Consider the following 70326-nt stretch of genomic DNA (forward strand, 5'->3'; position numbering starts at 1 on the left):
TGTCCTTTTAATTAAATCATATTTATGTTGAAAATAATTTGCAGTTCGAGAATTATCTGCGAGTACGAGATTGTTTAAAATTTATGCAATTCTGATCTCATGGTTAGATCTACAGAATTGATTAAGAGGAATTGATTTTTAAAGTTTTCACCATGCACCCTTAACGACTATACGAAAATCGAAGATGCCGTTTGCAAGTGAGAGCCATACATAGTTTCTTCTCTGCATTTTTATACACACACTCCATCCCACTAATTTCTATACATTTTTTTTATCGATCAGCATGATTTTAATGCTCGAATATACTCTTCTATAGCTAATTTCAAAAATTTTAAATATAAACTTTTTATTCATAAAGAAAACAAAAGAAATATTCATAAAGAGTATAAAGATCAATATTCTTTTAACAAAAGAAATATTTAATTTTTGTATTTTCAATTTCAGCTTATAGGTACATAGTTGTGATAGTCTTTATATAGACTTGGCCAGAAACATCCCTTCTGCCATAGGTAGGTGCAATGAACATGAGATTAATGCTAATCTTTTGATATTCTTTGACTTGGACTACTAAAAGATATAACTGATATCATTCCTAGGGACTTGCTAATACATGAACTAGCCTAGTAAATGATATGAATACCAGAAAATAATCTCAATGCAAATACTTTCTCAGAATGTACCCTGCTGGACAGCTTGACCACCTCTGACTAAAAATGAGATAACTTCTTGTAGAAAATGTATTTCTTTGATCGGTAAAATTTGTTGAAAACTAGACTCCAATACCTTTCCAATGATATATCACACTGCACCCAGAACGTCCTAGATAAAATCAGTTTATTCTTCGAAGTTGACTCAAAATATCCTCAGAATTCTGAATTTTCTGCGTCATTCTCCCCGGGTTGAAAAGGACTCGTCCTCGAGTCTTTATTGCCGTCATTATCTATGTAAGGTGAGAGATCGGACACATTAAATGTAGCAGACACACCATAATTACCAGGCAGTTCAATCTTGTAAGCATTTTCACCAATTCTTTGAAGTACTTTAAATGGGCCATCAGCTCTAGGACTTAACTTTCCGGATCTTCCTCTAGGGAAGCGTTCTTTACGCAGATGAATCCATACCAGATCACCCTCTTTGAAGACAGCTGGTTTTCTGTACTTGTCTGCTTGCTTCTTATACTTCTCATTTTGCTTCGCTATTTTTAATCTGACATGCTCATGTAGCTTCTTGATGTGATCAGCTCTATCAGCTGCATCTCCACTGAAATGACTAGTAGCTGGTAGCGGAGCTAGGTCCAATGGACTAGAAGTATTCTGACCATAAACAACCTCAAAAGGACTTTTTCCCGTTGTCTGGCTTATTGACCGATTGTATGCAAACTCGGATTGGGCTAACGTCAGATCCCATTGGCGTGGATTGTTACCAACTAAACTCCTCAATAGATTTCCGAGACTCCTATTAACAACTTCAGTTTGTCCATCCGTTTGTGGATGATGGGACGAACTAAATTGCAGATGAGTTCCCAGCTTCTTCCATAATGTACGCCAAAAGTGACCCGTAAACTTTGTGTCACGATCTGAAGTTATTGTCTTTGGAACACCATGGAGTTTCACAATCTCTCTGAAATATAAGTCAGCCACATGAGAAGCATCTAATGTTTAAGAACATGGCACAAAGTGAGCCATTTTTGAAAATCGATCAACTACTACCATTATAGAATCTTTGCTTCGTTGAGTTCTTGGTAACCCAACCACAAAATCTAAACTCACATCTTCCCAAGGTGCAAGAGGAACCGGAAGTGGGGTGTATAATCCTGTATTTTGTGAACGACTCTTTGCAATGCGGCAAACTCGACATCCTTCTACATGGCGTTTTACATCACGTTCCATCCTTGGCCAATAAAAATTTTCTTGGACAAGAGCAAGGGTTTTGTCTCTGCCAAAATGCCCAGCAAGTCCTCCTTCATGAGCTTCAAAGATTATAGCTTTCCTCAAAGAACAAGCGGGAATGCAAAGACGATTATTTTTGAAAAGAAAACCATCTTGAATAACAAAGTCACGAATTGGCCTATTGGAAGAATGTTCCCAAATCTGACCAAAACAAGGATCATCTTTGTACAGCTCCTTTAGAATATCAAATCCCAGCACCATTACTTGCATAGTGGACATCAATGATCTTCTTCGACTTAAAGCATCAGCTACTTTGTTCAGAGCACCAGATTTATGCTTGATAGAAAAGGTAAATGATTGAAGAAATTCCACCCATTTGGCATGTCGAGCACTTAACTTCTGCTGAGAGTTGATATACTTCAGCGCCTCATGATCAGAGAAGAGAATGAACTCCTTATGTAAAAGATAATGTTGCCAATGGTCCAATGCTCGAACAATAGCATAGAACTCTTTATCATAAGTTGAATAATTTTTACGACCATCGTTCAATTTTTCACTGAAGTAGGCAATAGGTTGTCCTTCTTGGCTAAGAACAGCACCAATTCCCACATTTGAGGCATCACAATCAACTTCAAATACTTTATTAAAATCTGGTAGTGCGAGAATAGGAGCTTCAGATACCTTTTTCTTTAGGAGTTCAAAGCTCTTTTGTGCTTCTTCTGTCCAATGAAAGCTCCCACCTTTCAAACATTCAGTGATTGGTGCAATAATAGAGCTGAAATTCCTTATGAATCGCCGATAAAAAGATGCTAGGCCATGAAAGCTCCGGATGTCATGAAGAGAGGCTGGTGTAGGCCAGCAAGTTATTGCTTCAACTTTATTGTTATCCATCTTTAATCCATCAGCTGAGACGACGAATCCAAGGAACACAAGGCTTTCTGCAAGGAAGTGGCACTTCTTCAGATTTGCATATAATTTTTGCTCTCTTAGCACCTGAAAAATGGCACGGAGATGTTCCAAATGTTGTTTTTCATCACGACTATAGATCATAATGTCGTCAAAATAAACTACCACAAATTTTCCGATGAATGGTTTAAATATGTCATTCATGAGTCTCATGAATGTTGAAGGAGCATTAGACATTCCAAAAGGCATAACCATCCATTCATACAACCCATCTCTTGTCTTGAAAGCCGTCTTCCATTCATCTCCGGGCCTTATACGAATTTGGTGATAACCGCTACGTAGATCGATTTTGCTGTGCACTTTAGAGCCTGAAAGTTGGTCAATCAGGTCATCAAAACGCGGAATAGGAAAACGGTATTTAATAGTAATTTTATTGACTGCTCTACTATCAACACACATCCTCCATGAACCGTCTTTCTTGGGTACAAGGAGTGCAGGGACTGCACAAGGACTCTTATTTTCTTTAACCATTCCTTTATTCAAGAGATCATCAACTTGCCTCTGTAATTCTTCATGTTGTTGTGGACTCATTCTATAGGCTGCTTTGTTAGGCAATGAGGCTCCCGGAACCAGATCAATGCAATGTTGTATATCTCTCATTGGAGGCAGCCCAGGTGGTATTTCTTCAGGAACTACATCTGAAAATTCAAGAAGTAGAGGCTGCACTGGTGCTTGAATATCATATACCTCTTCATTTTCTTCTAAGACAACCAAGGCATAAGTTTCCTCGGACTCATGAACAGCCCTGCAAATTTCTGCTCTTGACAGTAGATTGTTTCCTTCCCCTTTACAAGGTTTAGGAATGTTGTTCATTTTTGAAGGGCCCAAAATAACCTTAACACCATCTTTAACAAAAGTATAGGTATATTTATAACCATCATGGTGAGTCCTTCTATCATACTGCCAAGGTCTACCAAGAAGTAAATGACATGCATCCATAGGAACAACATCACATAATACTTCATCTTTATACTTACTACCAATAGAGAATTGCACCAAACATTGTTTATCAACTTTTACCTCATTGCCTTTGCGAAACCATGATAGCTTATAAGGACGTGGATGCTTCTCCGTCTTCAAATTTAATTTTTGAACCATGTCGTTGGACACCACATTCTCACAGCTTCCTCCATCTATGATGACATTGCACACCTTTCCTTGTGAAGTGCATTTTGTATGGAATATGTTACTACGAAGCCAAGAATCTTCTTGAGCTTGCATACTATTCAAACTCCTTCGAATTACCAAAGATTCTCCCTGATCTTCATAAGTAATCTCCTCATCCTCTTGGCCACTTCCTTCAGCTTCCCATGGAGTCTGTTCTTCAATTTCTTCCTCAAAAATGGTTATGACTTTACGGTTTGGACATTCAGAGGCTATGTGTCCATAACCTTGGCATTTAAAACACTTTATTGAAGCTTTGGTGCCACTTCCCCGACTAGTGTTGGCTGTGCTATCATTCTTTTTGGATGATTTCAGATCCGACCCCTTATCAGTAGGAGGAGATTTTCTTACGACACTTGAATGGGTTGTACCAGAAGCTTGATTTGAGAACCGATTATTGCGTCCCTTTGGCTTTTGTTGTTTCTCCACCTTAAGAGCAAGTTTACATACATCTTGATAAGTCCAGAAAGGTTGCAGATTAACGACATCACTGATTTCCTCCTTTAGTCCACCAAGAAATCGAGCAATGGTTTGCTCCTCTGGTTCTACCACCTCGCAGCGCATCATGAGATTCTCAAATTCTGTCATATAATCTTCCACGGACAGATTTCCTTGTTTAAAATTATGAAATTTGAGAAAAGCATCTTGCTTGTCATTGTCTGGCAAAAACTTTTTTCGCAGCTCTTTCTTCATCTTTTCCCAAGTGCAAATCTTAGCCTTTCCATCACGAACTCGTTGCTTCTTAAGATGTTCCCACCATAAGGAGGCATATTTCTTCAATTTCACCGCCACTAATTTAACCTTTTGTCGATCATGCACATCATTGTATTCAAAAACTCTTTCCACCGTATTAAGCCAATCAATAAATTCATCTGGATGGTTTCTTCCTTCAAAATCTGGAATTGTGATTTTCACATTGTAAGCACCTTGAAAATTGTTGAATTCTCTACGAGGTCGTCTAGGAGCAGATGTATGACTTGAGTGATCATCTGATTCTTCATGAAAGGGATTGTAGTCCTCATCATCAGGTGTTGTTGAGCCATTTTCTGAGTTATGACTGCCTGTGTTATGTCCTCTGCCTGCTCCACGTGCAAGCTGTTGTTGTAGCTCCTCTACTTGTCTTCTCAACTCCTCTAATTCAATATCACGTACATTCCGTCGACGTGGAGGCATGGCTCTGATACCAAATTGACACCGGAAGCAATGGAAACAGGTAGATCAGGGTTTAATACTCGCCTCTAAGGAATCCACCCTAGAGATAAGAGCAAACTCGCCACCCAAAGGAACCCAACCCCAGGGATAAGAGTATAAAGATCAATATTCTTTTAACAAAAGAAATATTTAATTTTTGTATTTTCAATTTCAGCTTATAGGTACATAGTTGTGATAGTCTTTATATAGACTTGGCCAGAAACATCCCTTCTGCCATAGGTAGGTGCAATGAACATGAGATTAATGCTAATCTTTTGATATTCTTTGACTTGGACTACTAAAAGATATAACTGATATCATTCCTAGGGACTTGCTAATACATGAACTAGCCTAGTAAATGATATGAATACCAGAAAATAATCTCAATGCAAATACTTTAACTCAGAATGTACCCTGCTGGACAGCTTGACCACCTCTGACTAAAAATGAGATAACTTCTTGTAGAAAATGTATTTCTTTGATCCGTAAAATTTGTTGAAAACTAGACTCCAATACCTTTCCAATGATATATCACACTGCACCCAGAACGTCGTAGATAAAATCAGTTTATTCTTCGAAGTTGACTCAAAATATCCTCAGAATTCTGAATTTTCTGCGTCAGTTTTTGTTGAGAAGTTTGAAGATTCTGCAGAATAAGTAGTTGGATGGTGCTCAAAATTCCGAAAACTGCTAGGGTTCTATTTCTGAAACTTTGCGAACTGGGGCTTATCTGTTGGGATTATTATTAATCTAAACATATTTATTTAGTTGCTTTCTTTATTGCTGAATAAAACAGTCTGGCTCCAGTAGACGTTGAGCTGCAGATTTGATTGCTGAGGTTGTTATGTGTGATTAGGAAACAAATAAGAAGGAGATAAATTAGGACTTGATATCCTGATCTGATTTCCTGATTTTTAGTTTGATGATCTGTTAGGCAGGCTATATGTACTCATGATTCTACTCTTGTATGCTTCAACTTTCGATAATAAGATTTCCATATCAGTACTCAAACACATTGTGCTTCGTTTATTTACATTATATTCTATCATCTGGTATCAGAGCTTTAATCCCCTGTGAAATACATCTAAGGTTAACAGCAAATGGAGACGAACAAGAATAAGGAGGGATCGTTTGGGCTGAGTTACCCAATGCTGACAAAGACAAACTACACCACTTGGGCCATGAAAATGAAGGTTTTTATGCAAGCTCATGGGGTATGGGAGGCGATAGAGCCTAAGGATCCAAAGGCTGCTGTCGAGGAGAAGATGGACAAGCGAGCATTGGTCGTCATCTACCAAGGCATCGCTGATGATATGCTGTTGACAATTGCGGAGAAGAAAACGTCCAAAGACGCTTGGGGGGCGATTAAAACGCTGTGTCTGGGTGCAGATAAGGTAAAAAAGGCCAAGGCTCAAACTCTCAAATCAGAGTTTGAGTCACTAAAGATGAAAGATTCGGAGCAGTTGGATGATTTCTGTATGAGACTAAACGGTCTGGTAACTAATATCAGAGCGCTGGGTGAATCGATCAAAGAGGAGTATGTCGTTAAAAAGCTATTAAGGGCAGTCCCAACTAAATTCCTTCAAATTGCATCTGCCATAGAGCAATTCGGGAATTTAGAAACCATGTCAGTAGAAGAGGTGGTGGGTTCACTCAAGGCCCACGAAGAGCGCTTACATGGACAAACAGAGAACAATGAGGGACAACAACTTCTGTTGACAGAGGATGAATGGCTTAAGAGAGAAAGTAACGATGGGAAGCTTCTTCTCACGCGAGAAGAATGGCTGAAGAGGTCAGGGAAAAATGGACAAAGCAGTGGAGGTGATTATCGTGTGAAAGATAATCGTTTTGTTCGTGATAGAAGCCAAGTAAAATGTTTCAATTGCGGCGCTTACGGTCATTACGCAGCTGAGTGTCGTAAACCAAAGAAAAATAGACAACACAAGGAAGAAGCAAATCTGGCACAACTGAATGATGACGAGCCAGCACTGTTAATGGCTCAGTGTGAAAATGTCGCAGATGATGTAGTTTCGTTTATGGAGGACAAGGCCACATGCGACATCAAAGAAGTAGAAGAAAACACTTGGTACCTTGACAACGGGGCTAGTAATCACATGACAGGATGACGAGAGAAGTTTGAAAAATTAGATAAAACAGTGAAAGGAGAGGTAAAGTTTGGTGATGGCTCTTTGGTGAAAATCGAAGGAAAGGGGTCAATCAGGATTTCTTGCAAGAACAGGGAAACTAGAGTGCTTCACGGAGTGTACTACATACCTACGCTTCGAAGTAACATCATAAGTTTGGGACAGTTGTCAGAGGAAGGCAATCGAGTAGTTATGAATGGTGATAACTTGTGGGTCTATGACAGCTGTGGGAGGCTTCTGATTCATGTCAAGAGGTCTGTCAATCGACTTTACAAAATTCATATCAGAGAAGCTCAACAACAGTGTTTGTTAACTAAGAGTGAGGAGGAAGCTTGGTTATGGCACAAACGTCTCGGGCATGTGAACTTCAAGGCAATGCAGTTGATGTCAAAGAATCACATGGCTCATGGAATGCCTCTCGTCAACCAACCAAATGAAATTTGTGATGGTTGTCTCATGTCAAAACAAACACGTAAGCCTTTTCCAACTAAGTCAAATTTCTCTGCAAAGACTGCTTTAGAATTAATTCATCTGGATCTTTGTGGCCCTATATTTCCTTCCACTCCAGCGGGAAACCGTTATTTTATGCTGCTAGTTGATGACTATAGTCGTATGATGTGGGTATATATGCTTAAAACGAAGGATGAAGCTCTGAATTGTTTTAAAAAATTTAAATTGCTTGTTGAGAATGGTGCACCACAGGGTATTCGAGTTTTAAGAACAGATCGCGGAGGAGAATTTTGCTCAAAAGAGTTCAATTCATTTTGTGAGGCACAAGGTATATTGCGACATTACACAGCGCCCTACACACCACAACAAAACGGTGTAGTAGAGCGCCGTAATCGCACTGTAGTGGCCATGGCCAGGAGTATGCTTAAAGAAAGAAACGTACCAGCACAGTATTGGGGGGAGGCTGTCACTCATGCTGTCTATGTGTTAAATAAATTGCCAACTCGAGCATTGTCAACTATCACCCCTCATGAGGCCTGGTTTGGAAAGAAACCAAATGTAGATTATTTGAAAGTTTTTGGATGCACAGCCTACATGAAGATTCCGGCTGTACATACTAAAAAACTCGATGATAGAAGTCAATTGATGGTGCACTTCGGTAGAGAACGAGGGACGAAGGCTTTCCGTCTTTACGATCCAAACACAGGTACCATTCATGTTAGCAGAGATGTGGTGTTCAATGAAAGTAAGGCATGGGAATGGGAGACCAGACCGAATTCTGAAACAAACGGGGGTGGACATTTCATTCTGGAGAATTATACATCAGCAAAGACCGGTGAATCTGAACAGCAGCGAGACGAGCCAAACTCCCCTGTTTTGGTCTCCACACCTCAAGCTTCACTAGCCACACCTAAAAATTCTCAGTCTACAGGTGAAGACTCAGAAAGTTCAAGTGTGTCTAGTGCCAACAGCGAACCGTCTCAGAGACTTAGATCCCTGGCTGATATCTACGACCACACCACGGAGGTAGAAATGGCAGACGAGCTTCTACTGATGGGCATTGATGAACCTGTTTGTTTTGAACAAGCAGTAGAAGATGATGTTTGGAAAGAAGCAATGAACCGTGAAATTGATTCCATTCAGAAAAACGAAACCTGGGAGCTGACAGACTTACCTCCAGGTCACAAAGCCATAGACCTTAAATGGATTTACAAGTTGAAGACAGATCAAAATGGCGAGGTAACCAAGCATAAAGCACGCCTCGTTGCTAAAGGCTATGTACAACGTCACGGGATAGACTATGAAGAAGTGTTTGCTCCTGTAACTAGACTTGAAACAGTACGCTTGCTCTTGGCACTTGCAGCAAAACATGATTGGGAGGTCCACCATCTCGACGTCAAATCAGCCTTTCTGAATGGTGTTATTCAGGAAGAGGTGTATGTATCACAAGCAAAAGGTTACATCAAGAAAGGTTCTGAGCACAAGGTGTATAAATTACTCAAAGCTTTATATGGCCTTCGTCATGCCCCACGGGCATGGTATTCTCGTCTGAATCAATGCTTGTTACAACTTGGCTTTGTTAAATGTCCATTTGAGCATGCTGTTTACACTAAGAAAGAAGGTGAACATTCGTTGATTGTCGGTGTGTATGTTGATGATTTGTTAGTAACAGGCTCGAGTATGTCGTACATTGCCAAATTCAAGGGGGAAATGAGTCGTGAATTTGACATGTCCGATCTTGGAAAATTATCATATTATATGGGATTGGAAGTGACTCAAGGCACAGGCTTTATCGAGTTGAGACAGTCGACTTATGCGAAGAAAGTTCTTGAGAAGGCAGGTATGGCAGAGTGTAATTCTGTCAAGTACCCCATGGAGTACAAGCTACAACTTCATGCTGATAAAACGGGTGAACCTGTGAACTCTACACATTTTAAGAGCATTGTTGGTGGATTAAGGTATCTAGTGCACACAAGGCCTGATATTGCCTACGCTGTAGGAATTGTCAGTAGATATATGGAGAGGCCTACAGAAATACATATGAATGCTGTGAAAAGGATATGTCGTTATTTGAAAGGAACAATGCAGTATGGTCTCGTCTACACAAAAGGGCGTGGGAATTATATTCTATCTGGGTTTTCAGACAGTGATTTAGCAGGCAGCTTGGATGATCGAAAGAGCACGGGAGGAATGGCCTTTTATCTCGATGAGAATCTGATTACATGGGTCTCGCAGAAACAACGGTGTGTTGCACTTTCATCGTGTGAGGCAGAGTTCATGGCAGCCACAGCTGCTGCCTGCCAGGCAATTTGGTTGCAACGGGTTTTGAGTCATATCATGGGTGTGAAACCAGGTCCAGTTACTTTGTATATAGACAACAGGTCTGCTGTGGATCTAGCTCGAAATCCAGTTTTCCACGGAAGGAGTAAACACATTGACCTGCGGTATCACTTTATCCGCGAGTGTGTCGAGCAAGGCTCGATCGTCATAAAGCATGTCCGCACAAACGAGCAGCATGCTGATATATTGACTAAAGCATTGGCAGTAACCAAGTTTGAGAAAATGAGGAGGTTGCTGGGAGTCAAGAATCTGGAGCATGTTTAGATTAAGGGGGAGTATGTTGGGATTATTATTAATCTAAACATATTTATTTAGTTGCTTTCTTTATTGCTGAATAAAACAGTCTGGCTCCAGTAGACGTTGAGCTGCAGATTTGATTGCTGAGGTTGTTATGTGTGATTAGGAAACAAATAAGAAGGAGATAAATTAGGACTTGATATCCTGATCTGATTTCCTGATTTTTAGTTTGATGATCTGTTAGGCAGGCTATATGTACTCATGATTCTACTCTTGTATGCTTCAACTTTCGATAATAAGATTTCCATATCAGTACTCAAACACATTGTGCTTCGTTTATTTACATTATATTCTATCATTATCATGACATTTTTCTGTAGCACAACCCTGAAAAGGCCTCTTAAGATTCTTACAATCTTTATCCTTATCTCCGCTGTGACGTGATGAGGGAAGCATTGACCTCACACTAGGAAAATGTTTTGGAGTTTCAGTATTAGTCAATGGATGCTTTGAACCATTAGAGGGACAAGGAATGGTGTTGGTATACTTCTTCTTTTCAACAGACTTCGCAGCTTTCATCATCTTCCATGCCTTTTTAATATCTTGTGTGGCTTGATCAGATATGATGTCGGAGGTGGATGATTTCGTTGCAGATGAAGTACCACATGATAATTCACCTGGTTTAATAATGGGAAATGAAGAAAAGCTCAAGGATCCCTGTTTGATTTTATCCCAATTTTCACGCAATGCACGTGTTCGACTATCCCTATTCCGACAACTGATGAGGACCGTTCTATCATCACCAGCATTAGTTAGTGGCGAACGACTTTGATTTGGTAAGGATCTCTCAACATTATAAGGACCTGATTCTCTGACAATATCATGAATAGATAAATTGGCTTCAGTTGATGAAACATTTTGATGGCATCTATTTTTACTTCCAGAATGGGAATCAATGCCACTTAGACCAACAGCTTTGAGATCCTGCTCATCCTCGGCATGCTCAGTACAGTTTTGACAAATCCAGTCATCCTCAGGTACAGTGTCACCCAAACCAACACAGTATGTATGTGAAGAAGAGTCACATAAATCACATTGCAATAGAAGAGTCTGATTAGACATATTGTGGCAAACATTACACTGTATTTCAGCATATGAGTCCTCATGCTCAGTTTTGATGTTTTCATGATAGGCCTGCAAATTAGACCGATGTATGAAAGTTACTACAGATCAATTTCATACTCTATATTGTGGTAATTAACTAATACCTGGAGGCTGGAACCCTTCCTATGATACTACTATTCATTTAGTACACATAAACATTAATAATGCAGCAACAAACTTTTGGATCCTTAAGTTACTTATGAAACAATTAGTTCACCACCTCATGATAAAGCAAACACAAAAACCAGCAGCTTTATATCAAAAACACAATAAATAAATTAATGGCAAACCCCAGGAAAAAAATCAGATCCAGAAGAAAAACAAAAATAAAAAAAGTGATGTGCTTGATGATATACTAAGGATAAAGGGGTTTCAATTTCTTAAATGACAAGATTAATTATCAGCACTTATCAAAATTAGGGCTAACTCGATTAATGGACTCAAGTACCTTTTTCTTTTCAAAAATCTATATTGACGAGCATCTTCCAAATTAATCAGCAATTTCCGTGCAATGATTTTATAATTTGTATTCAATAATATAGCAGAATTGAGAAAATTTAGAAGTTTCTCATATTCCAGTTGCCTTTATCTTTTTTCCGGTCTGCCACCATCACTGTACAGGTAAAATGAGATAAAAAAGAACTTTCATACCTGGTCACCAGCGGGGACACCAACAATTAGCTCATCGGCCAGAGCACAGTCCTTCATCTATTGATAATTATCACATGTATGGATATATCCTTTAATTGATTTCCCTTTATCGCACACATAACTTTGAGAGCTGTTAGTGCAGCTAGTTTCATTCTTAATTTTCTGTTTTCCTGTGGTGAGTAATTGTGAAATTACAGTTTTTTGTTGTGTGTTTGGTGAGTTTGGTTGCTCATATGGTTCTTGTTTCATTGAGATGTTGGAGTTTGGGGTTTCTGCCGAAAGCATTGAGGTACTGTGGGGGAAAAGACGGCTAGTACTCTGGAAAAACGAAGAAGTGATCAGTGTTTGTCAACAGGTTTTATTATAATAGTTATTACTATATGCAAAATGTATATAAAGTTACATAAAATGATCTATACAACATTTAATTTCATTCTTCAAAGGCAATAACATTAATTTGGTCAACCTAGACAATCTGGAAAAGTAAATCATCAAGTAAAACTATTTCTAACTTTGAGTTACTCAATTAATAATGCAGCAGCAAACTTTTGGATCCTTAAGTTACTTGATATATAAAGCAAACACAAAAACCCAGCAACTTAATTATATCAAAAACACAATAAATAATTTAATGGTAAACCCCAGGAAAAAAATCAGATCGAGAAGCAAAACAAAAATAAACAAAGTGATGTGCTTGATGATATATACTTAGGATAAATATCCCTTTTTGATAAGATTAATCGCCGCAAACAACAAATAAAGCCAGGTTTCAATTTCTTAAATGGCAAGATCAATTATCTGCATTTATCAAAGTTAGGGTTAACTCGATTAATGGACCCAAGTACCTTTTCTTTTAATTAATCTATACTGACCAGCATCTTCCAAATTAATCAGCAGTTTCCATGCAATGATTTTATAATTGTATTCAATAATACTGTAGAATTGGGAAAATTTAAAAGTTTATCACATTTCAGTTGCCTTGTCTTTTTTACGGTCGGCCATCATCACTATATAAGTAAAAGGAGATAAACAAGAACTTTCATACCTTGTCACCAGCTGGAACACCGACAATCTGCTCATGGGCCACAGCACAGTCCTTCATCTGTTGGTAATTATCACATGTATGGATGCATCCATCGATTGATTTCCCTTCATCGCACACATAACTTCTAGAGCTGTTAGTCCAGCTAGTTTCATTCTTAATTTTCTGCTTTCCTGTGGCCTGTAATTGTGCAATTACAGGTTTTTCTGGTGTGTTTGGTGAGTTTGGTCGCTCATCTGATTCTTGTTTGATTGAGATGTTGGAGTTTGGGGTTTCTTCGGAAAACATTGAGGTACTGGGGGAAAACACGGCTAGTACTCTAGAAAAATGAAGGACTGAGTGTTTGTTAACAGGTTTTGTAATCATAATTGCTGTATGCAAAATGTATATAAAATATACATAAAAGGACATATTTTAAGATTATTCTTATTTTTTATATTAAGGAATAAGAACATTGTAATTGTATTTTTTCTAAATAAAATTATCAAATAAATGTCCCAAATGAAATATGTATTTCAAATCTTTTTAATACATAGTTTTCTTTTTATGTTTGATGAATATTACTCTTGAATATTTATATATTGATATTTGGATCCTTAGATTGGTATATGGGAATTTGTTGTATATCATTTAGAAATTAGACTATTTGATCTCCTCTACTTAGATGTGTATGCTTTCTTCAATTTATGAAAAATATTGAAATTTAATTAAACAAATAAAGCTATATGTTGTAAAAAAACCTTCTTACTCTCAGGCAAAAATAATTGGACAAAAAACAAAAATAATTATTAAATCTTTCAATAATTGCTGTGCAAATCATTTTCTTCTCACAAAAAAATTTCATGTTATTGTGCAACTTTTTAGTTTTTAGTTTTTGATTCTTGTTAGATAAATTTTTTTCAAATGAAAATTTTGAGTAATTGTTTTTTAATATATATATATATATATATATATATATATATATATATATATATTATTTTACCCCTGCAGCCATTAATTTTAACAGTCAACTTGACGGAAAATGGTAAAAAGGGTGCATATTGAAGCGCTTTTTAAATATTAGGGTGTGTATTGACAAAAAATTTTGTTTCGAATCAAATCAAAAAGCGCTTGAACTTATGGGGTGCAAAGTATCAATTCCTCATAAAATAACGAGGGGGATCGTACATCAATCCCTTGGCAAATATTAGTTTTGTGTCCTTTTAATTAAATCATATTTATGTTGAAAATAATTTGCAGTTCGAGAATTATCTGCGAGTACGAGATTGTTTAAAATTTATGCAATTCTAATCTCATGGTTAGATCTACAGAATTGATTAAGAGGAATTGATTCTTAAAGTTTTCACCATGCACCCTTAACGACTATACGAAAATCGAAGATGCCGTTTGCAAGTGAGAGCCATACATAGTTTCTTCTCTGCATTTTTATACACACACTCCATCCCACTAATTTCTATACATTTTTTTCATCGATCAGCATGATTTTAATGCTCGAATATACTCTTCTATAGCTAATTTCAAAAAATTTAAATATAAACTTTTTATTCATAAAGAAAACATTTTAAAAACAAGTTATAACTATGAACATTCCGTCGCAAGAATGAACCGAAAATATGAACATGTGGATCCACAATTAATATACGACGGGAATTCCCGTCGTAAAATGGCCAACTTACGACGGACATTCCGTAGTAAGTTTAACTATGAATATGCTAGAATTGTGGGCCCCACCAGGTTAACTTACGATACCGGTTAATACTTGCGACACTAGATAAAACTTACGACGCTCGTGGAAAATTGTGATGGCTTTTCGAACTTACTACTTGAGTAAAAACGACGGATATTGTCCGTCGTAAATTAGGAACTTATGACACATATTATGCGTAATTTCCGTCGTAAATAGCCTAGTTTGAGTGTTGGAGAATTAAAATTTACAAGAGGATTAAGGGCCAGTGCCGCGTTCCCCTTCGAAAAATATCCCACGTATGGGAGTGAGGGAGTTGAAATCGGTGCATTGAGCCCTACCACCTCTTTAGGAATTCGAAAGGTTACTAGTTGTAAGTTATTTCAAGAAAATTTTTAAATTGATGTTTCTTCTGCATTTAACATGCTTCCTTAAACATCTTTTAGGTGTTCAAACCATCACTAAGTTTATTGTCTGGTTATGTTTTTAACACAATAGCAAATTTAATAAGAAATCTTGAGATAATACTAATCACAAAATAATGTGAGGAAAGACACTAAATGTGTTTCGCAAACACTCGCAGTGTTTCTAACATTAAACTTCTTTTTTTAAAAGAAGTGCACTTATCTTAATATCCAGACATTACAAATTTATAGATCAAGTAGCTTAATTTTGAAATGACATACAAACCAAATGCCAACTAATGAGTATTTTTGTAGTTGTCACAGATTGCGGAACACTCCAGAAAATGATCATTGAAATGTTAGCTTGTTTTTTCAAGCAAAACGGTATCGACAACATCCTTCACGAAAGCCATAAAGCATTCCCGGCAAGAACTAGGCATTAGAGTGGACCTTCTTGCTCCGTCAACTTTGTCAGCATGACTACAATGTGGATTTGAAAAAGGACGGACCCAAGGCTTTGGGATACCTATACCACATGCCGCCAAGATGGAGTACGTAGCATGTCTGGCAACTTCTTTAAACTCATTGGTAGCTGAAAATTTAAAATGATCTTTAATATAAATGTTAAAGATTAAATTGATATTATGGATGACTAACAACTCCAACGTAAATTTGCACTCCAATAAATCATAGATTTAAAAAATTTAATCTAGGGACATGGAGCCGGAGTAATATTAGTATACAAGTAGAAAGTAAAAATATTCCTCAACTACTAGATTCCATGTGATACAAATAACCCAACCGTAGCTATGCTTGAAATCCGAGTGGTGTATTCAAATACAGAGACTTCTAATTTATTTTATGTAATAACTATGGGGATCATACATCCATCCCTTGGCAAATATTAGTTGTGTGTCTTTTTAATTAAATCATATTTATGTCGAAAATAATTTGCAGTTGGAGAATTATATGCGAGCACGAGATTGTTCAAAGTTTATGCAATTCTACAAAAGATCATATGGTTAGATCTAACGACTACACAAAAATCAAAGATGTTGTTTGCAAGTAAGAGCCATACCTAGTTTCTTCTGTGCGTTTGAAAGCTTCAAATTCAGCTTCACCAGGGTCTGGATCTCACTCTTGGCATCACTAAGTACTTTAGCCTGGCTATCTACTTGATGTTCTTCCACATTTGTTACTTTATTGACATTGAAAGGTGCAGTTGCATGTACATTCTGTGTCGCTGCAGCCAGTGGTTTGGCAACAGACCGGAGGCTAACACTATGAGAAGAACTGTGAATTTTATTTGCATTTGCCAATGACCCAAGTGAACGATTTGTTTGTAAATTCACACTACTTTCGTCATCAATTCTTGCATGGACTGAAAATTGGCCGGTTTTTGTTGAGAAGTTTGAAGATTCTGCAGAATAAGTAGTTGGATGGTGCTCAAAATTCCGAAAACTGCTAGGGTTCTCTTTCTGAAACTTTGGGAACTGGGGCTTATCATGACATTTTTCTGTAGCACAACCCTGAAAAGGCCTCTTAAGATTCTTACAATCTTTATCCTTATCTCCGCTGTGACGTGATGAGGGAAGCATTGACCTCACACTAGGAAAATGTTTTGGAGTTTCGGTATTAGTCAATGGATGCTTTGAACCATTAGAGGGACAAGGAATGGTGTTGGTATACTTCTTCTTTTCAACAGACTTCGCAGCTTTCATCATCTTCCATGCCTTTTTAATATCTTGTGTGGCTTGATCAGGTATGATGTCGGAGGTGGATGATTTCGTTGCAGATGAAGTACCACATGATAATTCACCTGGTTTAATAATGGGAAATGAAGAAAAGCTCAAGGATCCCTGTCTGATTTTATCCCAATTTTCACGCAATGCACGTGTTCGACTATCCCTATTCCGACAACTGATGAGGACCGTTCTATCATCACCAGCATTAGTTAGTGGCGAACGACTTTGATTTGGTAAGGATCTCTCAACATTATAAGGACCTGATTCTCTGACAATATCATGAATAGATAAATTGGCTTCAGTTGATGAAACATTTTGATGGCATCTATTTTTACTTCCAGAATGGGAATCAATGCCACTTAGACCAACAGCTTTGAGATCCTGCTCATCCTCGGCATGCTCAGTACAGTTTTGACAAATCCAGTCATCCTCAGGTACAGTGTCACCCAAACCAACACAGTATGTATGTGAAGAAGAGTCACATAAATCACATTGCAATAGAAGAGTCTGATTAGACATATTGTGGCAAACATTACACTGTATTTCAGCATATGAGTCCTCATGCTCAGTTTTGATGTTTTCATGATAGGCCTGCAAATTAGACCGATGTATGAAAGTTACTACAGATCAATTTCATACTCTATATTGTGGTAATTAACTAATACCTGGAGGCTGGAACCCTTCCTATGATACTACTATTCATTTAGTACACATAAACATTAATAATGCAGCAACAAACTTTTGGATCCTTAAGTTACTTATGAAACAATTAGTTCACCACCTCATGATAAAGCAAACACAAAAACCAGCAGCTTTATATCAAAAACACAATAAATAAATTAATGGCAAACCCCAGGAAAAAAATCAGATCCAGAAGAAAAACAAAAATAAAAAAAGTGATGTGCTTGATGATATATACTAAGGATAAAGGGGTTTCAATTTCTTAAATGACAAGATTAATTATCAGCACTTATCAAAATTAGGGCTAACTCGATTAATGGACTCAAGTACCTTTTTCTTTTCAAAAATCTATATTGACGAGCATCTTCCAAATTAATCAGCAATTTCCGTGCAATGATTTTATAATTTGTATTCAATAATATAGCAGAATTGAGAAAATTTAGAAGTTTCTCATATTCCAGTTGCCTTTATCTTTTTTCCGGTCTGCCACCATCACTGTACAGGTAAAATGAGATAAAAAAGAACTTTCATACCTGGTCACCAGCGGGGACACCAACAATTAGCTCATCGGCCAGAGCACAGTCCTTCATCTGTTGATAATTATCACATGTATGGATATATCCTTTAATTGATTTCCCTTTATCGCACACATAACTTTGAGAGCTGTTAGTGCAGCTAGTTTCATTCTTAATTTTCTGTTTTCCTGTGGTGAGTAATTGTGAAATTACAGTTTTTTGTTGTGTGTTTGGTGAGTTTGGTTGCTCATATGGTTCTTGTTTCATTGAGATGTTGGAGTTTGGGGTTTCTGCCGAAAGCATTGAGGTACTGTGGGGGAAAAGACGACTAGTACTCTGGAAAAACGAAGAAGTGATCAGTGTTTGTCAACAGGTTTTATTATAATAGTTATTACTATATGCAAAATGTATATAAAGTTACATAAAATGATCTATACAACATTTAATTTCATTCTTCAAAGGCAATAACATTAATTTGGTCAACCTAGACAATCTGGAAAAGTAAATCATCAAGTAAAACTATTTCTAACTTTGAGTTACTCAATTAATAATGCAGCAGCAAACTTTTGGATCCTTAAGTTACTTGATATATAAAGCAAACACAAAAACCCAGCAACTTAATTATATCAAAAACACAATAAATAATTTAATGGTAAACCCTAGGAAAAAAATCAGATCGAGAAGCAAAACAAAAATAAACAAAGTGATGTGCTTGATGATATATACTTAGGATAAATATCCCTTTTTGATAAGATTAATCGCCGCAAACAACAAATAAAGCCAGGGTTTCAATTTCTTAAATGGCAAGATCAATTATCTGCATTTATCAAAGTTAGGGTTAACTCTATTAATGGACCCAAGTACCTTTTCTTTTAAAAAATCTATACTGACGAGCATCTTCCAAATTAATCAGCAGTTTCCATGCAATGATTTTATAATTGTATTCAATAATACTGTAGAATTGGGAAAATTTAAAAGTTTATCACATTTCAGTTGCCTTGTCTTTTTTACGGTCGGCCACCATCACTATATAAGTAAAAGGAGATAAACAAGAACTTTCATACCCTGTCACTAGCTGGAACACCGACAATCTGCTCATGGGCCACAGCACAGTCCTTCATCTGTTGGTAATTATCACATGTATGGATGCATCCATTGATTGATTTCCCTTCATCGCACACATAACTTCTAGAGCTGTTAGTCCAGCTAGTTTCATTCTTAATTTTCTGCTTTCCTGTGCCTTGTAATTGTGCAATTACAGGTTTTTCTGGTGTGTTTGGTGAGTTTGGTCGCTCATCTGATTCTTCTTTGATTGAGATGTTGGAGTTTGGGGTTTCTTCGGAAAACATTGAGGTACTGGGGAAAAAACGGCTATTACTCTAGAAAAATGAAGGACTGAGTGTTTGTTAACAGGTTTTGTAATCATAATTGTTGTATGCAAAATGTATATAAAATATACATAAAAGGACATATTTTAAGATTATTCTTATTTTTTATATTAAGGAATAAGAACATTGTAATTGTATTTTTTCTAAATAAAATTATCAAATAAATGTCCCAAATGAAATATGTATTTCAAATCTTTTTAGTACATAGTTTTCTTTTTATGTTTGATGAATATTACTCTTGAATATTTATATATTGATATCTGGATCCTTAGATTGGTATATGGGAATTTGTTGTATATCATTTAGAAATTAGACTATTTGATCTCCTCTACTTAGATGTGTATGCTTTCTTCAATTTATGAAAAATATTGAAATTTAATTAAACAAATAAAGCTATATGTTGTAAAAAAAACCTTCTTACTCTCAGGCAAAAATAATTGGACAAAAAACAAAAATAATTATTAAATCTTTCAATAATTGCTGTGCAAATCATTTTCTTCTCACAAAAAAATTTCATGTTATTGTGCAACTTTTTTAGTTTTTAGTTTTTGATTCTTGTTAGATAAATTTTTTTCAAATGAAAATTTTGAGTAATTGTTTTTTAATATATATATATATATATATATATATATATATATATATATATATTATTTTACCCCTGCAGCCATTAATTTTAACAGTCAACTTGACGGAAAATGGTCAAAAGGGTGCATATTGAAGCGCTTTTTAAATATTAGGGTGTGTATTGACAAAAAATTTTGTTTCGAATCAAATCAAAAAGCGCTTGAACTTATGGGGTGCAAAGTATCAATTCCTCGTAAAATAACCAGGGGGATCGTACATCAATCCCTTGGCAAATATTAGTTTTGTGTCCTTTTAATTAAATCATATTTATGTTGAAAATAATTTGCAGTTCGAGAATTATCTGCGAGTACGAGATTGTTTAAAATTTATGCAATTCTAATCTCATGGTTAGATCTACAGAATTGATTAAGAGGAATTGATTTTTAAAGTTTTCACCATGCACCCTTAACGACTATACGAAAATCGAAGATGCCGTTTGCAAGTGAGAGCCATACATAGTTTCTTCTCTGCATTTTTATACACACACTCCATCCCATTAATTTCTATACATTTTTTTCATCGATCAGCATGATTTTAATGCTCGAATATACTCTTGTATAGCTAATTTCAAAAATTTTAAATATAAACTTTTTATTCATAAAGAAAACATTTTAAAAACAAGTTATAACTATGAACATTCCGTCGCAAGAATGAACCGAAAATATGAACATGTGGATCCACAATTAATATACGACGGGAATTCCCGTCGTAAAATGGCCAACTTACGACGGACATTCCGTAGTAAGTTTAACTATGAATATGCTAGAATTGTGGGCCCCACCAGGTTAACTTACGATACCTGTTAATACTTGCGACACTAGATAAAACTTACGACGCTCGTGGAAAATTGTGATGGCTTTTCGAACTTACTACTTGAGTAAAAACGACGGATATTGTCCGTCGTAAATTAGGAACTTATGACACATATTATGCGTAATTTCCGTCGTAAATAGCCCAGTTTGAGTGTTGGAGAATTAAAATTTACAAGAGGATTAAGGGCCAGTGCCGCGTTCCCCTTCGAAAAATATCCCACGTATGGGAGTGAGGGAGTTGAAATCGGTGCATTGAGCCCTACCACCTCTTTAGGAATTCGAAAGGTTACTAGTTGTAAGTTATTTCAAGAAAATTTTTAAATTGATGTTTCTTCTGCATTTAACATGCTTCCTTAAACATCTTTTAGGTGTTCAAACCAGGGTGAATGCCCGATATAACCTTCTTACATCAACTGCTGCCCAAAATGACTAGGAGCGGGAAAAGTGACCAAAATGACCAAAGAAATTCGCATTCAGAGAATGCGTATATTGTGTTCGCATTCCTTGGATGCGCATCTCCTGAATGATTTGATACACACGCATTAGCACTATGCGAGGCTACACTAAACTTCATAATTTTTTAAAATTAGTTATGCTCTTCAAGGATGCGTGCTAAGTATATACGCATTGTCAAAATGCGCATACTTGTCTTACATGTATGTGTGCGGACATGTGACAGACCTGTGTGTAAGTGTTGATAAAAGAGAGAAAAAGAATGATGTGTGATGTGTCTGGTATGTATAATAAAAGGAAAGAGAGATGCATGCATGGGATGAGGATGCACATAGCCACATACTTCAAAAAAAGATACACGATGTACTTCAATAGTAGTTTTGTTTTGATCCTGTACACGCATTCGTGGAATGCGAAGATGAATGGTTAAAAAAGGCAACAATCCCCACATTAGTTATTTCAGGCATAGAGTACATGAATATTCGTTATTTAGGTCATTATCTCTTCAAACCATCACTAAGTTTATTGTCTGGTTATGTTTTTAACACAATAGCAAATTTAATAAGAAATCTTGAGATAATACTAATCACAAAATAATGTGAGGAAAGACACTAAATGTGTTTCGCAAACACTCGCAGTGTTTCTAACATTAAACTTCTTTTTTTAAAAGAAGTGCACTTATCTTAATATCCAGACATTACAAATTTATAGATCAAATAGCTTAATTTTGAAATGACATACAAACCAAATGCCAACTAATGAGTATTTTTGTAGTTGTCACAGATTGCGGAACACTCCAGAAAATGATCATTGAAATGTTAGCTTGTTTTTTCAAGCAAAACGGTATCGACAACATCCTTCACGAAAGCCATAAAGCATTCCCGGCAAGAACTAGGCATTAGAGTGGACCTTCTTGCTCCGTCAACTTTGTCAGCATGACTACAATGTGGATTTGAAAAAGGACGGACCCAAGGCTTTGGGATACCTATACCACATGCCGCCAAGATGGATTACGTAGCATGTCTGGCAACTTCTTTAAACTCATTGGTAGCTGAAAATTTAAAATGATCTTTAATATAAATGTTAAAGATTAAATTGATATTATGGATGACTAACAACTCCAACGTAAATTTGCACTCCAATAAATCATAGATTTAAAAAATTTAATCTAGGGACATTTGAGCCGGAGTAATATTAGTATACAAGTAGAAAGTAAAAATATTCCTCAACTAATAGATTCCATGTGATACAAATAACCCAACCGTAGCTATGCTTGAAATCCGAGTGGTGTATTTAAATACAGAGACTTCTAATTTATTTTATGTAATAACTATGGGGATCATACATCCATCCCTTGGCAAATATTAGTTGTGTGTCTTTTTAATTAAATCATATTTATGTCGAAAATAATTTGCAGTTGGAGAATTATATGCGAGCACGAGATTGTTCAAAGTTTATGCAATTCTACAAAAGATCATATGGTTAGATCTAACGACTACACAAAAATCAAAGATGTTGTTTGCAAGTAAGAGCCATACCTAGTTTCTTCTGTGCGTTTGAAAGCTTCAAATTCAGCTTCACCAGAGTCTGGATCTCACTCTTGGCATCACTAAGTACTTTAGCCTGGCCATCTACTTGATGTTCTTCCACATTTGTTACTTTATTGACATTGAAAGGTGCAGTTGCATGTACATTCTGTTTCGCTGCAGCCAGTGGTTTGGCAACAGACCGGAGGCTAACACTGCAATTAGAAGAACTGTGAATTTTATTTGCATTTGCCAATGACCCAAGTGAACGATTTGTTTGTAAATTCACACTACTTTAATCATCAATTCTTGCATGGACTGAAAATTGGCCGGTTTTTGTTGAGAAGTTTGAAGATTCTGCAGAATAAGTAGTTGGATGGTGCTCAAAATTCCGAAAACTGCTAGGGTTCTCTTTCTGAAACTTTGGGAACTGGGGCTTATCATGACATTTTTCAGTAGCACAACCCTGAAAAGGCCTCTTAAGATTCTTACAATCTTTATCCTTATCTCCGCTGTGACGTGTTGAGGGAAGCATTGACCTCACACTAGGAAAATGTTTTGGAGTTTCAGTATTAGTCAATGGATGCTTTGAACCATTAGAGGGACAAGGAATGGTGTGTTGGTATACTTCTTCTTTTCAACAGACTTCGCAGCTTTCATCATCTTCCATGCCTTTTTAATATCTTGTGTGGCTTGATCAGATGGAGTACGTAGCATGTCTGGCAACTTCTTTAAACTCATTGGTAGCTGAAAATTTAAAATGATCTTTAATATAAATGTTAAAGATTAAATTGATATTATGGATGACTAACAACTCCAACGTAAATTTGCACTCCAATAAATCATAGATTTAAAAATTTTAATCTAGGGACATGGAGCCGGAGTAATATTAGTATACAAGTAGAAAGTAAAAATATTACTCAACTAATAGATTCCATGTGATACAAATAACCCAACCGTAGCTATGCTTGAAATCCGAGTGGTGTATTCAAATACAGAGACTTCTAATTTATTTTATGTAATAACTATGGGGATCATACATCCATCCCTTGGCAAATATTAGTTGTGTGTCTTTTTAATTAAATCATATTTATGTCGAAAATAATTTGCAGTTGGAGAATTATATGCGAGCACGAGATTGTTCAAAGTTTATGCAATTCTACAAAAGATCATATGGTTAGATCTAACGACTACACAAAAATCAAAGATGTTGTTTGCAAGTAAGAGCCATACCTAGTTTCTTCTGTGCGTTTGAAAGCTTCAAATTCAGCTTCACCAGGGTCTGGATCTCACTCTTGGCATCACTAAGTACTTTAGCCTGGCCATCTACTTGATGTTCTTCCACATTTGTTACTTTATTGACATTGAAAGGTGCAGTTGCATGTACATTCTGTGTCGCTGCAGCCAGTGGTTTGGCAACAGACCGGAGGCTAACACTATGAGAAGAACTGTGAATTTTATTTGCATTTGCCAATGACCCAAGTGAACGATTTGTTTGTAAATTCACACTACTTTCGTCATCAATTCTTGCATGGACTGAAAATTGGCCGGTTTTTGTTGAGAAGTTTGAAGATTCTGCAGAATAAGTAGTTGGATGGTGCTCAAAATTCCGAAAACTGCTAGGGTTCTCTTTCTGAAACTTTGGGAACTGGGGCTTATCATGACATTTTTCTGTAGCACAACCCTGAAAAGGCCTCTTAAGATTCTTACAATCTTTATCCTTATCTCCGCTGTGACGTGATGAGGGAAGCATTGACCTCACACTAGGAAAATGTTTTGGAGTTTCAGTATTAGTCAATGGATGCTTTGAACCATTAGAGGGACAAGGAATGGTGTTGGTATACTTCTTCTTTTCAACAGACTTCGCAGCTTTCATCATCTTCCATGCCTTTTTAATATCTTGTGTGGCTTGATCAGATATGATGTCGGAGGTGGATGATTTCGTTGCAGATGAAGTACCACATGATAATTCACCTGGTTTAATAATGGGAAATGAAGAAAAGCTCAAGGATCCCTGTCTGATTTTATCCCAATTTTCACGCAATGCACGTGTTCGACTATCCCTATTCCGACAACTGATGAGGACCGTTCTATCATCACCAGCATTAGTTAGTGGCGAACGACTTTGATTTGGTGAGGATCTCTCAACATTATAAGGACCTGATTCTCTGACAATATCATGAATAGATAAATTGGCTTCAGTTGATGAAACATTTTGATGGCATCTATTTTTACTTCCAGAATGGGAATCAATGCCACTTAGACCAACAGCTTTGAGATCCTGCTCATCCTCGGCATGCTCAGTACAGTTTTGACAAATCCAGTCATCCTCAGGTACAGTGTCACCCAAACCAACACAGTATGTATGTGAAGAAGAGTCACATAAATCACATTGCAATAGAAGAGTCTGATTAGACATATTGTGGCAAACATTACACTGTATTTCAGCATATGAGTCCTCATGCTCAGTTTTGATGTTTTCATGATAGGCCTGCAAATTAGACCGATGTATGAAAGTTACTACAGATCAATTTCATACTCTATATTGTGGTAATTAACTAATACCTGGAGGCTGGAACCCTTCCTATGATACTACTATTCATTTAGTACACATAAACATTAATAATGCAGCAACAAACTTTTGGATCCTTAAGTTACTTATGAAACAATTAGTTCACCACCTCATGATAAAGCAAACACAAAAACCAGCAGCTTTATATCAAAAACACAATAAATAAATTAATGGCAAACCCCAGGAAAAAAATCAGATCCAGAAGAAAAACAAAAATAAAAAAAGTGATGTGCTTGATGATATATACTAAGGATAAAGGGGTTTCAATTTCTTAAATGACAAGATTAATTATCAGCACTTATCAAAATTAGGGCTAACTCGATTAATGGACTCAAGTACCTTTTTCTTTTCAAAAATCTATATTGACGAGCATCTTCCAAATTAATCAGCAATTTCCGTGCAATGATTTTATAATTTGTATTCAATAATATAGCAGAATTGAGAAAATTTAGAAGTTTATCATATTCCAGTTGCCTTTATCTTTTTTCCGGTCTGCCACCATCACTGTACGGGTAAAATGAGATAAAAAAGAACTTTCATACCTGGTCACCAGCGGGGACACCAACAATTAGCTCATCGGCCAGAGCACAGTCCTTCATCTGTTGATAAGTATCACATGTATGGATATATCCTTTAATTGATTTCCCTTTATCGCACACATAACTTTGAGAGCTGTTAGTGCAGCTAGTTTCATTCTTAATTTTCTGTTTTCCTGTGGTGAGTAATTGTGAAATTATAGTTTTTTGTTGTGTGTTTGGTGAGTTTGGTTGCTCATATGGTTCTTGTTTCATTGAGATGTTGGAGTTTGGGGTTTCTGCCGAAAGCATTGAGGTACTGTGGGGGAAAAGACGGCTAGTACTCCGGAAAAACGAAGAAGTGATCAGTGTTTGTCAACAGGTTTTATTATAATAGTTATTACTATATGCAAAATGTATATAAAGTTACATAAAATGATCTATACAACATTTAATTTCATTCTTCAAAGGCAATAACATTAATTTGGTCAACCTAGACAATCTGGAAAAGTAAATCATCAAGTAAAACTATTTCTAACTTTGAGTTACTCAATTAATAATGCAGCAGCAAACTTTTGGATCCTTAAGTTACTTGATATATAAAGCAAACACAAAAACCCAGCAACTTAATTATATCAAAAACACAATAAATAATTTAATGGTAAACCCCAGGAAAAAAATCAGATCGAGAAGCAAAACAAAAATAAACAATGTGATGTGCTTGATGATATATACTTAGGATAAATATCCCTTTTTGATAAGATTAATCGCCGCAAACAACAAATAAAGCCAGGGTTTCAATTTCTTAAATGGCAAGATCAATTATCTGCATTTATCAAAGTTAGGGTTAACTCGATTAATGGACCCAAGTACCTTTTCTTTTAATAAATCTATACTGACCAGCATCTTCCAAATTAATCGGCAGTTTCCATGCAATGATTTTATAATTGTATTCAATAATACTGTAGAATTGGGAAAATTTAAAAGTTTATCACATTTCAGTTGCCTTGTCTTTTTTACGGTCGGCCACCATCACTATATAAGTAAAAGGAGATAAACAAGAATTTTCATACCTTGTCACCAGCTGGAACACCGACAATCTGCTCATGGGCCACAACACAGTCCTTCATCTGTTGGTAATTATCACATGTATGGATGCATCCATTGATTGATTTCCCTTCATCGCACACATAACTTCTAGAGCTGTTAGTCCAGCTAGTTTCATTCTTAATTTTCTGCTTTCCTGTGGCCTGTAATTGTGCAATTACAGGTTTTTCTGGTGTGTTTGGTGAGTTTGGTCGCTCATCTGATTCTTGTTTGATTGAGATGTTGGAGTTTGGGGTTTCTTCGGAAAGCATTGAGGTACTGGGGGAAAACACGGCTAGTACTCTAGAAAAATGAAGGACTGAGTGTTTGTTAACAGGTTTTGTAATCATAATTGCTGTATGCAAAATGTATATAAAATATACATAAAAGGACATATTTTAAGATTATTCTTATTTTTTATATTAAGGAATAAGAACATTGTAATTGTATTTTTTCTAAATAAAATGATCAAATAAATGTCCCAAATGAAATATGTATTTCAAATCTTTTTAATACATAGTTTTCTTTTTATGTTTGATGAATATTACTCTTGAATATTTATATATTGATATTTGGATCCTTAGATTGGTATATGGGAATTTGTTGTATATCATTTAGAAATTAGACTATTTGATCTCCTCTACTTAGATGTGTATGCTTTCTTCAATTTATGAAAAATATTGAAATTTAATTAAACAAATAAAGCTATATGTTGTAAAAAAACCTTCTTACTCTCAGGCAAAAATAATTGGACAAAAAACAAAAATAATTATTAAATCTTTCAATAATTGCTGTGCAAATCATTTTCTTCTCACAAAAAAATTTCATGTTATTGTGCAACTTTTTTAGTTTTTAGTTTTTGATTCTTGTTAGATAAATTTTTTTCAAATGAAAATTTTGAGTAATTGTTTTTTAATATATATATATATATATATATATATATATATATATATATTATTCTACCCCTGCAGCCATTAATTTTAACAGTCAACTTGACGGAAAATGGTCAAAAGGGTGCATATTGAAGCGCTTTTTAAATATTAGGGTGTGTATTGACAAAAAAATTTGTTTCGAATCAAATCAAAAAGCGCTTGAACTTATGGGGTGCAAAGTATCAATTCCTCATAAAATAACCAGGGGGATCGTACATCAATCCCTTGGCAAATATTAGTTTTGTGTCCTTTTAATTAAATCATATTTATGTTGAAAATAATTTGCAGTTCGAGAATTATCTGCGAGTACGAGATTGTTTAAAATTTATGCAATTCTAATCTCATGGTTAGATCTACAGAATTGATTAAGAGGAATTGATTTTTAAAGTTTTCACCATGCACCCTTAACGACTATACGAAAATCGAAGATGCCGTTTGCAAGTGAGAGCCATACATAATCTCATGGTTAGATCAGCATGATTTTAATGCTCGAATATACTCTTCTATAGCTAATTTCAAAAATTTTAAATATAAACTTTTTATTCATAAAAAAACATTTTAAAAACAAGTTATAACTATGAACATTCCGTCGCAAGAATGAACCGAAAATATGAACATGTGGATCCACAATTAATATACGACGGGAATTCCCGTCGTAAAATGGCCAACTTACGACGGACATTCCGTAGTAAGTTTAACTATGAATATGCTAGAATTGTGGGCCCCACCAGGTTAACTTACGATACCTGTTAATACTTGCGACACTAGATAAAACTTACGACGCTCGTGGAAAATTGTGATGGCTTTTCGAACTTACTACTTGAGTAAAAACGACGGATATTGTCCGTCGTAAATTAGGAACTTATGACACATATTATGCGTAATTTCCGTCGTAAATAGCCCAGTTTGAGTGTTGGAGAATTAAAATTTACAAGAGGATTAAGGGCCAGTGCCGCGTTCCCCTTCGAAAAATATCCCACGTATGGGAGTGAGGGAGTTGAAATCGGTGCATTGAGCCCTACCACCTCTTTAGGAATTCGAAAGGTTACTAGTTGTAAGTTATTTCAAGAAAATTTTTAAATTGATGTTTCTTCTGCATTTAACATGCTTCCTTAAACATCTTTTAGGTGTTCAAACCATCACTAAGTTTATTGTCTGGTTATGTTTTTAACACAATAGCAAATTTAATAAGAAATCTTGAGATAATACTAATCACAAAATAATGTGAGGAAAGACACTAAATGTGTTTCGCAAACACTCGCAGTGTTTCTAACATTAAACTTCTTTTTTTAAAAGAAGTGCACTTATCTTAATATCCAGACATTACAAATTTATAGATCAAGTAGCTTAATTTTGAAATGACATACAAACCAAATGCCAACTAATGAGTATTTTTGTAGTTGTCACAGATTGCGGAACACTCCAGAAAATGATCATTGAAATGTTAGCTTGTTTTTTCAAGCAAAACGGTATCGACAACATCCTTCACGAAAGCCATAAAGCATTCCCGGCAAGAACTAGGCATTAGAGTGGACCTTCTTGCTCCGTCAACTTTGTCAGCATGACTACAATGTGGATTTGAAAAAGGACGGACCCAAGGCTTTGGGATACCTATACCACATGCCGCCAAGATGGAGTACGTAGCATGTCTGGCAACTTCTTTAAACTCATTGGTAGCTGAAAATTTAAAATGATCTTTAATATAAATGTTAAAGATTAAATTGATATTATGGATGACTAACAACTCCAACGTAAATTTGCACTCCAATAAATCATAGATTTAAAAAATTTAATCTAGGGACATTTGAGCCAGAGTAATATTAGTATACAAGTAGAAACACTACAAGGATTTTGCTATCAGACAACAGTTTTTCACCGTTGTCTGACCTCAGAATTTCCCGTTGACTATCGAGTACTCGTCTGATAGTATATCAGACAACGCATTTTTTAACCATTGTTAGAATAAGTTAGCACACAACAGATATGAATACTTGTTAGAATGTTAAAGAGACAACATTACAATGTGAGAACCATTGTTGAAAGAAATATTACACAACCGTTTCCAGAGGTATAGACAACGGGGAATTTGTGTTGAGTTAATGTATCAAATATTTTCCAAACTGTGTTGTATGTCTGTTTCAGACAATGGTAATTGTAATTACCTATTGTCTGAAAACTTAACAACAACTGTTTTAAAATAAAAACTTTTTTCTAGTTTGTTTAGACAATGGTTTTAATATCTAATTTTTGTTCACTGTTATCTTAAAGCTCTTCACACAATTGTGTGTGTTGGAGTCAAATTGTGATTTCGGTTTTCACACAACACTATTTCAGTTCCATCAGTTATTGAAATGTTATTGACACAATGGTTTCAATTAGGTACCCATTTGATTATATAACATCACGCAATGGTTATTTTTGCCATATTTTAGGTAACTTGTTGTTTGAATGAATATGGTACAATGGCTCTTTTTTCTCTTAAAGACCATTATCTGTGAATCTGTAATTTTTTTACAAATTGAATTAATATCTCATACATACCACCTGCACAAACCTAAAACTAAATTCAATCCATTCACAAATCCACCTGACTGGAAATAAAACAAATCTATAAACAAGTCAAACCACAAATTAGCAATTTTTTTATCCATCAATTACGCAACCAAACCAACTAAAATAAAAACAACGACCATAAACTATATGGCGTTCAAGATTCATCATACTTAAACTACAAGTTCAACAAACCAAATATTCAGGCATTCAAACCAACATCAAGTAGCCACATCCAAATTTACATAACAATTCACCAACTACATAAACTTAAAGTTGCACTTCCCTGAATAGTTCAAAAGCGAATAGTTCAAAAGCAAAGAAACTGATCTAAAACCTAAGTGGCATGGCGTTTCATAAAGTACTTTGCAAAATCAATCCGGATCTCGTTGATTTCATCAGCGGTATAAACTAACTTCGACCGACGCATCCACTGAAAAAGCATGAATTTTTTTTGTTAAGTCACATAATTTATGATACAAGAGTAAATACATATTTGGTCAGAAAATTCAAAGAAATTAAAGTTCTCACCTTAGTAACAAACTCAAGCTCCTTATCATGAACAATTTCTTTCATGTATCGCATAACAAACAGCCCACAATCCTTGGTCCCGGTCTGCACGGGAACTCCCTGAAAATTGTAACAAAATTTTAGTTACAATTTCATATACGGCATAAATGAAACATGATGAGAATGAAACTGTACCGCCATGTTCTCCCATAATATTTTCTTCTTGACAACCTTATTCAGATCCTCCTTGTACAACTTAATGGCACTGTAATGAAAATAATATATATATATATATATATATATATATATATATATATCATTAAATACACATAACACGATAAAGTTTGGTGTGACAAGCTTTACAAGTGAAGACTGAATACTATAAGGGGACTTACTTGTCGACAACATCAACCCATTCACCATTTGCAATTCGACGTTTAAGAGGGTCCATGTAGTAGACTATCTCTGCATCCGGATTTACCACAGACAACGTCCAGTGGTTCCTATCAAAACATATCATTATTACTAAAATAAAAACAAAGCAGTAAATTTCTTAAAATCAACAAATCAGTAAATTGTCACAAATTATGACACTCATTGCAACAACTTGCAATTAACAATTGTATTAAAATATAAAAGTTAAAATTTTCGTAAAAATTCAACTCAGAAATTGCAAGAGATATTAATGGTTTTTAAATGATATAATAAATATTCTCTCGTCTTTAAATTTGTATATCAAACTTTCATGTTCAATTAATATACTACATGTGCGATTAAGTTGAATATCTAAAATTCAACTTTAGTAAGGCATGTTATCATTAAGCTAGAATCTTAAATTCAAATATTTTATTTAAGTTAAATCTTAAATTATCGTAACCAATCAACTTAAAAAATGAAACCTGCAGTTATTATTAAAAATTCTAGCAAATTGTCTGAAAACGTGATGAAACCATATTCACCCTTCTATTAAAATTTAGAACCTAAATTATGGTAAAAAATTCAACTTACATTTTAAAAGAAATATTATCAGGTTTAAACTCAAAAATTAACTCTTGCATTTAAATTCTAACTTAAATTCTCGTAAAAAATTAACTTAAAATGGTAAGACATATGATCATCTTTAATACTAAAATAATAGTAAAGCAGTAGTGTAATACTCACACATCATTGTAAGGCATGAGAAAGTGTTCCCCTTTTCTCGCACCCTTAAAACGTGCAGCTAGTGCATGCGACCTCTGCGTTGCAGTACCGCATCCAGTGGCACCAATCGTACACAGATCAACGAAGCTTATCATGCTCGACATCTTATTCTTTTTCACGTAGTCATTTAAAAAGCTACATACATTATTAAGCAATAGTGAGTAAAGATTCACATTTTAATTGTAGGACAATCCACGAAAAATTAAAAAAAAAATTGTTTACAAGGAAACTTACTGAATGTAAAGGCAGATTACAGACCCTGCCATTTCACCTCCAGAGCAGACTGCATGTATGTCTGATAAGAATATGCTTTGATTGGAACTTTGCTAAATATATGTGATGCACATCGAGAAAAATATATGTGAAGCTTTGATTGGAACTTTGCTAAATATTCCGGGAAAGACAAAAGATCGGGAGTCTGTCCGTCTTGACATGGCTGAAATGGGAATAAGAACAGAGTTGAGGCCAAAAACTCCCGGAAAGAAAGAGAAGGTGCCGTTGGCGTCATGGAACTTATCACATGCTGAAAAAAAAACTGTTTGCTCATCCTTTCTTAAAATGAAGTTACCGGATGGATTTTGTTCAAATATCAAGAATCTGGTAAATATGGAAAAATTACGACTTGTTGGAATGAAATCACATGATTGTCACACGATATTGCATCATTTGCTTCCAATTTCCATTCGATCAGTACTGCAAAAAGAAGTCAGGTGCACAATTATTAAGTTTTGTCTCTTCTTCAAGGCAATTTGTAGTAAAGTCATCGATATAGATAAATTGGAAAAAATCCAATCTCAGTTGGTGGAAACATTATGCCAGCTTGAAAAACACTTCCCTCCCTCCTTCTTTGATGTGATGATCCATCTCTCAATTCATCTCGTGAGAGAGGTTAAGCTTTGCGGGCCAATATTCCTACGTTGGATGTATCCTTTCGAAAGATACATGAAGATGTTTAAGGGATATGTACGGAATCCAGCTCATCCTGAAGGATGTATTGCCGAGGCATATGTTGCCGAAGAGGCCGTCGAGTGTTTGGTAAATTTTGAAGAAGCTACCATTGGATTGCCGCGAAATCCTAGGCAAGAGCAGAATGATGGCAGGCCCTTATCTGGTGCAACTATGATAAAGCCAATCAATCACGACTTGCACCTAGCACACTTGTGTTTTTTGCAAAACAGTAATGACATAAGGCCATATTTTGAGTAAGCAGTTATTGAAATATGTGTGTGCTATTTCCTTATTTTGTGCATTTTGATTAATATATAATATTCGTGGATTTTACTGGCAGGGAGCATATGGCATCTTTGATGACGAGATTCAAACACCATGAAAATGATGAAGTCTGGTTAAAAAATAAGCAAAATGATACATTCCCCACATGGTTCAGGAAAAAGGTATGATTTCTATTTTGTTTTAACATTATATGTAGGCCTAATTAATATGCTCACAATAATTAGTCATACTCAAAGATGCTAATTTAACAAATCTAGAACTCTATCAGTTTCTACATATTTCAAATTAGTAATTAGTAATTTTCCTTGGATGCAGATTACATTTTTGATACATTAAAAAGAGAATGATTATCACACAAGAGAAGAATGCAGAAAAATACCTCTCTCAATCTTTATTTTCTAGTTTTACCCTAATAAAAGACTTGTTATTTTACATTTTGTCTCTGTACTTTCATTTTTGTTTCCTGTGTGTTATTTTTACATTTTTCAAACTTTCCCTTATACCTGTGTGTTATTTTTACATTTTTCAAACTTTCCTTTATACCTGTGTGTTATTTTTACATTTCTGTTTCCTATGTGGTAAACAAATTTAATTCAAAAACATTTACAATGTAAACTGTGAAAGCTAAGGCTATATCAGCAAGCCTGTTGTGGCTATATCAGGGGCAAGGCCAATTAAATAGAGTATAGTAGGATTATTTTAAAAGTCCACACACAAATTGATGCTTAATTCAATAGAGTAATACAACAGTCCTATAGTTTAGTCAAAACATGAAAAGCAGCAGTGGCATAATATGCATTTGAAGCTATGAATAAAAGTTTCACTGACAAGTAGTATGGTATAAGCTTATATTGCATTAATCTCTTTAAAGTTAAATTTGTACTTTATCAAAAGAATTTATATAATTACATTTTGAAACACCATATAAAATTGAAACCATAGTATTTCACTCCCTAGTAATATGAAATAATTAGTTTTAAACAATTTTTTTTTGGACAGATTGAATCAGAATTGTTGGACGAACACAATACTATAACTGACGAGATAAGGTGGATGGCAGAAGGCCCGAACAAGATTGTGCCTACATTTAGCGGATATAAAATCAATGGTGTTACTTATAGCACGAAGGAGCGTGATGATAAACGGCAAGTTCAGTGCAGTGGTGTTTGTGTGGTTGCAGATACAATGCTTGTGCAGGGTAAGGATAAGAATATTGAACATACTTCGTACACCTACTTTGGAGTTATAACAGGTATCTGGGAGTTAGACTATAACAACTTTCGAGTTCCTGTATTTCTTTGTAATTGGGTAGATATGAACAAAGGGGTTAAGGTAGATAACATGGGATTTACACTAGTGAATTTAAATAAATTAGGCTTTATAAATGATCCTTTTGTTCTAGGTAAACATGTTAAGCAAGTATGTTACATTGAGGATCCTCTTGAAAAAAATTGGTTTGTTGTGTTGAAATTACCGGAAAAGAACTACTATGACCACTGTGATGACGAAAATGATGGATCGGTAGAAATAGAACTTGAGAATGAGTTACATGTGCCAACGTTCCCGAATGATGACGAACATGACGAGGAAAAAGCTAGTTATATGAGGGACGAAGAAGAATGGATCCAACTTTCATGATGGTAATAAATTACATTTGTTTTGAATTTGAAGAAGAGTACACATGTTTGCCTTTTATTACTATTTATCCACAATAATTTCTTCTTAATTTCTTAAATGATTCTATTTGTTGAATTATAAATTTTTCAGTTAATATGTGTCATTACGATTACTCTGCCCTGTATTAATCGGTTTCAAGTAATTATACTACGTATACATTAATGGTGTCATGAACCGTGTTCCTTTAATATTTGTTAATGTTTAAATTTTTATTTTTATTTCAGTGAATGATCCAATTTTTTAGCCTCATTTGAAACTACTTAAGGGCAAGAAAATTTAGGTCATTTAATGATGATGGAACCTGCAGGGTTTACTGATGATGTTGATCAAGGTGAGATGATGTTGATCAAGCAGGCAGAAGAAATTTTAACAGTTGAGCCAATTTGGGTGGACACATACCACTGTTTGATCGCATTCTTGTTTTCCTAGTTGGTGCTTTGTATTCCACTGTAATACGCTACTCTGCCAACATACATGTTATGTTTTGTGTAGGCAGTAGGTTTAGTTTGTTTATTTCTCGATTCATGGATTAACTTGTAAATTTGACAGCAGTATTTAGTTTGTTGGATGAATGCAATGTCCATTATTTACTCTCTTTAAAATAATGCAACAGCTGCAATAATGATTGCATTTTGCAGCTTTTGTATTATTTTAAAGAGAGTAACACTGGACATGTATGCTCTTATCGCCAAACTTAGAATTTAAAAGTTGAAACCATGATGATGAATATATAAGTTAAATGTGATTTTGGTGGATTTTAAACTTGTCATTTATGATGGTATTTGGTTGTATTGTCCGATTTAATTTGACTTGTCCATTTGAGGAAGTATATTTTGATTGCTAGTCTATTGGTCGGATGATTTATTGTTTGTAAATTTCATGGTTGGATGGTTTTGGATTGGTTTTTTGGGGCATTGATATGTACAGGTAAAATTTTTTTATTGCCATTACTCAATAGACAACGGTTACTCTCAAAATCTGTAAAACAGTCTTCTAAATACTGTGTTCAGACAACGGTTCTATAGACTGGTTGTTTGAACCAAATTTACCGAACAGTACTAATAACCATTGTCTATATGAGCTTTCCATTTAATACTATTTAACAATGGTATGCAAAAACCATTGTTTGATGAATAACCAGACAACTATTATAATAAACACTTGTTTGAATTACACAACATAAAGGCCAAAACTGTTGTCTCATACTACAAAAACTTAGTTTATTAACAACGGGTTTTAAGTGTTGTGGTTAAAGAGATTTTACAATAGTGCATTTTTAAACGGTTGTCTAACTTGGTAATAGAACATCCAGCAAACAACACTTTCAAAAAATAGCTATAACTGTTGTTATAGAACCTATCAGACAACAGTTTTTCATGTCAAAGAAATCCACCATTGTCTGTCAATTTCGGACAACGGTTTTTTTTTTCACCGTTGTTTAAGAGGTGTTGTCTGATAGCAAAATCCTTGTAGTGAAAGTAAAAATATTCCTCAACTAATAGATTCCATGTGATACAAATAACCCAACCGTAGCTATGCTTGAAATCCGAGTGGTGTATTTAAATACAGAGACTTCTAATTTATTTTATGTAATAACTATGGGGATCATACATCCATCCCTTGGCAAATATTAGTTGTGTGTCTTTTTAATTAAATCATATTTATGTCGAAAATAATTTGCAGTTGGAGAATTATATGCGAGCACGAGATTGTTCAAAGTTTATGCAATTCTACAAAAGATCATATGGTTAGATCTAACGACTACACAAAAATCAAAGATGTTGTTTGCAAGTAAGAGCCATACCTAGTTTCTTCTGTGCGTTTGAAAGCTTCAAATTCAGCTTCACCAGAGTCTGGATCTCACTCTTGGCATCACTAAGTACTTTAGCCTGGCCATCTACTTGATGTTCTTCCACATTTGTTACTTTATTGACATTGAAAGGTGCAGTTGCATGTACATTCTGTTTCGCTGCAGCCAGTGGTTTGGCAACAGACCGGAGGCTAACACTGCAATTAGAAGAACTGTGAATTTTATTTGCATTTGCCAATGACCCAAGTGAACGATTTGTTTGTAAATTCACACTACTTTCGTCATCAATTCTTGCATGGACTGAAAATTGGCCGGTTTTTGTTGAGAAGTTTGAAGATTCTGCAGAATAAGTAGTTGGATGGTGCTCAAAATTCCGAAAACTGCTAGGGTTCTCTTTCTGAAACTTTGGGAACTGGGGCTTATCATGACATTTTTCAGTAGCACAACCCTGAAAAGGCCTCTTAAGATTCTTACAATCTTTATCCTTATCTCCGCTGTGACGTGTTGAGGGAAGCATTGACCTCACACTAGGAAAATGTTTTGGAGTTTCAGTATTAGTCAATGGATGCTTTGAACCATTAGAGGGACAAGGAATGGTGTTGGTATACTTCTTCTTTTCAACAGACTTCGCAGCTTTCATCATCTTCCTTTTTTAATATCTTGTGTGGCTTGATCAGGTATGATGTCGGAGGTGGATGATTTCGTTGCAGATGAAGAAAAGCTCAAGGATCCCTGTCTGATTTTATCCCAATTTTCACGCAATGCACGTGTTCGACTATCCCTATTCCGACAACTGATGAGGACCGTTCTATCATCACCAGCATTAGTTAGTGGCGAACGACTTTGATTTGGTAAGGATCTCTCAACATTATAAGGACCTGATTCTCTGACAATATCATGAATAGATAAATTGGCTTCAGTTGATGAAACATTTTGATGGCATCTATTTTTACTTCCAGAATGGGAATCAATGCCACTTAGACCAACAGCTTTGAGATCCTGCTCATCCTCGGCATGCTCAGTACAGTTTTGACAAATCCAGTCATCCTCAGGTACAGTGTCACCCAAACCAACACAGTATGTATGTGAAGAAGAGTCACATAAATCACATTGCAATAGAAGAGTCTGATTAGACATATTGTGGCAAACATTACACTGTATTTCAGCATATGAGTCCTCATGCTCAGTTTTGATGTTTTCATGATAGGCCTGCAAATTAGACCGATGTATGAAAGTTACTACAGATCAATTTCATACTCTATATTGTGGTAATTAACTAATACCTGGAGGCTGGAACCCTTCCTATGATACTACTATTCATTTAGTACACATAAACATTAATAATGCAGCAACAAACTTTTGGATCCTTAAGTTACTTATGAAAAAATTAGTTCACCACCTCATGATAAAGCAAACACAAAAACCAGCAGCTTTATATCAAAAACACAATAAATAAATTAATGGCAAACCCCAGGAAAAAAATCAGATCCAGAAGAAAAACAAAAATAAAAAAAGTGATGTGCTTGATGATATATACTAAGGATAAAGGGGTTTCAATTTCTTAAATGACAAGATTAATTATCAGCACTTATCAAAATTAGGGCTAACTCGATTAATGGACTCAAGTACCTTTTTCTTTTCAAAAATCTATATTGACGAGCATCTTCCAAATTAATCAGCAATTTCCGTGCAATGATTTTATAATTTGTATTCAATAATATAGCAGAATTGAGAAAATTTAGAAGTTTATCATATTCCAGTTGCCTTTATCTTCTTTCCGGTCTGCCACCATCACTGTACAGGTAAAATGAGATAAAAAAGAACTTTCATACCTGGTCACCAGCGGGGACACCAACAATTAGCTCATCGGCCAGAGCACAGTCCTTCATCTGTTGATAATTATCACATGTATGGATATATCCTTTAATTGATTTCCCTTTATCGCACACATAACTTTGAGAGCTGTTAGTGCAGCTAGTTTCATTCTTAATTTTCTATTTTCCGGTGGTGAGTAATTGTGAAATTACAGTTTTTTGTTGTGTGTTTGGTGAGTTTGGTTGCTCATATGGTTCTTGTTTCATTGAGATGTTGGAGTTTGGGGTTTCTGCCGAAAGCATTGAGGTACTGTGGGGGAAAAGACTGCTAGTACTCTGGAAAAACGAAGAAGTGATCAGTGTTTGTCAACAGGTTTTATTATAATAGTTATTACTATATGCAAAATGTATATAAAGTTACATAAAATGATCTATACACTACAAGAAAAACAGCCTCAGACAACACACATTACACAGCGGTTTGGAAAAATTCCGTTGTGCCAATCCGAAATACAACGGTGAAATATTTTTCCTTAACATACCGTTGTCTGAGAGCGGAACAGACATTAGTTACGCAAACTATTGTCTATGTGGTCATCTTCAAAACTTGACAGACAAGCTTTATTTTTGAAAGTGTTGTGTGACATTGTTGACACAATGGTCCAGTAACCGTTGTGAATCTAGATGGTTAAGACAATGGTTTTTAACGCAATGTTGTGTAATTTAAACAGCGGTTACATTTCATTTAAAAAAATAACATTGTCTAATAAACATCACTACAACTGTTTCAAAACAATTGTCTAATTAATGAATTAGACAAGCTTTTTTGAAACTGTGTTGTGCAAATTATAAAGTTTGTACAATGGTTTTTTGAATGTATTGTCCTATACAATATCACACAACGGGATGAAACCGTTGTCTGAAATAACTCTTTTAGAATTTCAATGGACACACATGATGAGGTGGCACCATATGATTAGTCATAAGATTGTCACTTGGATTGCTGAGATGGCGCAATGAGAGCCATTGATTGAAAGGAGATTTAAAATCAGTCGTCAGATTAAAAAACGTTGATACGCTTACACAATGGTTTTTGTCAAAAGAAATGTTGTCACAGATTTTCTCAGACAATATTTTCTCATAGAAAACCGTTGTCTAAAAGCCTTGTTCTAGAACTTTCGGAAAGAGGACACAGCAATCATTAATAAAATAACTTTTGTCTTTAGACCTTATTCTAGAAGGTTCATTAATCGAACAACGGATTTTTATCAAAATAATTCAACGAATCCGACACGAGTCCTATTTTACGGACTAGTAATTTTACTAGCATTTTATTAAAAATTCGTACAAGATAAATTTCTAAATTTATTATTTTTTGATTATTTTTTTACATTACTAAAATAAGTGGGTATTAACATCGATATGATTGGATCGTTGAAAAATTTATTTCAAACAATATTTCATTTAATCATGTTTTGGGGACTAGTATTTTTACTAGATATATATCAAAAAGTAATACAAGATAAATTTATTATTTTTTGATTATTTTTGTACAGGACTAAAATAAGTTGATATTAACAACTGTACGGTTGGATCGTTGGAAAAATTATTTGAAATTTTTTTTCCAGTTAATCTGGTACGACTCCTATTCTGGGGACTAGTATTTTTACTAGATATATATTAAAAAGTCATACAAGATAAATTTATTATTTTTTGATTATTTTTGTAGATGACTAAAATAAGTTAATATTAACATTCGTACGGTAGGGTCGTTGAAAAATTCATTTGAAAAAATATTTTCAGTTAATCTGATATAGATCCTGTTTTGGGGACTAGTATTTTTACTAGATATATATATATTAAAAAGTCATACAAGATAAATTTATTATTTTTTGATTATTTTTGTACAGGACTAAAATAAGTGGATATTAACATCCGTACGGTTGGATCGTTTGAAAAATTATTTGAAAAAACATTTTCAGTTAATCTGGTACGAATCATGTTTTGGGGGACTAGTATTTTTACTAGATATATATTAAAAAGTCATACAAGATAAATTTATTATTTTTTGATTATTTTTGTACATGACTAAAATAAGTAGATATTAACATCCGTACGGTAGGATCGTTGAAAAAATCATTTTAAAAAATATTTTCAGTTAATGTGGTACGAATCCTGTTTTGGGGGACTAGTCTTTTTACTAGATATATATTAAAAAGTAATACAAGATAAATTTATTATTTTTTTATTATTTTCGTACATGACTAATATAAGTGGATATTAACATCCGTACGGTTGGATCGTTGAAAAATTCATTTCAAAAAATATTTCAGTTAATCTGGTACAAATCCTATTTTGGGGACTAGTATTTTTACAGATATATATTAAAAAATCATACAAGATAAATTTTTTATTTTCAGATTATTTTTGTACATGACTAAAATTAGTGGGTATCAACATGTGTACGGTTGGATCGTTGAAAAATTTATTTCAAAAAATATTTCAGTTATTACTATATGCAAAATGTATATAAAGTTACATAAAATGATCTATACAACATTTAATTTCATTCTTCAAAGGCAATAACATTGATTTGGTCAACCTAGACAATCTGGAAAAGTAAATCATCAAGTAAAACTATTTCTAACTTTGAGTTACTCAATTAATAATGCAGCAGCAAACTTTTGGATCCTTAAGTTACTTGATATATAAAGCAAACACAAAAACCCAGCAACTTAATTATATCAAAAACACAATAAATAATTTAATGGTAAACCCCAGGAAAAAAATCAGATCGAGAAGCAAAACAAAAATAAACAAAGTGATGTGCTTGATGATATATACTTAGGATAAATATCCCTTTTTGATAAGATTAATCGCCGCAAACAACAAATAAAGCCAGGGTTTCAATTTCTTAAATGGCAAGATCAATTATCTGCATTTATCAAAGTTAGGGTTAACTCGATTAATGGACCCAAGTACCTTTTCTTTTAAAAAATCTATACTGACGAGCATCTTCCAAATTAATCAGCAGTTTCCATGCAATGATTTTATAATTGTATTCAATAATACTGTAGAATTGGGAAAATTTAAAAGTTTATCACATTTCAGTTGCCTTGTCTTTTTTACGGTCGGCCACCATCACTATATAAGTAAAAGGAGATAAACAAGAACTTTCATACCTTGTCACCAGCTGGAACACCGACAATCTGCTCATGGGCCACAGCACAGTCCTTCATCTGTTGGTAATTATCACATGTATGGATGCATCCATTGATTGATTTCCCTTCATCGCACACATAACTTCTAGAGCTGTTAGTCCAGCTAGTTTCATTCTTAATTTTCTGCTTTCCTGTGGCCTGTAATTGTGCAATTACAGGTTTTTCTGGTGTGTTTGGTGAGTTTGGTCGCTCATTTGATTCTTGTTTGATTGAGATGTTGGAGTTTGGGGTTTCTTCGGAAAACATTGAGGTACTGGGGAAAAACGGCTAGTACTCTAGAAAAATGAAGGACTGAGTGTTTGTTAACAGGTTTTGTAATCATAATTGCTGTATGCAAAATGTATATAAAATATACATAAAAGGACATATTTTAAGATTATTCTTATTTTTTATATTAAGGAATAAGAACATTGTAATTGTATTTTTTCTAAATAAAATGATCAAATAAATGTCCCAAATGAAATATGTATTTCAAATCTTTTTAATACATAGTTTTCTTTTTATGTTTGATGAATATTACTCTTGAATATTTATATATTGATATCTGGATCCTTAGATTGGTATATGGGAATTTGTTGTATATCATTTAGAAATTAGACTATTTGATCTCCTCTACTTAGATGTGTATGCTTTCTTCAATTTATGAAAAATATTGAAATTTAATTAAACAAATAAAGCTATATGTTGTAAAAAAACCTTCTTACTCTCAGGCAAAAATAATTGGACAAAAAACAAAAATAATTATTAAATCTTTCAATAATTGCTGTGCAAATCATTTTCTTCTCACAAAAAAATTTCATGTTATTGTGCAACTTTTTTAGTTTTTAGTTTTTGATTCTTGTTAGATAAATTTTTTTCAAATGAAAATTTTGAGTAATTGTTTTTTAATATATATATATATATATATATATATATATATATATATATATATATATATATATATATATATATATTATTTTACCCCTGCAGCCATTAATTTTAACAGTCAACTTGACGGAAAATGGTCAAAAGGGTGCATATTGAAGCGCTTTTTAAATATTAGGGTGTGTATTGACAAAAAATTTTGTTTCGAATCAAATCAAAAAGCGCTTGAACTTATGGGGTGCAAAGTATCAATTCCTCATAAAATAACCAGGGGGATCGTACATCAATCCCTTGGCAAATATTAGTTTTGTGTCCTTTTAATTAAATCATATTTATGTTGAAAATAATTTGCAGTTCGAGAATTATCTGCGAGTACGAGATTGTTCAAAATTTATGCAATTCTAATCTCATGGTTAGATCTACAGAATTGATTAAGAGGAATTGATTTTTAAAGTTTTCACCATGCACCCTTAACGACTATACGAAAATCGAAGATGTCGTTTGCAAGTGAGAGCCATACATAGTTTCTTCTCTGCATTTTTATACACACACTCCATCCCATTAATTTCTATACATTTTTTTCATCGATCAGCATGATTTTAATGCTCGAATATACTCTTGTATAGCTAATTTCAAAAATTTTAAATATAAACTTTTTATTCATAAAGAAAACATTTTAAAAACAAGTTATAACTATGAACATTCCGTCGCAAGAATGAACCGAAAATATGAACATGTGGATCCACAATTAATATACGACGGGAATTCCCGTCGTAAAATGGCCAACTTACGACGGACATTCCGTAGTAAGTTTAACTATGAATATGCTAGAATTGTGGGCCCCACCAGGTTAACTTACGATACCGGTTAATACTTGCGACACTAGATAAAACTTACGACGCTCGTGGAAAATTGTGATGGCTTTTCGAACTTACTACTTGAGTAAAAACGACGGATATTGTCCGTCGTAAATTAGGAACTTATGACACATATTATGCGTAATTTCCGTCGTAAATAGCCCAGTTTGAGTGTTGGAGAATTAAAATTTACAAGAGGATTAAGGGCCAGTGCCGCGTTCCCCTTCGAAAAATATCCCACGTATGGGAGTGAGGGAGTTGAAATCGGTGCATTGAGCCCTACCACCTCTTTAGGAATTCGAAAGGTTACTAGTTGTAAGTTATTTCAAGAAAATTTTTAAATTGATGTTTCTTCTGCATTTAACATGCTTCCTTAAACATCTTTTAGGTGTTCAAACCATCACTAAGTTTATTGTCTGGTTATGTTTTTAACACAATAGCAAATTTAATAAGAAATCTTGAGATAATACTAATCACAAAATAATGTGAGGAAAGACACTAAATGTGTTTCGCAAACACTCGCAGTGTTTCTAACATTAAACTTCTTTTTTTAAAAGAAGTGCACTTATCTTAATATCCAGACATTACAAATTTATAGATCAAGTAGCTTAATTTTGAAATGACATACAAACCAAATGCCAACTAATGAGTATTTTTGTAGTTGTCACAGATTGCGGAACACTCCAGAAAATGATCATTGAAATGTTAGCTTGTTTTTTCAAGCAAAACGGTATCGACAACATCCTTCACGAAAGCCATAAAGCATTCCCGGCAAGAACTAGGCATTAGAGTGGACCTTCTTGCTCCGTCAACTTTGTCAGCATGACTACAATGTGGATTTGAAAAAGGACGGACCCAAGGCTTTGGGATACCTATACCACATGCCGCCAAGATGGAGTACGTAGCATGTCTGGCAACTTCTTTAAACTCATTGGTAGCTGAAAATTTAAAATGATCTTTAATATAAATGTTAAAGATTAAATTGATATTATGGATGACTAACAACTCCAAGGTAAATTTGCACTCCAATAAATCATAGATTTAAAAAATTTAATCTAGGGACATGGAGCCGGAGTAATATTAGTATACAAGTAGAAAGTAAAAATATTCCTCAACTAATAGATTCCATGTGATACAAATAACCCAACCGTAGCTATGCTTGAAATCCGAGTGGTGTATTTAAATACAGAGACTTCTAATTTATTTTATGTAATAACTATGGGGATCATACATCCATCCCTTGGCAAATATTAGTTGTGTGTCTTTTTAATTAAATCATATTTATGTCGAAAATAATTTGCAGTTGGAGAATTATATGCGAGCACGAGATTGTTCAAAGTTTATGCAATTCTACAAAAGATCATATGGTTAGATCTAACGACTACACAAAAATCAAAGATGTTGTTTGCAAGTAAGAGCCATACCTAGTTTCTTCTGTGCGTTTGAAAGCTTCAAATTCAGCTTCACCAGAGTCTGGATCTCACTCTTGGCATCACTAAGTACTTTAGCCTGGCCATCTACTTGATGTTCTTCCACATTTGTTACTTTATTGACATTGAAAGGTGCAGTTGCATGTACATTCTGTTTCGCTGCAGCCAGTGGTTTGGCAACAGACCGGAGGCTAACACTGCAATCAGAAGAACTGTGAATTTTATTTGCATTTGCCAATGACCCAAGTGAACGATTTGTTTGTAAATTCACACTACTTTCGTCATCAATTCTTGCATGGACTGAAAATTGGCCGGTTTTTGTTGAGAAGTTTGAAGATTCTGCAGAATAAGTAGTTGGATGGTGCTCAAAATTCCGAAAACTGCTAGGGTTCTCTTTCTGAAACTTTGGGAACTGGGGCTTATCATGACATTTTTCAGTAGCACAACCCTGAAAAGGCCTCTTAAGATTCTTACAATCTTTATCCTTATCTCCGCTGTGACGTGTTGAGGGAAGCATTGACCTCACACTAGGAAAATGTTTTGGAGTTTCAGTATTAGTCAATGGATGCTTTGAACCATTAGAGGGACAAGGAATGGTGTTGGTATACTTCTTCTTTTCAACAGACTTCGCAGCTTTCATCATCTTCCATGCCTTTTTAATATCTTGTGTGGCTTGATCAGGTATGATGTCGGAGGTGGACGATTTCGTTGCAGATGAAGTACCACATGATAATTCACCTGGTTTAATAATGGGAAATGAAGAAAAGCTCAAGGATCCCTGTCTGATTTTATCCCAATTTTCACGCAATGCACGTGTTCGACTATCCCTATTCCGACAACTGATGAGGACCGTTCTATCATCACCAGCATTAGTTAGTGGCGAACGACTTTGATTTGGTAAGGATCTCTCAACATTATAAGGACCTGATTCTCTGACAATATCATGAATAGATAAATTGGCTTCAGTTGATGAAACATTTTGATGGCATCTATTTTTACTTCCAGAATGGGAATCAATGCCACTTAGACCAACAGCTTTGAGATCCTGCTCATCCTCGGCATGCTCAGTACAGTTTTGACAAATCCAGTCATCCTCAGGTACAGTGTCACCCAAACCAACACAGTATGTATGTGAAGAAGAGTCACATAAATCACATTGCAATAGAAGAGTCTGATTAGACATATTGTGGCAAACATTACACTGTATTTCAGCACATGAGTCCTCATGCTCAGTTTTGATGTTTTCATGATAGGCCTGCAAATTAGACCGATGTATGAAAGTTACTACAGATCAATTTCATACTCTATATTGTGGTAATTAACTAATACCTGGAGGCTGGAACCCTTCCTATGATACTACTATTCATTTAGTACACATAAACATTAATAATGCAGCAACAAACTTTTGGATCCTTAAGTTACTTATGAAACAATTAGTTCACCACCTCATGATAAAGCAAACACAAAAACCAGCAGCTTTATATCAAAAACACAATAAATAAATTAATGGCAAACCCCAGGAAAAAAATCAGATCCAGAAGAAAAACAAAAATAAAAAAAGTGATGTGCTTGATGATATATACTAAGGATAAAGGGGTTTCAATTTCTTAAATGACAAGATTAATTATCAGCACTTATCAAAATTAGGGCTAACTCGATTAATGGACTCAAGTACCTTTTTCTTTTCAAAAATCTATATTGACGAGCATCTTCCAAATTAATCAGCAATTTCCGTGCAATGATTTTATAATTTGTATTCAATAATATAGCAGAATTGGGAAAATTTAGAAGTTTATCATATTCCAGTTGCCTTTATCTTTTTCCGGTCTGCCACCATCACTGTACAGGTAAAATGAGATAAAAAAGAACTTTCATACCTGGTCACCAGCGGGGACACCAACAATTAGCTCATCGGCCAGAGCACAGTCCTTCATCTGTTGATAATTATCACATGTATGGATATATCCTTTAATTGATTTCCCTTTATCGCACACATAACTTTGAGAGCTGTTAGTGCAGCTAGTTTCATTCTTAATTTTCTGTTTTCCTGTGGTGAGTAATTGTGAAATTACAGTTTTTTGTTGTGTGTTTGGTGAGTTTGGTTGCTCATATGGTTCTTGTTTCATTGAGATGTTGGAGTTTGGGGTTTCTGCCGAAAGCATTGAGGTACTGTGGGGGAAAAGACTGCTAGTACTCTGGAAAAACGAAGAAGTGATCAGTGTTTGTCAACAGGTTTTATTATAATAGTTATTACTATATGCAAAATGTATATAAAGTTACATAAAATGATCTATACAACATTTAATTTCATTCTTCAAAGGCAATAACATTGATTTGGTCAACCTAGACAATCTGGAAAAGTAAATCATCAAGTAAAACTATTTCTAACTTTGAGTTACTCAATTAATAATGCAGCAGCAAACTTTTGGATCCTTAAGTTACTTGATATATAAAGCAAACACAAAAACCCAGCAACTTAATTATATCAAAAACACAATAAATAATTTAATGGTAAACCCCAGGAAAAAAATCAGATCGAGAAGCAAAACAAAAATAAACAAAGTGATGTGCTTGATGATATATACTTAGGATAAATATCCCTTTTTGATAAGATTAATCGCCGCAAACAACAAATAAAGCCAGGGTTTCAATTTCTTAAATGGCAAGATCAATTATCTGCATCTATCAAAGTTAGGGTTAACTCGATTAATGGACCCAAGTACCTTTTCTTTTAAAAAATCTATACTGAAGAGCATCTTCCAAATTAATCAGCAGTTTCCATGCAATGATTTTATAATTGTATTCAATAATACTGTAGAATTGGGAAAATTTAAAAGTTTATCACATTTCAATTGCCTTGTCTTTTTTACGGTCGGCCACCATCACTATATAAGTAAAAGGAGATAAACAAGAACTTTCATACCTTGTCACCAGCTGGAACACCGACAATCTGCTCATGGGCCACAGCACAGTCCTTCATCTGTTGGTAATTATCACATGTATGGATGCATCCATTGATTGATTTCCCTTCATCGCACACATAACTTCTAGAGCTGTTAGTCCAGCTAGTTTCATTCTTAATTTTCTGCTTTCCTGTGGCCTGTAATTGTGCAATTACAGGTTTTTGTGGTGTGTTTGGTGAGTTTGGTCGCTCATCTGATTCTTGTTTGATTGAGATGTTGGAGTTTGGGGTTTCTTCAGAAAACATTGAGGTACTGGGGAAAAACGGCTAGTACTCTAGAAAAATGAAGGAGTGAGTGTTTGTTAACAGGTTTTGTAATCATAATTGCTGTATGCAAAATGTATATAAAATATACATAAAAGGACATATTTTAAGTTTATTCTTATTTTTTATATTAAGGAATAAGAACATTGTAATTGTATTTTTTCTAAATAAAATGATCAAATAAATGTCCCAAATGAAATATGTATTTCAAATCTTTTTAATACATAGTTTTCTTTTTATGTTTGATGAATATTACTCTTGAATATTTATATATTGATATTTGGATCCTTAGATTATTGGTATATGGGAATTTGTTGTATATCATTTAGAAATTAGACTATTTGATCTCCTCTACTTAGATGTGTATGCTTTCTTCAATTTATGAAAAATATTGAAATTTAATTAAACAAATAAAGCTATATGTTGTAAAAAAACCTTCTTACTCTCAGGCAAAAATAATTAGACAAAAAACAAAAATAATTATTAAATCTTTCAATAATTGCTGTGCAAATCATTTTCTTCTCACAAAAAAATTTCATGTTATTGTGCAACTTTTTTAGTTTTTAGTTTTTGATTCTTGTTAGATAAATTTTTTTCAAATGAAAATTTTGAGTAATTGTTTATATATATATATATATATATATATATATATATATATATATATATATATATTATTTTACCCCTGCAGCCATTAATTTTAACAGTCAACTTGACGGAAAATGGTCAAAAGGGTGCATATTGAAGCGCTTTTTAAATATTAGGGTGTGTATTGACAAAAAATTTTGTTTCGAATCAAATCAAAAAGCGCTTGAACTTATGGGGTGCAAACTATCAATTCCTCATAAAATAACCAGGGGGATCGTACATCAATCCCTTGGCAAATATTAGTTTTGTGTCCTTTTAATTAAATCATATTTATGTTGAAAATAATTTGCAGTTCGAGAATTATCTGCGAGTACGAGATTGTTTAAAATTTATGCAATTCTGATCTCATGGTTAGATCTACAGAATTGATTAAGAGGAATTGATTTTTAAAGTTTTCACCATGCACCCTTAACGACTATACGAAAATCGAAGATGCCGTTTGCAAGTGAGAGCCATACATAGTTTCTTCTCTGCATTTTTATACACACACTCCATCCCACTAATTTCTATACATTTTTTTCATCGATCAGCATGATTTTAATGCTCGAATATACTCTTCTATAGCTAATTTCAAAAATTTTAAATATAAACTTTTTATTCATAAAGAAAACATTTTAAAAACAAGTTATAACTATGAACATTCCGTCGCAAGAATGAACCGAAAATATGAACATGTGGATCCACAATTAATATACGACGGGAATTCCCGTCGTAAAATGGCCAACTTACGACGGACATTCCGTAGTAAGTTTAACTATGAATATGCTAGAATTGTGGGCCCCACCAGGTTAACTTACGATACCTGTTAATACTTGCGACACTAGATAAAACTTACGACGCTCGTGGAAAATTATGATGGCTTTTCGAACTTACTACTTGAGTAAAAATAACGGATATTGTCCGTCGTGAATTAGGAACTTATGACACATATTATGCGTAATTTCCGTCGTAAATAGCCCAGTTTGAGTGTTGGAGAATTAAAATTTACAAGAGGATTAAGGGCCAGTGCCGCGTTCCCCTTCGAATAATATCCCACGTATGGGAGTGAGGGAGTTGAAATCGGTGCATTGAGCCCTACCACCTCTTTAGGAATTCGAAAGGTTACTAGTTGTAAGTTATTTCAAGAAAATTTTTAAATTGATGTTTCTTCTGCATTTAACATGCTTCCTTAAACATCTTTTAGGTGTTCAAACCATCACTAAGTTTATTGTCTGGTTATGTTTTTAACACAATAGCAAATTTAATAAGAAATCTTGAGATAATACTAATCACAAAATAATGTGAGGAAAGACACTAAATGTGTTTCGCAAACACTCGCAGTGTTTCTAACATTAAACTTCTTTTTTTAAAAGAAGTGCACTTATCTTAATATCCAGACATTACAAATTTATAGATCAAGTAGCTTAATTTTGAAATGACATACAAACCAAATGCCAACTAATGAGTATTTTTGTAGTTGTCACAGATTGCTTGCGGAACACTCCAGAAAATGATCATTGAAATGTTAGCTTGTTTTTTCAAGCAAAACGGTATCGACAACATCCTTCACGAAAGCCATAAAGCATTCCCGGCAAGAACTAGGCATTAGAGTGGACCTTCTTGCTCCGTCAACTTTGTCAGCATGACTACAATGTGGATTTGAAAAAGGACGGACCCAAGGCTTTGGGATACCTATACCACATGCCGCCAAGATGGAGTACGTAGCATGTCTGGCAACTTCTTTAAACTCATTGGTAGCTGAAAATTTAAAATGATCTCTAATATAAATGTTAAAGATTAAATTGATATTATGGATGACTAACAACTCCAACGTAAATTTGCACTCCAATAAATCATAGATTTAAAAAATTTAATCTAGGGACATGGAGCCGGAGTAATATTAGTATACAAGTAGAAAGTAAAAATATTCCTCAACTAATAGATTCCATGTGATACAAATAACCCAACCGTAGCTATGCTTGAAATCCGAGTGGTGTATTCAAATACAGAGACTTCTAATTTATTTTATGTAATAACTATGGGGATCATACATCCATCCCTTGGCAAATATTAGTTGTGTGTCTTTTTAATTAAATCATATTTATGTCGAAAATAATTTGCAGTTGGAGAATTATATGCGAGCACGAGATTGTTCAAAGTTTATGCAATTCTACAAAAGATCATATGGTTAGATCTAACGACTACACAAAAATCAAAGATGTTGTTTGCAAGTAAGAGCCATACCTAGTTTCTTCTGTGCGTTTGAAAGCTTCAAATTCAGCTTCACCAGAGTCTGGATCTCACTCTTGGCATCACTAAGTACTTTAGCCTGGCCATCTACTTGATGTTCTTCCACATTTGTTACTTTATTGACATTGAAAGGTGCAGTTGCATGTACATTCTGTTTCGCTGCAGCCAGTGGTTTGGCAACAGACTGGAGGCTAACACTGCAATTAGAAGAACTGTGAATTTTATTTGCATTTGCCAATGACCCAAGTGAACGATTTGTTTGTAAATTCACACTACTTTCGTCATCAATTCTTGCATGGACTGAAAATTGGCCGGTTTTTGTTGAGAAGTTTGAAGATTCTGCAGAATAAGTAGTTGGATGGTGCTCAAAATTCCGAAAACTGCTAGGGTTCTCTTTCTGAAACTTTGGGAACTGGGGCTTATCATGACATTTTTCAGTAGCACAACCCTGAAAAGGCCTCTTAAGATTCTTACAATCTTTATCCTTATCTCCGCTGTGACGTGTTGAGGGAAGCATTGACCTCACACTAGGAAAATGTTTTGGAGTTTCAGTATTAGTCAATGGATGCTTTGAACCATTAGAGGGACAAGGAATGGTGTTGGTATACTTCTTCTTTTCAACAGACTTCGCAGCTTTCATCATCTTCCATACCTTTTTAATATCTTGTGTGGCTTGATCAGGTATGATGTCGGAGGTGGATGATTTCGTTGCAGATGAAGTACCACATGATAATTCACCTGGTTTAATAATGGGAAATGAAGAAAAGCTCAAGGATCCCTGTCTGATTTTATCCCAATTTTCACGCAATGCACGTGTTCGACTATCCCTATTCCGACAACTGATGAGGACCGTTCTATCATCACCAGCATTAGTTAGTGGCGAACGACTTTGATTTGGTAAGGATCTCTCAACATTATAAGGACCTGATTCTCTGACAATATCATGAATAGATAAATTGGCTTCAGTTGATGAAACATTTTGATGGCATCTATTTTTACTTCCAGAATGGGAATCAATGCCACTTAGACCAACAGCTTTGAGATCCTGCTCATCCTCGGCATGCTCAGTACAGTTTTGACAAATCCAGTCATCCTCAGGTACAGTGTCACCCAAACCAACACAGTATGTATGTGAAGAAGAGTCACATAAATCACATTGCAATAGAAGAGTCTGATTAGACATATTGTGGCAAACATTACACTGTATTTCAGCATATGAGTCCTCATGCTCAGTTTTGATGTTTTCATGATAGGCCTGCAAATTAGACCGATGTATGAAAGTTACTACAGATCAATTTCATACTCTATATTGTGGTAATTAACTAATACCTGGAGGCTGGAACCCTTCCTATGATACTACTATTCATTTAGTACACATAAACATTAATAATGCAGCAACAAACTTTTGGATCCTTAAGTTACTTATGAAACAATTAGTTCACCACCTCATGATAAAGCAAACACAAAAACCAGCAGCTTTATATCAAAAACACAATAAATAAATTAATGGCAAACCCCAGGAAAAAAATCAGATCCAGAAGAAAAACAAAAATAAAAAAAGTGATGTGCTTGATGATATATACTAAGGATAAAGGGGTTTCAATTTCTTAAATGACAAGATTAATTATCAGCACTTATCAAAATTAGGGCTAACTCGATTAATGGACTCAAGTACCTTTTTCTTTTCAAAAATCTATATTGACGAGCATCTTCCAAATTAATCAGCAATTTCCGTGCAATGATTTTATAATTTGTATTCAATAATATAGCAGAATTGCGAAAATTTAGAAGTTTATCATATTCCAGTTGCCTTTATCTTTTTTCCGGTCTGTCACCATCACTGTACAGGTAAAATGAGATAAAAAAGAACTTTCATACCTGGTCACCAGCGGGGACACCAACAATTAGCTCATCGGCCAGAGCACAGTCCTTCATCTGTTGATAATTATCACATGTATGGATATATCCTTTAATTGATTTCCCTTCATCGCACACATAACTTTGAGAGCTGTTAGTGCAGCTAGTTTCATTCTTAATTTTCTGTTTTCCTGTGGTGAGTAATTGTGAAATTACAGTTTTTTGTTGTGTGTTTGGTGAGTTTGGTTGCTCATCTGGTTCTTGTTTCATTGAGATGTTGGAGTTTGGGGTTTCTGCCGAAAGCATTGAGGTACTGTGGAGGAAAAGACGGCTAGTACTCTGGAAAAACGAAGAAGTGATCAGTGTTTGTCAACAGGTTTTATTATAATAGTTATTACTATATGCAAAATGTATATAAAGTTACATAAAATGATCTATACAACATTTAATTTCATTCTTCAAAGGCAATAACATTGATTTGGTCAACCTAGACAATCTGCAACTTCATTATATCCCTTTTTGATAAGATTAATCGCCGCAAACAACAAATAAAGCCAGGGTTTCAATTTCTTAAATGGCAGGATCAATTATCTGCATTTATCAAAGTTAGGGTTAACTCGATTAATGGACCCAAGTACCTTTTCTTTTAAAAAATATGTACTGACGAGCATCTTCCAAATTAATCAGCAGTTTCCATGCAATGATTTTATAATTGTATTCAATAATACTGTGGAATTGGGAAAATTTAAAAGATTATCACATTTCAGTTGCCTTGTCTTTTTTACGGTCGGCCACCATCACTATATAAGTAAAACGAGATAAACAAGAACTTTCATACCTTGTCACCAGCTGGAACACCGACAATCTGCTCATGGGCCACAGCACAGTCCTTCATCTGTTGGTAATTATCACATGTATGGATACATCCATTGATTGATTTCCCTTCATCGCACACATAACTTCTAGAGCTGTTAGTCCAGCTAGTTTCATTCTTAATTTCCTGCTTTCCTGTGGCCTGTAATTGTGCAATTACAGGTTTTTGTGGTGTGTTTGGTGAGTTTGGTCGCTCATCTGATTCTTGTTTGATTGAGATGTTGGAGTTTGGGGTTTCTTCGGAAAACATTGAGGTACGGGGGGAAAAGACGGCTAGTACTCTAGAAAAATGAAGGAGTGAGTGTTTGTTAACAGGTTTTGTAATCATAATTGCTATATGCAAAATGTATATAAAATATACATAAAAGGACATATTTTAAGATTATTCTTATTTTTTATATTAAGGAATAAGAACATTGTAATTGTATTTTTCTAAATAAAATGATCAAATAAATGTCCCAAATGAAATATGTATTTCAAATCTTTTTAATACATAGTTTTCTTTCTATGTTTGATGAATATTACTCTTGAATATTTATATTTTGATATTTGGATATTTAGATTGGTATATGGGAATTTGTTGTATATCATTTAAAAATAGACTATCTGTTCTCTCTATTTAGATGTGTATGCTTTCTTCAATTTATGAAAAATATTGAAATTTAATTAAACAAATAAAGCCATATGCTGTAAAAAAAAAAAACCTTCTTACTCTCAGGTAAAAATAATTGGACAAAAAACAAAAATAATTATTAAATCTTTCAATAATTGCTATGTGCAAATCATTTTCTTCTCACCAAAAAATTTCATGTTATTGTGCAACTTTTTTAGTTTTTGATTTTTGATTCTTGTTAGATTAATATTTCTTTAAATAAATTTATTGAGTAATTGTTAATTACTATACATACATACATACATATATATATATCTATGTGTGTGTATTAGTTTAGCTGAACGTAATCCAGCAATATTTCCATATCATAATTAGAAAATATCAATTTTAATATGAATTCATTTGAATTGTTTTAAGATCTTATTATTTTTGGTATAGTAAAGCATATCTAAGAAAGATTTAATTGAAATTTTTAACACATGTTAGCACTAATTTTATATTAATGTTGTTCAAAATCTTTTAAAGATTGGTGACTAAGATTATATTTAATTTTTTTTGACAAACAAATGATTTTATTAACATAAATCACTTATCCGAACCCAGCTGGGACAAATCCCCCAACTGTCAACTACAATCTAATTGTGAAACAGTGCTAAACAAATAGCCGTTTTGTTTTTAGATCGCGTAACACATGAAATATTCAAATTCTTTGATCTAAAAAGTAATAGAATGACATAACGAGCAATCCAACCGACATCATTTATAAAACTGGTAGCATCACAATTGATCTTCACATAAGCATCATCTCTAGCCAACATTCAGAATTATCAGTTATATCAATTGATATTGGAGCAACAAGGACTCCCAACATATGAACAGTTTTTTTTGTGAAAGTTGAGTTTTTGCAATATCCACCATCATCCTAGGATCGATGCGAGTCTTACCGATTGCCCAAAATACCGTATGAATCTTTTTTATATTATATTTAATTGATTTTATTGTTCATGTCTTAGATAAGAACATATCCAAAAAACCTCAAGTTCATTCTCTAGATTACTGTATTATAAATATTTATATAAATGTGTTTTATTTAGTATATAAGATAATAACAAATATGGCACGCTTTATCTTTCATTAGAGCAACTAATTCTCTCTTCACAATAAAAACATAAAAGAAATACTAACTCCATCCCACTAATTTTTATATATTTTTTAGGGACACGATTTAATTGATCATATATACTCTTCACTAAGTATTTTTTTGGGACACGATTTAATTGATCCTATGACCGAAAATGTTAAATTCCACTAAGTTATCTATGACCAACAATTTCCGGTCAAATTTAGCTAAATTTGACCGTGTGCACACGGTCAAATTTAGTTAAATATGACCGGAAATTGACGGTCAAATTTGTTGTAGTAAGTTTCTAATTTGTAGGGCTGCTTTGAATCCCCATGATTCATTTGGTGCATTTGACTTATTTGATGAAATTAGTTGAATTAATTTGTCTCCATAATGTTAGTTCTACGGAGAGGATTGCTATTCAGCACGACTTGTTATTTATATTGATAATGTGAAATAAGATGGAAAATTTGCTTATCGGAAAGTATTCATTGATCTTGTTAGACTAATACTACAAATAAATGCATATTTCTTCCTTTAATGAGATACGAGAACTTGCATTCATTTTGTCGTTGCAACCACAATATTTGAGAAGTGTTTCTCTGCCATACACGAAATTTGTGAAGTAGGATTTGCAAAATAAAAATAGTAATATGATTATTCAAGTGATTGTCTTGTTCTGGCTATTTTGGTAATAAAAATAAGTATTTATAAAAGTTATTAATGATGATGAGAAGATCATCATTAAACTGGATTTCGTACATATGTATGTGTGTATACACACACATACATATATATAAGACCTTACAAGGACATTGTTGACTTGCTCTAATGCTGTATTTGGTTGGGGAGAATGGAATGAGATGAATATAAATAAAAAAAATAATAGAGTACTGTAGGAGGGAGGGTTTTGAAAAAAATGAGTGAGTGCAAATTTTGTATGATAAGTTTTGGGTAGAAAATAGGCATGATAAGAAATAGAGCATTCCCTCACAAAATGGAGGGTTTGAGCTCTAGTTAAGGATGATAGGAATAGAATGGTGCAAGGAATGAAATTATTATACATTCAACTTAATTATTAGTTCAAATCTCATTTCATTCCCTTCATTTTCATTCATCCCAACCAAACACAATATAAGGTTAAATCTTTGTAGTATCCATCATTGCAAATGCTTGTATTTGTAAATTGACTCTCATTTTATTCTTACTACAAACAACGAACACACATTTGAAACGGGTCATTCAACATATTACACAAACTTGCGCCCATGGAGCCTGTGACTAAATCAGTGTTAGTGATCCACACACAATTCCCTTTTTTGGGGTATTGCTCTTAGAGGTACCAGCTTCCTCAGTGTTATTCCCATCCTCTCTGTCATATCCAAAGTCTCCAGACTGACCGAAACGTCAAGTTCCCAATCAAATGACCACAACAAGGTGGCCAGGCTGAGGTGCACTACGCGGTGAGCCAAATCCATGCCAATGCAAATTCGCCGACCTGAGCCAAATGGGATAAACTCAAAATCATGGCCTTTGTAATCAATACTCGAGCCTAAAAATCTCTGAGGATTGAAACATAAGGGATCTTCCCAAGCATCAGAATCCCTTCCAATCGCCCATGCATTCACAAAAACTTGTGTATTAACCGGTATGAAATAGTCCATGTAGTTGGCATCTTCCATTGAACATCGTGGGACTAGTAGAGGAACCGCGGGATGTAATCTCAGGGTTTCCTTCACCACTGCCTGCAAATAAGGCAGTTTGTCGATATCACTTTCTTTGATCTTTCTTCTTGCTCCTATAACCCTTTCAAGTTCATCTTTAGCCTTCTTCATACACTGAGGGCTGCGTATTAACTCAGATAACGCCCACTCAACTGTCACGCTTGTAGTTTCTGAGCCAGCAACAAACATTTCCTACAAATTTTAAAATTTATGACAATTTTTAAATTTGAACTTTAAAAAGTATTTTATCCAAATCTTTGAACTTGTTGTAATTGATTTTAGTGTATGTAGAGTATAGTTTCATTACCACTATGATAAAAGTTATATTCTTCTGGGATATAATTCTTGGCCCCTCTTTGCCCTCTCCTCGATACTCCAACAGCATATCCAAAAAATCTTTCTTCACCTTGTGGCTCCCTGCCGTATTCTCCTGAACTCTATCTTGGACGAAGCTGGCTACAATATCGATGGCAGTTCCCAAATCTTTCTTCATCTTTCTCCTAACACTTTGTGGATCAATCCACTTCAATAGAGGAAAAAAGTCAGCCAGATTAGGCTTCCCAGCCCGTTGCATGACCCTGTTCACTGCCCTAAAGAAGTCTTCCCCTTCCTTTGATTCTACGCTCAGGAGATCTCTTGACAGCATCAAATTTCCAACTAAATTAAACGACATAAGAAACAACAAGTGTGCTGGTTCCACCTCACCTGACCCTCCTTGATCGCGTGATGCTGCTGAGGCCTCTTCAATCCAGTGTACAAGTTTGTCTACGCACTTCTCTCGGAGCTCAATTGATTTGTTGAGTTGTTTGTTTACAAGGAACTCCGTGGAGCAGATCTTCCTTAGAATGCGCCAGTATGCACCGTATGGAGCAAAGCCTAGTGATCCTTGGTTGTAGCTCCAAACTGTCATCGCATCAGGAACTGCACGGTTAGAAAATGTGAGATCGTGGTTCTTGAACAAGTCAGCTGCGGCTTTGGCAGATTGAATAACCATGGTATTAACTGAACCAAGCTTTAGCCAAAGAACTGGTCCATACTTTTGTCGGAGTTGGTATAGGCTTTGATGTGGCATGGTGCCGAGATCAAATATGTTACCAACAACTGGCCAAGCTGGTGGCCCTGGAGGCATTCTTCGTGTTGCACCACTTTTTCGTTTCATCCATAATTTGAGTAGAAGAATAGAAAGAACAGCAATTATCAAAATGACTGAACTATAGCCTTCCATTCGTAAACTTTGTGCTCTTTCAATGGCTTACGAGCGTCCTAATATAGAAGCAAGGTCCGGTAGCATTCACATATCTTTAGTAGTGTGGTTTCTTGTTTTGTGACGCTGGAAAATTTAAATTCATTATTAATTTGGGTGTTCAATATCATTAAAGCTATATAATATATCTGCCCGCAAAATTTGAATAAATTGATTGGATATATTGAGAGCATCTCCAACTCGGGTCAAACCATCTAAAGTCCTTAATTCTATTAAGAAAACTGGACAAAACCGGTCATGTAAAACCGACCGACAATAAAAAAGTTACGTGATGAAACCGACCGACAAAAGATTAGTGATTTTGACACTTATGATGTTGTTCTGCTGAGGTGGCACTACACTGTCACAATTTAACCGATAGAAATAATATGGTCGGTTTTAAGAATGACGTGGCTACATTTAAACTGACCGCAAATTGGTCAGTTATATATTTGAATTTTTTATTTAAATTTGTATGAATCCGCAAGGCATAACGACATCGTATTTGTCGTGAAGATAAAACCGACCGAGTCGATTGTCGGTTTTAAATACTTATTTATTCTTTTATATATATATTTATTTTGTTTTATATGAAAAAGATGGACGTTGATGATGGTTTATAGTGTCTTTTTTGTTATGTGACATAATCGTTCACCTGACTTAAACAGGCGGTCAATTTTGTCTTGACTACAAAACCTCAAAACTTTGTTATTCATTTGTTGTAAAGGAGAATAACACAAAAAAACAAAAAGGAAGAAGAAGAGAAGGGAGAAGAAGAAGAAGGAAAGAAAGGGAATCAAATATCAAAAACAAAATAAACTATTCTTATTAATTTATGATCACATTGAAATTTGTTTGCATGTTATATATTTCAATTTTTTTTAAATAATTTGTAATATATGTGATGTTCTTGCATGTATGTGTATTTATTCTGATGAAAAATATTGATTAAAATTGGGTATATAATCAGTTATAAAGAGATAAAATTACTATTAGCCAAGAATATAGATAAAATTAGATAAGATGTAGATGATTTTTATAAATTTGCAAGTTTAAAAATAGAGGGAGATATGATGAAATGCACAGCTCATAACCGACTACACTGCGTGGTCAGTTTTATCAGATTCGACCTGGATTGAGATAAATCGATCAGAGCCGCATAACCGACCACCATTCGGTCGGTTTTGTTGTCTTCCATAATAACTTAGAATAAACTTGACCAAACGCTTATAACCGACCACACATGTCAGTCGTAACACTTCTAGGTGGCAATGTTGGGCCCACTTGTGGGGAGCATGTGTGGTCGGTTATGTCACTTGAACCACTTGTGGGGAGCATGTGTAGTCGGTTATGTCACTTGAACACGACCAAATTGCCTTAATTGATCAGCCTAAAAACGATCATCTTTTTTTATCGGTTTAACTCGTAAAACCGACCATTTATGACCATAATCGACCAATATTGACAGTCGATTTTACTAGCTTTTTTTTTGTAGTGTTAGCATGAAATTGAATAATTATTGTCATAAATAAGTTACAGAGAACGGGGACAAGAAATTCCACTTTGATCATATATATTCACCTTAGTTATATATTTTGTTTTATATGAAAAAGATGGACGTTGATGATGGTTTATGGCATCCTTTTTTGTTATGTGACATAATCGTTCAAACAGGCGGTCGATTTTGTCTTGACTACAAAACCTCAAAACTTTGTTATTCATTTGTTGTGAAGGAGAATAACACAAAAAACCAAAAAGGAAGAAGAAGAAAAGGGAAAAGAAGAAGAATGAAAGAAAGGGAATCAAATATCAAAAACAAAGTAAGCTATCTTTATTAATTCATGATCACATTGAAATTTATTTGCATGTTATATATTTCAATTTTTTTTAAATAATTTGTAATATATGTGATGTTCTTGCATGTATATGTATTTATTCTGATGGAAAATATTGATTGAAATTGGATATATAGTCAGTGATAAAGAGATAAAATTACTATTAGTCAAGAATATAGATAAAATTAGATAAGATGTAGATGATTTTTATAAATTTGCAAGTTTAAAAATAGAGGGAGATATGATGAAATGCACAACTCATAATCGACTACACTCGGTCAGTTTTATCAGATTCAACCTGGACTGAGATAAACCGATCAGAGCCGGAAACCCACCACCATTCGGTCGGTTTTGTTGTCTTCCATAATAACTCAGAATAAACCTAACCAAACGCTTATAACCGACCACACATGTCAGTCGGTTTTAGTTTTTAGCATTAACGGGTCAAACGGTCATAACTTTCAACTGATGACAAAGGTGGTAGGCTATATATACCCACGTAACACTTCTAAGTGGCAATGTTGGGCCCACTTGTGGGGAGTATGGTGGTCAGTTATATCACTTGAACACGACCAAATTGTCTTAACTGATCAGTCTAAAAACGACCATCTTTTTTGATCAGTTTAACTCGTAAAATTGACCGTTTATGACTATAATCGACCAATATTGACCGTCGATTTTACTAGCTATTTTTTTTTTGTAATGTTAGCCTGAAATTGAATAATTATTATCATAAATAAGTTAAAGAGAACGGGGACAATAAATTCCACTCTGGTCATATATATTCACCTTAGTTATATATTCACGTTGTTTGAAAATTTAGTCAATTTCATAATATTGGCTATATTTTTATTGAACATCCAGAGAGACATGTATAAAAATTCTACAGAATTTATTATCATAATAAAATGATATAATATATTTGTAATAATTTGAAATAAAAATAACATGTTATTTTTAAAATATCGCCCCAATATCATGCCACAACATCTTAAAGTTTCATAAATTTTACAGAGTATTTCATATCATCCTATACAAATAGGATTGATTTATTCATGTATGCACTTCAATACTCAAGGATAACGAAATACACAATATAGGCGCAAATCATGCTTAGTAAATTTTAATTGCTAATCTGACAATGACGCTACAGCAAAATGCCAAATCTAGCTTTCGCTACGATTATATCATAGTTGTTATATGTATCCCGGAGCTGAAATTGACTAGGAGCTAATATGTCAACAAATGCCAAAGGAAAGTGACAAATATATATGAATAAGTGAGTGACCACAAAAAAAATTTGAGTGGATGATCTGAATAATGAACAGCTTCACTGTTGAACTGTCTTTATGAAGGGAAATGCGCTATTAATTTATCTAATGGTCTGTTCTTTCATCTGCAATGGACATTTAGTAGCCAGATTATAAGTTCCAAACTGAATAAGTACTTTTTTCTTCAAGAAGAACTTGTGGTCAGATGTTTGCATAACAGATATGATCCTCTCAAGGACTAATTTATGAAGTTTATTAGAAGTGACCGTTTCTGTCAAATTTAATGGCATTATATCATTGTCCACTGAATATATTCGTCGAATTCCACCAATATTTTTTTTTGCAGTGAATTAAAAAGTAACGATTCAAGGTAAAATCAAGGGATTAAAAGTTGGAATTATTAAGTAAATCCATTGTCATACTTGCTAGCTATTAATCCTTTTAAGTTTTATAAATCGTTCTGTGATCACGAATTATAAACATTCTATAGTGTGTTATTTGTATTTTTAAGTATGTACTCCCTCCGTCCCTATTTATCTGTCCACTTTGGTGACTTTGTTCTTTTAGCTATAAATATCATAACTATTATTCAATGATTCATTAAATTTGTATTGGATAATGGAGTAATCCCACTAATATTTTTCTACAATTAAGGCATTAAATAAGGGTATTGATGGAAGTTTCTTATCAAACTTAAATTTTCTTAATATGCGTGAAAATGTTAAAAGTGGACAAAAATGTTAAAAGTGGACAGATAAATAGGGACGGAGGGAGTATAAAATTGGTGAGAAAGGTAAATCAGGAGAAGTCAACAAAAGCGGCTTATGTGACTGGGCTAGTTAGCGGAAGATGACAGTACTCCATTGTTTAAGCAATAGTGGTGGACTTTACGAAATAAGTCGCTTTCGAAAGGTTAAACAACACATTGAACATAAACATTGATCCAAACTACAGAAAGCAGATACAATTAAGTAGTACTATATATTCAGTCACTGGAAAAAAAATCTATCGCGCATAACCGACTGTTCAAGTGATTGAACATCAAAGCTCCGTTACGGGGGTCGTTAGAGAAAGGGAAGTCTAAAACATGGGTGGCAAATTCAAAACCGGTAGGCGAAAATTAACCTCACTAACTCAGTATCCTAAACCTTATTGTCGGGTTCACATCTCTCCAAGAATAGTGACAGGCTTGAGGCTTCCTGTAGCCCATTCTTTATGCAATAACCCAACCCAATCAGTTTGGTCTCTTTATTATTTTTTGTTGCAAAAAGTAAATAATCATGAAATAAAAATTAATCAGAAATTAATTAGATTAATCGAAATCAGATAACTAATTAAATAATTAGATATTCAACCAATCGGTGAGTTACAGAAAGTAATCACTAATTTTCTAAACAATTGTAAATATGAACCAATTTTCTTTTTTAATGTTTAAAAATTCAAATTTGTATTTATAAAATTTATTAGAAATTATTCAACTACACATTTATACGGGACACTTATTTAACATCTTGCATCTATTTTTTAATCCTTTTGTCTAATATGTGTCCATGTGCAAATGCTAAAAACTAAATTATATATATTTAGCTCATTTTGATTAATATAATTTTGCATATGATGAGATCCACCATTATTAAAAAAATAAGAATTAATCAAAATAAATTAAATTTATAAATTTCACGGTTCAGCACATGCACATGGAGGAAAAAACAATTTTTTAGGGGAATTTGACAAATATACTAATTTTTGGATATTTATTTACAAATATCCTAACTTGTCTAAAATTTTACAAATTTACAATCTTTAAAACATACAAGCAATTAATTTGCAAAAATATCACTTCTCATTCTTTTTTACTTTCTCTCCTTTCTCTTCCTTATCTCTCTCACTACTCTCTTTCTCCTCTCTCTTCCCCATCGCCTTCTCACAACTCCTCTCTCCTCGCACTACTCTCTGCTCTGTGCACTTACCTCTCATCATGTGCATCGCTATTTGTATCCACACATTTTTCAACCACTCTTCACTCTCACCATCACCATCACCATTAGAAACAACCACAACGATCACACACAACCTCACCCTTCTCTCTCTCATCATAGCTAGTGCAATTGCTACTTATTCAGTCACCTCCTCTTCCAAATCTAGTCATCTTCTCTTCAAATCCGTCTTCTTCGAGAAAGCAACCATCTTCGCACCATGCTGACTTCTTCCTTCTAGAATCCACTCAATCCTCACCCAACATCGTCTCTTTCGGTCTCAATTTTGTCACCGTCCACTGTTTGTCGACCTACTCCAACTCTGGTATTATTTTTTACAAGTTTTTGAACCACCTGAAATTTATTATGCAACTAGGGAGTGTGGTTATTTTAATTTAGTTGATTTTGTAGTTGTTTTGGTGATATTAATATTGGCCCCGCAAGTGTACTATTTTTTGTCATTTGGCGACTTATTATGAAATTTAATGTAATTTTCAACAGATTTTTTCAAAGTTACATTTATAATTGCATATGTGTTTACTAGCCGTTGCAGATATGGTTACATATGCAACCTCTATATTTTTGTAAATAATTTTTGAAAAATAATATTTTTAAATTTTATTTTAAAAGGTGACAGTATTTTCGTGAAAATTCTTTTAGACTCGGGTACTTATGAAAAGAAGACTTTTTTCCAATATTTAAAATGAGACCAGAAATCAGACGTTCAGTTTTCTTTACCGAGCTAGTCAAAAACGTCAAAACAAAATTTGAACGCGGGAGTCTGTGATACTTCTCGAGTCAATGTAATATAACCCTACGCATCAAATTTCTATTAGGAAGAATACTTGCACTTATATGATACCTTTTCATATATGAAGAATGGCAAAATACTGATAGAAGTATCGAATACTTAATCTTAATAAAAAAAACTTTAGAGAAGGTACCTTATACATGCAAGACTGAAATTTTCCGCTTCTTAATCCAAAAATGAAGCAGCTACAAAAAATTTTAACAAAAAACTAGTCGCAGACGTAAAAAAGGAAAACTATCTTTTCTTTCAATTCTAAAACCAGTAAATGATCAATGATGACGAGTGCTGCTTCATCCTTTGAATGTAAGAATAATACCCATGTGTATTTTGAGTAGTCATCGACGATCACAAGAGCATATCTTTTCCTTGATATAGAAGGAATGTTGACTGGTCCAAACAGATCCATATGAATCAGTTGAAGGGGTGAACCAATGTCAGTCATGCCTTTGCTCCTGTGTGATGCTTTCTTTGACTTCCCTTTTTCACATGCATCACAGAGTCCTTCTTGACAGAATTCTTTCTGTGGCAGACCTCTCACAAGTTCTCTTTTGACTAAAGAGTTCATAGTCTTAAAGTTCAAGTGTGAGAGCTTCCGATGCCATAACCAACTATCATCAGCAGAGGCCTTGCTGTAGAAACACTTGACCTCCCCCTTACTTGCTGAATCTATGTCGGCTATAAACAAACTTGATTTTCTTACACCACGGAGTGTAAGACCCTTGTTCTTCCGGTTCTGGATCAAGCAAACTTCCTTTTGAAAGATTACGTCGTATCCTTTGTCACAGAACTGACTGATACTCAGTAAGTTGTGCTTGAGTCCTTCCACCAGAGAGATATCTTCAATGATGAAATTTCCAACTTTCAGCTTACCATATCCCGTTGTAAATCCTTTGCTGTCATCTCCAAAGATTACAATTGGGCCGGTTCTCATCACCACATCTGTGAGCAGGGACTTTTCTCCAGTCATGTGTCTTGAACAACCACTATCAAGAACCCACACAACTTTACTTTTCCTTCCTGTGCCCTGCATTCACAAATGGATTATCAACAGGATAATCCATTTAGTAGAAACAGGATTATCAACAGAAACTAGTTTAACATGTGCTTGTTCAGGGGTGACTGGACTCTTCTCATTTTTGGTCTTAGCAGAAGTGCTTTTAGACTTGGAGTTGGGAGTTTCCTTCTTCCTAGAAGGACTAGCAGTCTTTGCCACAGGGGCAACAGAAGGTGCAGGCATATTCATATTCATGGCAGATGGTGCAGAAAAAGATGCATTCAACATGGTAAAACATGCAGACATCATATTCATGGCACATTGCATGCAACCTACTCTACCACATGGCAAATGAACAGCATTCATGTTAACAGTGTTAGGCATGCTAGAAACAGAATTATCTACTTTAATCACTTTACATGCATGAGTAAGATGATTAGTCGAATTGCAGTTATTACAAACCTTTCTAGCATTAGAATTCCTAGAGTTGGTGTTCTTAGGATCTAACTTGCCATTCCTGTTGTTCTTCTTCTTGTTGGAACTAGTACTTCCTAATCCAATTTTATCTGAGTCATCTCTGACCTGGGAATTAGAAGGTACATCTTGTGATTCCTGTTTTACTTGAGGCTTAACAACTTCCTCATTTTTCAACTCTTCCTTGATGACAAGGTCTTCTTCTATCAGAGGTTCTGTTTGTGCCTTTCTAAAGATAGGGGTCTTGGTGTTCTTCAGAATTTTAGGTACATTTGTTCCTTCAGGAGCATTCTCAGTTCCTGCTGAAACAAATATGCCTTCATTCTCTTTTCTCTTCTTTCTTTTAGCACTTTCCAAAGAACTATAGTCAAGGCCAATAGCAATCTTCTTATCAACCCTTTGACTATCCAAGATCTCTTTCTGTAGAAAAGCAGAATTCTGATAGGCCCTAAGCTTAGTTTCCAGGTCAGCAATCTGAGACCTAAGGGATTCCTCAATTTCTGCATTACACTTCTCCTTATTCTCTAGATATTCAATTCTATCTTTAAGGTTAGTGTGCATGAGTTTCTCTAAAGCTAATTCATCTACTCTTTCTTCAAGTTTAGCTATCTTTAGAGAAAGACTACAGTTATCTGATTCTGAAGCTAATAAACTAGTGTGCAAGTTATACATCTCTTGACCTAGTTCATTTATAGTCTTTTTATAATCAGCAGTAGTCATGTCATCAACAGAAATTTCAGGAGATACCTGAGATGGAGATTCCTCGACAGTGTCAGCCATTAATGCAAATGCATAATTGCTCTGGACAGGTTCATCATCAGAATCTGTGTCATCCCAGCTTTTTCCCTCAGCAATGTAAGCCCTTCCTTTATGCTTGGCCACCATTGCTTCCAACTTAGCTTTTAGCTTCTCATTCTCTTTCTTCAGATCCTCATAAGAATTCTTCTTATCATATGAGTTGCTTCTTTCTCTGACAGGAGCCGCTTTGGGTTTCCTGCACTCTGTTGCAAAGTGCCCTAAGTCATTGCAGTTGTAGCATCTGACCTTGCTCTTGTCATACAAATTTGGTTTGTCACTGCCAGTGCTCTTTGACCCTGACCCTGAGTATCTTTTTTTACCTTGAAACTTGTTCCCTGAAGCTTTCTTGTACCGGGGGTTCTTCCTGAACTTGATATGCTTGAACCTTGCAGCCATATAAGCCATTGACTTATCTTCCAGCTGCTCCAGCTCTTCCTGAGTGTAGAACTCATCCTCCGGTTCTCCAGAAACTTCATCAATTTCAGCTTCTACTATCTCAGTATTGGTAGAAGGATAGTCAGCTTTGATGGATGAACAATCACTCTGAGCAACAGTGTGATCATTGATACCATATTCAACTAATTGTTGATAACCAAAGTATGGTTGATCAACAATAAGTGCAGTGGTCTTCTGTAAGGCCATACTTTTGGCTTCCGTTGATCCACCACCATATATGATCTTTCTTTGTTCAAGTTCCATCTCAAACGTCTTCAGTGTTCCAAACAGCTTTTCCAAAGTCATAATTCTGAAGTCGCTTCTTTCCCGGATGGTCTCTGTCTTTACAACTAGATGGGGTGGCATCACAAATGAGAACTTTCTGTTAATATCTTTCTGTGGATAAGTCTTTCCATGCAGGGTGAGTTCATTCAACAACAACATGAACCTTTCATAGATTTGAGAAATGTTCTCTCCAGGTATTGCCTGAAATGCTTCATATCTGGCAATTAGCATATCGTATCTATTTTCCCTGACTTCTTCAGATCCCTCCATCAATGCCTCTATAGTGTCCCACATCTGCTTTGAAGTTTTCAGACTTAGTATCAGATGTGTCATAGTCTTGGTCATTGATTCAACAATTATAAGTTGCAAATTATGGTCATGTGCAATATACTCCTTATCAGTCTCAGTGTATTCGCTTTTCTCTTTGGGAACAGACTTTTGTGGAATACGAACACCATTTTCAACAGATTCAGGAATAATCTTCATAGGCAAAAACGGACCATTTTCCAGAATCCCAATGTACATGGGATTAGCAACTCTGATGTACAGCAACATCTTCATCTTCCAGTTGTTGTAGTCATCCTTGTCAAATGGAGGTACTTTGATTCCTAACTTGTGTCTCGACATTGTTATCAGATAAAATTACGATTGTACGGACAGCTAGCTTTTCAGATTGGTTACGGATCTCAGATCTGTATATCGATCAACCTCGCTCTGATACCAATTGTTAGGTCCAATCAGACGTAGAAGGGGGGGTTGAATACGTCTAAACCAATTTCTTCGATTTAATTTAATTGCGGATAATTCTGTTTCAGTCCATGTTAAATCAATCGTAAATAAATAACTCCAGCAAGTCGGGGAATATTCTTGTATTAGAAATAGTCCTCGGGTGCTACAAATTCCAACACAAGTGTCGGCTGCAGAGACTACAATCACTCTATTACAAACTCTCGATAAAAACGATATTCTAAATTAACTCTCGAGAATGTGTATAGTGTGTGCACTTACAAAGTGTGTAGTTGTTTTCAAATGAAAACATCAACCTCTATTTATAGGCTTTCCAACAACTAACCATGGTTAACGAGTTCGTCCTGGGCGACTTGAGTTCGTTCGGGACGGATTCGATTTATCAAAATAAATCTAACTCCTTACAGTAGTGGAAGTGGCGCCAGTTGCATATACATATATATACATACATCACAAACTTGCGCTTGAGAGGTATATATGTATATATATGTATGTGGTCAAAGGTTGCGCCTCAGGGGAGTCAAACTTGCCGCCCCAACTATTGCTTCTGTGGTCTTGACTTAGAGAAATTCTGTATTTCCACAAACTTGCGCTAGTGAAGTGAATGGGAGTCGCAACCTTTGACTTAGTCAAAGGTTGCGCTCCAATGCAGTGGTAACTCCACTGTAGGGCACTTAGAATTTTGATCAACACCTGAGAGTTGTGCATTGTCGCCACTGTTGACCAGTCAAAGGTTGCGCCTTTGACTTTGGTCAAAGGTTGCGCCTTGATGTTCTACTGTATTCACTGTGTTGTATCTTCACTTAGAAAACTTCTTGACACAAAATCTTCAAGCTTTGACTTGGTCAAAGATGGCGCCCATTTTCCCTTGTGTTGCCCTGTCCATTACTTAGAATAAATTCAGTTGTTCCAGATTTGCACTAATACTTATATATATACATATATATAATTAATTGTATTTAATTGATTACTTGAATTATTAAAGTTCAAGTAATTCACAATTAATTAATATATATATATATATATATATATATATACATATACATAGTATATTCTGGAACAGCTCGATTGACTTGATCAATTAATTCGTTGATCGAATCCACTGAATACTTTTGTACGTCCTGACGTTCTGTGCACTGGTCTGGTTCACGAACGACTCGAACTGAAATGATCCCTTGAATTCTTTTGCTTGATAATATGTTTGATCAGTCATTTCGGGTTAGATGTTGCTTCGATAAATTTGATTATAAATAATCAAATTAAATATACTGGAATCTTCTGGTCTTTGATACTTGATCTTCAGGCAATCTTGATAGCAGAAACTGATTGTACTTTATTCTTCATTGAGGCTTGAACATGTTAATGAACTTCTTCCAGTGAACGGATGCTCGTCTCAGATATCTTGATTGTCTTTGTCTGTTCGTATCGAATCTCCAACCTGTAGATTCCTGTATTATACTTACGTATTGTTTCCTATCTTTTGTTGTGTTGAGTTATCGTAATTACATTTGCGTTACATTATGCTTTACAGAAACCCACCACCATTCGGTCGGTTTTGTTGTCTTCCATAATAACTCAGAATAAACCTAACCAAACACTTATAACCGACCACACATGTCAGTCGGTTTTAGTTTTTAGCATTAACGGGTCAAACGGTCATAACTTTCAACTGATGACAAAGGTGGTAGGCTATATATACCCACGTAACACTTCTATGTGGCAATGTTGGGCCCACTTGTGGGGAGTATGTGTGGTCAGTTATATCACTTGAACACGACCAAATTGTCTTAACTGATCAGTCTAAAAACGACCATCTTTTTTGATCA

At 34.7% G+C, this 70326-nt stretch overlaps 9 protein-coding genes across 11 annotated transcripts; 1 reads left to right on the forward strand and 8 right to left on the reverse strand.

Annotated features, from left to right (window-relative positions):
- Positions 1 to 10726: 10726 nt before the first annotated feature.
- Positions 10727 to 13526, reverse strand: LOC135151392 (uncharacterized). Its single transcript, XM_064089826.1, has 3 exons — positions 13242 to 13526; positions 12197 to 12253; positions 10727 to 11575 (listed from the first exon to the last, which is right to left on the reverse strand). Exons 1-3 carry the CDS (start codon positions 13524 to 13526, stop codon positions 10727 to 10729), a joined length of 1191 nt encoding a protein of 396 aa, XP_063945896.1.
- Positions 13527 to 15685: 2159 nt separating this feature from the next.
- LOC135151393 (uncharacterized) lies at positions 15686 to 19616 on the reverse strand. The gene is made up of 4 exons (XM_064089827.1): positions 19332 to 19616; positions 18286 to 18342; positions 16405 to 17662; positions 15686 to 15918 (listed from the first exon to the last, which is right to left on the reverse strand). The coding sequence occupies exons 1-4, from the start codon at positions 19614 to 19616 to the stop codon at positions 15686 to 15688; spliced, it is 1833 nt and encodes a 610-aa protein (XP_063945897.1).
- A 3434-nt stretch (positions 19617 to 23050) lies between these two features.
- On the reverse strand, positions 23051 to 27593 carry LOC135151394 (uncharacterized). Its single transcript, XM_064089828.1, has 5 exons — positions 27231 to 27593; positions 26185 to 26241; positions 24347 to 25561; positions 23699 to 23817; positions 23051 to 23285 (listed from the first exon to the last, which is right to left on the reverse strand). The coding sequence occupies exons 1-5, from the start codon at positions 27591 to 27593 to the stop codon at positions 23051 to 23053; spliced, it is 1989 nt and encodes a 662-aa protein (XP_063945898.1).
- Positions 27594 to 30829: 3236 nt separating this feature from the next.
- LOC135151086 (uncharacterized) lies at positions 30830 to 32564 on the reverse strand. The gene is made up of 5 exons (XM_064088638.1): positions 32397 to 32564; positions 31631 to 31738; positions 31431 to 31500; positions 31257 to 31355; positions 30830 to 31158 (listed from the first exon to the last, which is right to left on the reverse strand). The coding sequence occupies exons 1-5, from the start codon at positions 32537 to 32539 to the stop codon at positions 31063 to 31065; spliced, it is 516 nt and encodes a 171-aa protein (XP_063944708.1). The 5' UTR covers positions 32540 to 32564; the 3' UTR covers positions 30830 to 31062.
- Positions 32565 to 32791: 227 nt separating this feature from the next.
- LOC135146808 (uncharacterized) lies at positions 32792 to 36091 on the forward strand. 3 transcript variants are annotated; one of them, XM_064090721.1, is made up of 5 exons: positions 32792 to 33637; positions 33724 to 33829; positions 34668 to 34866; positions 35071 to 35308; positions 35570 to 36091. In XM_064090721.1, the coding sequence occupies exons 1-4, from the start codon at positions 32868 to 32870 to the stop codon at positions 35304 to 35306; spliced, it is 1311 nt and encodes a 436-aa protein (XP_063946791.1). In that variant the 5' UTR covers positions 32792 to 32867; the 3' UTR covers positions 35307 to 35308; positions 35570 to 36091. The 3 variants fall into 3 exon arrangements, with proteins under 3 accessions (XP_063946791.1, XP_063946790.1, XP_063946792.1); XM_064090720.1 differs by having other exon boundaries at positions 35653 to 36091; XM_064090722.1 differs by lacking the exon at positions 35071 to 35308 and having other exon boundaries at positions 32793 to 33637; positions 35653 to 36091.
- A 1703-nt stretch (positions 36092 to 37794) lies between these two features.
- LOC135151395 (uncharacterized) lies at positions 37795 to 42436 on the reverse strand. Its single transcript, XM_064089829.1, has 3 exons — positions 42152 to 42436; positions 38988 to 39044; positions 37795 to 38364 (listed from the first exon to the last, which is right to left on the reverse strand). Exons 1-3 carry the CDS (start codon positions 42434 to 42436, stop codon positions 37795 to 37797), a joined length of 912 nt encoding a protein of 303 aa, XP_063945899.1.
- A 2180-nt stretch (positions 42437 to 44616) lies between these two features.
- On the reverse strand, positions 44617 to 48549 carry LOC135151396 (uncharacterized). Its single transcript, XM_064089830.1, has 4 exons — positions 48265 to 48549; positions 47219 to 47275; positions 45336 to 46596; positions 44617 to 44849 (listed from the first exon to the last, which is right to left on the reverse strand). Exons 1-4 carry the CDS (start codon positions 48547 to 48549, stop codon positions 44617 to 44619), a joined length of 1836 nt encoding a protein of 611 aa, XP_063945900.1.
- A 2854-nt stretch (positions 48550 to 51403) lies between these two features.
- On the reverse strand, positions 51404 to 54421 carry LOC135151397 (uncharacterized). The gene is made up of 3 exons (XM_064089831.1): positions 54137 to 54421; positions 53320 to 53376; positions 51404 to 52696 (listed from the first exon to the last, which is right to left on the reverse strand). The coding sequence occupies exons 1-3, from the start codon at positions 54419 to 54421 to the stop codon at positions 51404 to 51406; spliced, it is 1635 nt and encodes a 544-aa protein (XP_063945901.1).
- Positions 54422 to 57070: 2649 nt separating this feature from the next.
- LOC108213465 (iridoid oxidase) lies at positions 57071 to 58976 on the reverse strand. Its single transcript, XM_017385262.2, has 2 exons — positions 57939 to 58976; positions 57071 to 57823 (listed from the first exon to the last, which is right to left on the reverse strand). Exons 1-2 carry the CDS (start codon positions 58854 to 58856, stop codon positions 57200 to 57202), a joined length of 1542 nt encoding a protein of 513 aa, XP_017240751.1. The 5' UTR covers positions 58857 to 58976; the 3' UTR covers positions 57071 to 57199.
- Between the last annotated feature and the right edge of the window lie 11350 nt (positions 58977 to 70326).

The sequence above is a fragment of the Daucus carota genome, chromosome 3 (genome assembly GCF_001625215.2).
Source record: "Daucus carota subsp. sativus chromosome 3, DH1 v3.0, whole genome shotgun sequence".
NCBI classification, from domain to species: domain Eukaryota; kingdom Viridiplantae; phylum Streptophyta; class Magnoliopsida; order Apiales; family Apiaceae; genus Daucus; species Daucus carota.

What these genes read in the sequence shown, in the direction of transcription:
- LOC135151397 (XM_064089831.1), bottom strand. Translation starts at nt 54,421, where the DNA reads ATGTTTTCCGAAGAAACCCCAAACTCCAACATCTCAATCAAACAAGAA. An exon ending in GTGTTCCAGCTGGTGACAAG is followed by an intron (nt 53,377 to 54,136) that starts GTATGAAAGTTC and finishes AATTATCAACAG; the next exon opens with ATGAAGGACTGTGCTCTGGC. An exon ending in GTGTCCCCGCTGGTGACCAG is followed by an intron (nt 52,697 to 53,319) that starts GTATGAAAGTTC and finishes TCTAATTTGCAG; the next exon opens with GCCTATCATGAAAACATCAA.
- LOC135151393 (XM_064089827.1), bottom strand. Translation starts at nt 19,616, where the DNA reads ATGTTTTCCGAAGAAACCCCAAACTCCAACATCTCAATCAAAGAAGAA. An exon ending in GTGTTCCAGCTAGTGACAGG is followed by an intron (nt 18,343 to 19,331) that starts GTATGAAAGTTC and finishes AATTATCAACAG; the next exon opens with ATGAAGGACTGTGCTCTGGC. An exon ending in GTGTCCCCGCTGGTGACCAG is followed by an intron (nt 17,663 to 18,285) that starts GTATGAAAGTTC and finishes TCTAATTTGCAG; the next exon opens with GCCTATCATGAAAACATCAA.
- LOC135151086 (XM_064088638.1), bottom strand. Translation starts at nt 32,539, where the DNA reads ATGTCGAGCATGATAAGCTTCGTTGATCTGTGTACGATTGGTGCCACT. An exon ending in TGGGTTGATGTTGTCGACAA is followed by an intron (nt 31,501 to 31,630) that starts GTAAGTCCCCTT and finishes TTTTCATTACAG; the next exon opens with TGCCATTAAGTTGTACAAGG. An exon ending in TATTATGGGAGAACATGGCG is followed by an intron (nt 31,356 to 31,430) that starts GTACAGTTTCAT and finishes TACAATTTTCAG; the next exon opens with GGAGTTCCCGTGCAGACCGG.
- LOC108213465 (XM_017385262.2), bottom strand. Translation starts at nt 58,856, where the DNA reads ATGGAAGGCTATAGTTCAGTCATTTTGATAATTGCTGTTCTTTCTATT. An exon ending in ATATAACTTTTATCATAGTG is followed by an intron (nt 57,824 to 57,938) that starts GTAATGAAACTA and finishes TAAAATTTGTAG; the next exon opens with GAAATGTTTGTTGCTGGCTC.
- LOC135146808 (XM_064090721.1), top strand. Translation starts at nt 32,868, where the DNA reads ATGGCTGAAATGGGAATAAGAACAGAGTTGAGGCCAAAAACTCCCGGA. An exon ending in GACATAAGGCCATATTTTGA is followed by an intron (nt 33,638 to 33,723) that starts GTAAGCAGTTAT and finishes TTTTACTGGCAG; the next exon opens with GGAGCATATGGCATCTTTGA. An exon ending in CCACATGGTTCAGGAAAAAG is followed by an intron (nt 33,830 to 34,667) that starts GTATGATTTCTA and finishes TTTTTTGGACAG; the next exon opens with ATTGAATCAGAATTGTTGGA.
- LOC135151395 (XM_064089829.1), bottom strand. Translation starts at nt 42,436, where the DNA reads ATGTTTTCCGAAGAAACCCCAAACTCCAACATCTCAATCAAACAAGAA. An exon ending in GTGTTCCAGCTGGTGACAAG is followed by an intron (nt 39,045 to 42,151) that starts GTATGAAAGTTC and finishes AATTATCAACAG; the next exon opens with ATGAAGGACTGTGCTCTGGC. An exon ending in GTGTCCCCGCTGGTGACCAG is followed by an intron (nt 38,365 to 38,987) that starts GTATGAAAGTTC and finishes TCTAATTTGCAG; the next exon opens with GCCTATCATGAAAACATCAA.
- LOC135151392 (XM_064089826.1), bottom strand. Translation starts at nt 13,526, where the DNA reads ATGTTTTCCGAAGAAACCCCAAACTCCAACATCTCAATCAAACAAGAA. An exon ending in GTGTTCCAGCTGGTGACAAG is followed by an intron (nt 12,254 to 13,241) that starts GTATGAAAGTTC and finishes AATTATCAATAG; the next exon opens with ATGAAGGACTGTGCTCTGGC. An exon ending in GTGTCCCCGCTGGTGACCAG is followed by an intron (nt 11,576 to 12,196) that starts GTATGAAAGTTC and finishes TCTAATTTGCAG; the next exon opens with GCCTATCATGAAAACATCAA.
- LOC135151396 (XM_064089830.1), bottom strand. Translation starts at nt 48,549, where the DNA reads ATGTTTTCTGAAGAAACCCCAAACTCCAACATCTCAATCAAACAAGAA. An exon ending in GTGTTCCAGCTGGTGACAAG is followed by an intron (nt 47,276 to 48,264) that starts GTATGAAAGTTC and finishes AATTATCAACAG; the next exon opens with ATGAAGGACTGTGCTCTGGC. An exon ending in AAACGCACAGAAGAAACTAG is followed by an intron (nt 44,850 to 45,335) that starts GTATGGCTCTTA and finishes TTAAATTTTCAG; the next exon opens with CTACCAATGAGTTTAAAGAA.
- LOC135151394 (XM_064089828.1), bottom strand. Translation starts at nt 27,593, where the DNA reads ATGATTACAAAACCTGTTAACAAACACTCAGTCCTTCATTTTTCTAGA. An exon ending in GTGTCCCCGCTGGTGACCAG is followed by an intron (nt 25,562 to 26,184) that starts GTATGAAAGTTC and finishes TCTAATTTGCAG; the next exon opens with GCCTATCATGAAAACATCAA. An exon ending in AGAGTGAGATCCAGACCCTG is followed by an intron (nt 23,818 to 24,346) that starts GTGAAGCTGAAT and finishes TTAAATTTTCAG; the next exon opens with CTACCAATGAGTTTAAAGAA.